Source organism: Pipra filicauda, unplaced genomic scaffold (assembly GCF_003945595.2).
Source record: "Pipra filicauda isolate LSUMZ 115617 unplaced genomic scaffold, ASM394559v2 scaffold321_size1097455_pilon, whole genome shotgun sequence".
Lineage (NCBI taxonomy): Eukaryota > Metazoa > Chordata > Aves > Passeriformes > Pipridae > Pipra > Pipra filicauda.
The window spans coordinates 909,593-979,620 of record NW_024104445.1 but is presented as its reverse complement, the minus strand read 5'-3'; the positions used below and the strand labels follow the sequence as shown (position 1 = coordinate 979,620).

General features: G+C 50.5%; 2 protein-coding genes and 1 long non-coding RNA gene across 3 annotated transcripts; 1 reads left to right on the top strand and 2 right to left on the bottom strand.

The window, feature by feature from the left end:
- The first annotated feature begins 18,442 nt into the window (after positions 1-18,442).
- Positions 18,443-21,619, top strand: LOC113991279. Its single transcript, XR_005564453.1, has 2 exons — positions 18,443-18,687; positions 20,887-21,619. It is a non-coding gene; the product is annotated as an uncharacterized LOC113991279 (long non-coding RNA).
- A 1,549-nt stretch (positions 21,620-23,168) lies between these two features.
- TMEM268 (transmembrane protein 268) lies at positions 23,169-33,960 on the bottom strand. Its single transcript, XM_027727419.2, has 9 exons — positions 33,699-33,960; positions 33,251-33,551; positions 31,237-31,346; positions 30,598-30,705; positions 29,202-29,351; positions 27,778-27,888; positions 26,157-26,237; positions 24,167-24,355; positions 23,169-23,396 (listed from the first exon to the last, which is right to left on the bottom strand). Exons 2-9 carry the CDS (start codon positions 33,348-33,350, stop codon positions 23,217-23,219), a joined length of 1,029 nt encoding a protein of 342 aa, XP_027583220.1. The 5' UTR covers positions 33,351-33,551; positions 33,699-33,960; the 3' UTR covers positions 23,169-23,216.
- A 7,829-nt stretch (positions 33,961-41,789) lies between these two features.
- On the bottom strand, positions 41,790-46,226 carry ATP6V1G1 (ATPase H+ transporting V1 subunit G1). The gene is made up of 3 exons (XM_027727422.2): positions 46,089-46,226; positions 44,158-44,258; positions 41,790-42,486 (listed from the first exon to the last, which is right to left on the bottom strand). The coding sequence occupies exons 1-3, from the start codon at positions 46,168-46,170 to the stop codon at positions 42,313-42,315; spliced, it is 357 nt and encodes a 118-aa protein (XP_027583223.1). The 5' UTR covers positions 46,171-46,226; the 3' UTR covers positions 41,790-42,312.
- Positions 46,227-70,028: the final 23,802 nt, after the last annotated feature.

Here is a 70,028-nt window from a genome sequence, read left to right as displayed (position 1 = left end):
CTAACCTGTTGCTGTAAACCTTAAATAACTGCAAACCAGATCTTACCTGCCTTCCTTCTGCCTTTAAAACGAGGTGAAAACAGCATTCCAGTACTGGAGCTCAGAGCTTCAGCCAAGAGGTTTAGTGGTTTGTCCGGTCCCAAGGCCAAGCTCAGGAATAAGGGTGATCCCACCAAGCCCTGGCGTCTATTTTGGGTGTGGACTTCCTGCTGTAAGTTTAGACCAAACAAGAGGGTTGTACCTAAACAGGGTTGGATTTTCACCCTCTAATGAGCATTTCACTGTGAGGTTATTACTCTGCACTGTGTGACAGGAGTCAGAACTGAGTCAATTTAGTGACAAGCGAATTTCTTATGTTAAATGTGAGCAAGTGTCTCCCTGGGTTTGTTGTCACCACGCCTGGAAGGAGATGAAGCTCAGCTCCCACTGCAGAGATTCCGTGAGAACTGATAATTTTAAACCCTTGTGATGTCTAGCAACAGTAATTATATTTCACACCTCGGATGACTAAAATAGATTCTCTGATATTTTATGGTGTCTGTGACAGGGAGGATATGGAGCTGTGCATTCCCCGGGGACAGGACATGCAGGTAAAGAAAACAGTGGATAAGGTCAGGATGACATGCAGATCCCGAAATTTCTCCAACTTTTGCTCAGTTCTGAGCCAGGAAGTTAAAAAAAAAATAAAATAATCAAGGACATTTAATTTATGCATCCAAACCAACAGTGTTGGGACCTTGGGAGAGTTTCTGCCCCTGACTCCTCTTACTCAGTTACCACAAATGACCTCAGCAGCCACCTGTTAAATCATTTCAGAAAATGCATGGAAACATTAAGCAAGAAGAAAAAAAAAGAAAAAAAAAACCCCGCCCCATCTTTCCATTCAGTCAGGTACAAACATGTTTTTTTGGCTGAGGAAAAGCAAACAACGACGACTTTCAACCGTCACTCGTAGCTTTGCGGTCCCGGTGAAAGTCCCCCGGTCCTTCTTGGGCTCCCTGGGTTACAGGTTCACAGAGAGCAGGTACAGGTTCCCAGAGAACAAGTTCCCAGAGAACAAGTTCCCAGAGAACAGGGCACGAAGCTCGGCCAGGAAATAAACGATGGGGTGGCAGGAAAACTCACCGAGCGAGGCATGGTGGTTGTGCCGAGGCTGCGAAGGCTTCCCAGCACAGCCGAGCCGTTGTGACCTTCACCACAACCACACGAGGAAGGGCTTTTCACACCCTGAATCCTGAAATGACTGACTGCTTACTCAGGCAGCGTCCTCGGGGCCAATTACTCACCCTGTCACCCCTTCTGGTTTCTTTGCTTCTTTGTTCTCTCCGCACGCAGGCACTGGAGGCACCTCTGGGTCAGGCCCTGCTGTGTCTTCGTCACCATCGTGCTGCTCCTGCACAAAGGGCTCATCAGTCACTTGGGGACAGAGGGGGTTAAGCCCAAGATTGGGGTTTGGGTTTAAAAACAACCCAAAAGGACAGTTTTGTGTATCCCGGTCTGGGGGATTTTTGCAAAGGTGCTTTATTTTCCTGGCCGTCCTTAAAAAACATTTTTGCTCTTTCCCCAAAAAAATCAGATAAATACCCACAGGCCTTGCAATAATTGCTGACAAATTCACCTCTTCTGCTCCTCTGTGGAGGGTGAGTCTCCCTGGCATGGAAGAGGAAGGCCGGGATTTGGGGGATGGAGATTGGGGTCGAAGAGTAGAAATGAGCCTTTTACCAGACATCCCACCCAGCCCATCCTTGGCATTGACCCCAAAACCATTCCATGGATCTCCCCTGGGACCCACCAGGACACTGTGGATCCCCTGAGCCTGAAGTGAGCTCCCAGCTGTTGGGCTCAGCTGGGGTTTGATCAGCAGGCCCCACTGTTCCAGGAAGGTGAGCAGTGGTTGGTTTCCAATCAACCAACCTGAATGGCTTCATTAAAGGATTCTTATCCCTTCAAACCCACCAGGCCTGAGCTTCTCTTTGGGTTCTTGTTTTCCCTCCTGCCACTGCTCTGCCTGACTGACCCTCCTGCTGGAAGGGTTTCAAAAAAGCTGAAAAGCATTTTTGAAGGTGGGTGCAAACAGTTGTGTCCCCACAGGTGATTCATGGTAACCTCTTGGCGACGTTATGCACAAACCCATCATTAATTCATGCTGCCCTTGAGCCAGCTCTGCATCCCATAATTTCCTTTTCACTCCACTTTTAAAGGAATTGTCTGAGTTCAGCACTGAGCCCAACAGAGGCATCCTGTCCCCCAAAGCAGCACCTCTGGGGGATCACAGACCCTGAAGAGCTCTGCAGACCCCTCTCCATCAGCCCTCCCCTCTCCCCTGCCTACACAGTGGTGCCTGGAGGAGGCTCTTGCCCCACACCTGGGGGCAAATACCTATTTCCCAATCTGTATTTCAGCTCCATCTCTCGTCCAAGTCACCCCCATCTGTCACAAATATCAATCACATCCCATCAGCTCACACCAAACAGATCAAATCTGCTTGAACCTTGACCTTCCCAACATCTCTTGTAGCCCAAGGAAGGACCTGCACCAACTCTGCCCCCTCAAACCCTGCAGCAGCCACAGAAACCTGGGGCTCTCTTCCCTCTTTCACACCCAGTAAGGCAGTTCTGCAAGCAGAAAGGGCTGAGCAGGATCATCCTGTCAGTTTAGCTCATCACCCACAAGATTTTCCCTCATTTTGCCGAGCTTTGGAACCACCCCAAGAGAGTTGATACATCTTTTTGTTTGGCTGGGAGTGCTGGCTCGGGTTCTCTGATCACTGCTTTGACACAAGCCAGAGGTGTCTGAACATCTGCACATGAGACAACTGAAAGGTTGGTACACAACAATCAGCAATCTCAACTGGGAGACATAAATCACACCTGGGGGCTTTGACACCTGAAGAGTGGCAACTCTATTCATCAGCAGATCAGTTATGCTAATCATGTTCCTAAAGAGCTCTCCTGTTGGTATAATTAGCTATAGGTGTGAATGTGACTTGTCTAACATGATGATGTGCAAGCTTGTTCATCCAGTATGAACCTGGGGAGAATTCTTAACCCAGATTTTAACTCTTAGCTGGTAAAAATATGGGATAATTCCATGATAACCCCCCCCCCCCAAAAGTTTTGTTCATCCAATAAAGGCATTTATTGTTCTGCATCTGTTGTAAGTTGTGAGAAACCTCATGTCCGCCTTTCCTTTTTGGGCTTCTCTCCATCCCCAAATACTTCCATATCATTTGGGAAGCACTTTAACACCCAGAAACTTGTTGGTTTCTGGAGTTTTAGACCACCAAAAAGTGGTCTAAAATACTCCTCACTGTGGGCCTGGCCTGAGCTCCTGCTGTCATCACCTGTGAGCACAAACCACATCTCACTCCTGATCCCCTCACTTTGCCCTCAGCTGAGGAGGAGATGGTGTGTTTTTCTCCCTTTGGTGATTCCCCTGTGATGGCTCCTCATGGGGCAGGGACCTCTCGTTGCTGACAGGGCACTGGGGACTCACCCAGCTCCTCTAAACCCCAAAGAAAGATGCAGAGAGATGGTTTACAAGGGCCTGGAGTGACAGGATAAGGGGGAATGGCTTCACACAGAGAGGGCAGGGATAGATGGGATATTGGGAAGGAATTCTTCCCTGGGAGGGTGGGGAGGCCCTGGCCCAGGTTGCCCAGAGAAGCTGTGGCTGCCCCATCCCTGGAAGTGTCCAAGGTCAGCTTGGACAAGGCTTGAAGCAACCTGGGCTGGTGGAAGGTGTCCCTGCCCATGGCAGGGGGTGGAATGAGATGAGCTTTAAGGTCCCTTCCCAACCCAAACCATTCCATGTCTGTATGACAATTCTATGACCCTCTGCAGACCCAGTTCCTCTGGACAAGCACTATAGACCTGCACAGATGAAGGCTTTTCCCTTCTCCAGCTTCCTGGTGGTGCAGCCTTATTGTCACCTGAGCCCTCCTGACCCGTGTGACCCCCCAGGCATGGCTGTGCCAGCAGTGCTCCAGGCACCAGGATAAGGCCATCACAGACCCCTCATGGGCTACACACACAGGGAGGGCTTTGGCACCCATTTCCTACAGATTTCCTAAGACTCCTACCCGTTTCCTAAGGAGCTGGAACACAGATAAACCCAGCACACACTGGAAGTCCCACGTGCATCATCTGCCACCACATGTGTGACTGGTCTGTTCTAGCAATGACTCTGCACAGCAGCTCCTTCAAACCACGTTCATGAGTCACTGAGAGCACCCCTGAGCATTGCCCCCAGTGAAGCATCATCCCTGTTCCTGGAGGCACATTTCTTTTCCAAAAGTCCCTCAGGCCTGAGAAAAAGAATGTTCAAAAGGCTGGCTTTGCCCTCGGTGCACTGAGATACAGGCACCTCATCTGTGATGCAGCCTCCTGACAGAGAACTGATCATGGAATATCCTGATTTGGAAGGGACCCACCAGGATCATCCAGTCCAATTCCTGGCCCTGCACAGACACCCCAACAATCCCACCCTGGCCCTCAGAGCCTTGTCCAAACCCTCCTGGAGCTCTGGCAGCCTTGGGGCTGTGCCCACTGCCCTGGGGAGCCTGGGCAGTGCCAACCACCCTCTGGGGGAAGAACCTTTTCCTGAGATCCAACCTGACCCTGCCCTGACACAGCTCCAGCTGTTCTCTGGATCCTGTCCCTGCTCAGAGGGAGCAGAGATTGGAGCTGCCCCTCAGGAGGAGCTGCAGACCCCAGTGAGGTCTGACTTCCACCTCCACCAGCTGAACAAGCCAAGTGACCTCAGCCACTCCTCATATGGCCTCTCCAGTCCCTTCATCATCTCTGTGGCCTCCTTTGGATGTTCTCTAACAACTTCAGATCCTTCTAACATTGTGGCCCCCAAAACTGCCCCCAGGACTGGAGGTGAGGCTGCTCCAGCCCAGAGCAGAGCAGGACAACCCCCTCCTTTGAGCAGCTGATGATGCTGGGCCTGGTGCCCCCCAGGACATGGTTGGCCCTCCTGGCTGCCAGGGCACTGCTGACTCCTGTCCAACCTGCCATCAGCCAGGACCCCCAGGGCCCTTTCCATGGCACTGCTCCCACAGCACTTGTTTTGCCTCCATCCCTCTCCCCATCATTAAACTGGGAATTCCCACTAAAGCACAAGAGCTGTAGGAAACTCATCTTGTTTGCTTTTCAACTCCATAAATAAACCTCATTTCCCAGACTGCCAGGTGGAAGGGGCTGTTGGAACAGCCCCTTCTCTGGGAATGTAAAGCTTTTGAAGGAGCTCAGAGGGCTGAGCTCAGATCCGGGAAGCCAGGCTGGTTTTGAGCCTCTTGTTTTATTCAAAGCAGCTAAATTTTCATGCTGGCCCGGTGCTGGACGTGGGATATAAATAGAAATCAATCCAGCAGGCTGCAAAGCCAAGCCTGGGCCCAGCTCTGCCTCCAGCCCTCGCTCTTGGCACCAGGACAAGGGAGGAAGGACCTGAACGTCACTGGGAATGTGACCTCCTGCTCTGCCCCCTGGCTCTGCTCAACATAAGCAACACTGGGATGAGGTCACCTGTTTATAAGGAAAAAATGTCTTATCCAGGACAAAAAGAGGCTTGGAAACTCATCCCCCACGTGGCTTGGCAGCCTCTTTGGGAAGAGCAGCTTCTGCAAGATTCTTTGGTTCCCAGTTATCCCAACAAGAGGGAATGGGAACCTCTGGGTGCTAAAACTTGGTGTCTTTCCCGGCCAGAGATACACAGAGGAAAGGATGGTGGAGGAAATAAAACCCAAAGGCAAGTGCCAAGCATGGGGAAGAAAATATAGAATAGTTGATATATTATATAAAAATATAATTATGTATAAATATAGCCCCAGAATGGTTTGGGTGGGAAGGGACCTTAAAGGTCATCTCATTCCACCACCTGCCATGGGCAGGGACACCTTCCACCAGCCCAGGTTGCTTCAAGCCTTGTCCAGCCTGGCCTTGGACACTTCAGGGATCCAGGGGCAGCCACAACTTCTCTGGGCAACCTGTGCCAGGGCCTCCCCACCCTCACAGGGAACAATTCCTTCCCAATATCCCATCTAACTCTGCCCTCTGGCAGTGGGAAGCCATTCCCTGTGTCCTGTCCCTCCATCCCTTGTCCCAAGTCCCTCTCCAGCTCTTCTGGAGCCCCTTTAGGCCCTGGAAGGAGCTCTCAGGTCTCCCTGGATCCTTCTCTTCTCCAGGTGAACCCCCCCAGCTCTCCCAGCCTTTCCTCATATCATACATTATATAATAGATACATATATATATATATATAAGTTGGGGCCAATGGCTACAAGAGAATCACCAAATTTAACCAGCTTCCCAAAAGCTCTGGCTGTTTCCACAAGTGACCATTTGTTTCCCGTTTCCAAATCAGAGTAAACAAAGATGCTGCCAGCTGGAAAACAAGGAAAATTCTCCACAGGGACACATGCAGCCAAAAACATCCTCCAAAACAGCTGCTTTCTGGAGCCCAGCACAGAAAAACCCCCACACCACACACGTCCCACCAGCAGCTGCCAACACGTCTGTGCCATGGTCCTTCCACCAGCCCTCCATGGTCCTTCCCCAGAGCTCCCCCTGCCCCAAAAATGGGCTTTGGGGTGGGTTTGGGTCCAGCAGCTCAGCTCCTCTTGCTGTGCCAGGTTTCAGAGTTGTGGGGGTTGGAAGGGGCTCTGCTCCCTGGAGGAGGAACAGTGTCCATTGCTGGGTTGGTTTTACTCCTTCTGGACAAATTAGATGAGCTTCCCAAGGACCAGCCTTTCCCTGATCCTTCTTGGAACTGGCACCTCCCAGCCCAGCACAATTAGCTTTGGGCAAGTAGTTAAAAGCAGTTAAAAAGGGGGGTCACTGCCTTAAGTACTTTATGGGAGGATACAGAGCCCTAAAACATGGGGAGGGTTTTGAGAACAGCTCCCAGTCACGGTGAAAACCTGGGATAATGCCTGGAAGGAGCCCAGATCATCCCAACCAAGCTTTTCCTCCATCTCCTTTCAAGCCACTGGACCTAAGAAACCACCAAAGACCTCGCTGCTACGACTTCTACCTCAGGTTTTCATCCCAACACCTTCTCTCCCCACCATCAGATGTGCAGAGGGAAACCACAGCCGGGTTTTCTCTGCCTCCCAAACACGTTGAAGCAGCTTTTCACCCCAGTAATTTATAATCCAGATTTTCAGTGCTAATGCTCCACTGCCAATGGATGTGACACCTCAGAGCTGCTGGCATGGATCAGGGACAGAGCTTTTACCACCAGAAATATGGACGAATGCTAATTTATAAAAGCCCTCTATCTACCAGCCTATCAGAGGAAATGAATTCTAAACCATTCTCCAGGAAAATACAGTGCTGGCAAAAATTCATCAGAGCACCATTTAATCTCCTTGGTATTTTGTCATTTTTTTATCCCATTTCTCAATTTATTTTTTTTGGGGGGGGCTGGTTCTCACAAAAGAAGAACAAGAACAGCAGTGTAAGGTGGACAAGGGGAAATATGAGCTGGTTGGGGTTATTTCTATGAGCCACTTACAGTAATGGGTTTGAACATACAGTGCCAGCAGATGGGACCATAATTCTTAATAGGTGTGTATTTAATAATCCAAAGTCAGGAAGGAGATGATTAATTGCCTTTTTAAGGATTTTTTTATTTAGATTTATGCTGAGGAAGAAATAACGTTTTCCAGGAGTCAATGCATCTTTACTAGGCAGGTAAAAAAAATGAAGTTAATAACTTTTGAGACCTCTCTTTTGAGAGAGGTAACAGCCCAAGCCAGCTCAGCCATTTAACTCCCAGCTGAGCCCTCTTCCCCTCTCCCACACAAATCCTGCCCTATTCCTTGTCTCTGGCAAGGATCCAGGCATGGAGAGGGTTGCAGGGCTGTGCAGGGAGGAGCAGCAGCACCCCAGGACCCCCAAACCCTGTGCTTGGCTTCCCACCATGGAGTCTGTGCCACGGGGCAGTGCCATGTGCCCGTGCTCTGGGATTTATCCCATCACCCAACCACACAAAGTGTGGTCCCTGCCCAGAAAAATGCCTTGGCTGATCAAGAAATGGAAAAACAAAGCTGCTCGTGGAAGAGCAGAGGCAGGAGCAGAGCTGGGACCTGCTGCCCTACCCCGGGCACCCGACTGTTGGGCCTGCTTGGGAAACTTCCCACGGGATCTGCCACGTCCCCCAGGTCTGGCTGGGAGAAGGCTGAGGATTTCCAGGGAGGGTTGGCCCTGTGGGATGCTGCTCCATGTGGAATTGCTGAGCAGGGATGGCAGGATGGCCCCAGTTTCCCTGCAGAGCAGGTCCTGCACCAGCCTGTGCATCACCAGATCGTGCCCAGGGCAGAGGCCCCTGGGCACTTCTGTACCCCAGGAGACATCAACTGCCCCTTGCAGGAGTGACTTCTGAGCATCTTATCCCTGAGTTCCCTCACTCCAACCTGGGAAAGCTGTTTCTGGAGAAACTCTCTTTGATATGGCCATCAGACAACAGAGAGGAGAAGCTGCATGGAACAGTGCCAGGGAGACTGGAAGAGCAGGAGTATTCCTGTGGTGAAAGAGGGGCTGGGACACACCAAGGGCAGCCCAGCCTCCAGCAGGACAGCACAGACACATCTCAGAACACACATTTCAGCATTTTCACTCCTCTTGCACAATTAACACCAGTGGTGAGTTTTAGACTGTTTTTCTGGATACAGAGACAGAATCCGGTGTGGGAATCTCCTCTTGATTTCTCATTAGTTAATCCATTTTGCCTGCCAACTCAGGGACACGGGGACAGATCTCAGCATCAGGCAGAAGCTCCTGGCTCCATCAGCCCAGCCCAGAAGTTGCTGCAGAGGTAGGACAGACAGACACCACCAGCTGCTGCTGCCTCCAAGGGGGCTGTTCCTGCCATGCACAGGGACAGCAGACTGGGCTGGCCCAAGCAGCAGCTCTGACTCAAAGCTGCTGTCCCTGATCCACAGCAGCAGCAGCTTTGTGTTCCCTGCACTCGTGACAGGATGCAAGTCTTGAGATCTCACTTAATCCCAGTTTCCTGCCCTGGCTCAGGTAAACAGAGCATGACTCTTGCCCAGCCCAGCTTTTCCTGTTTTCTCTGGAGCTGTGGTCGAGCTCACACCACAAAACTTCAGCTGGGCCGAACAACTCGAGGCATTTTGACCATCCCTTTGGCCAGACCCACCATCACCTCCACCAGAAGCACCTCCACAGGGCTGAGTGACTGCACAGAGCAGGGGAGCAGGTTCCATCTCCATGGTCACACTCAGCATCACAGAATTACAGAATGCTTTGGGTTGAGAAGGATCTTAAAGCTCATCTCATCCCACCCCCTGCCATGGGCAGGGACACCTTCCACCAGCCCAGGTTGCTCCAAGCCCCATCCAACCTGGCCTTGGACACTTCCAGGGATGGGGAGTCCACATCACTGCTGCTTATCTGGGATCTACCTGAAATCTCTGCAAAACCTCCGAGTTGTGACCTTTGTGGGGAATTTGCATCATTTCCCCCTCCCAGTCGGGCAGAACCTCTGATGGGAAGCAGCTTTCCTGCAGTCAGCCCCCTGGCTTCGGGCTCTGTGATGGGAACTGTGGGGCTCAGGGGGCTCCTGGGCCCTCTGGGGTGCCACATACTGGTCATGCAGCAGGATGGGAGCAGCTTCTGCCCCACTGCTCTGCTCAAAGAGCCACAGGACAGTTTGGGTTGGAAGGCACCTTAAAGATCATCCCATTCCACCCCCTGTGCACCGTCCTGGTGCCACATCTCCCTGCTCAATGGGGTGCTGATTGAGCCAAACTAATTTAGAAAGTGGTTTAATCAACTTAACATGCCTGTGCTGAGGCTGATGAAAGCAGTTTGCCTTGGAGGGCTTGGCCAGGCCTTTGTTTGGGATTTTCAAAGCTTCACAACCCACGACTCGAGTCCCACTGGAAATCTGTTCAGTGGTTCTCAAGCCCCTCTCTGGGATTTCGGTATTGCAGAAGCTTTGGCTGCAAAGACTTCAATTTCACCCTCTAATAAGCACAGAAAACTTGATTTCAGCCCCACTTACAATGCTGTAAATCCAGGCTAACCATATTAAACTCAGGGCAGCTGATACCAGAGACTCAAAACCACCAGGAGGAAAGTCCCCTCAGGTGTGTGCAGCCAACAGCCTGGCCTGCAGCCACCCTGGGCTGATTTGTAAAGCAGCCCAGAGAGATTTCTCTTTAAATGTTCCATTAATATTAACAGCTAAATCCCTGGTCTGCCCTAAAAACCTCAGCCCTGCCTAAGTTTGCAGCAACCCTTCTGATTTAATTTGCTGACAGACCATGGCAGCAGTGTTTGCAAGCTGATGTAGTTCCCTCAAAGTCAATCACATTTATTTCTGTCACTAACAGGGGTTTAAGTCAGTACCCTGGCTAGGGACCAAGCTTTTCCTCCATCCCCTTTCAAGGCACTGGACAAAAATCTGCTCGGAAACCACCAAAAACCTCTGTGGTCTTTGACTTCGCCCTCAATTTTTCACCTCAGCTTCTCCTAGGGGAAAACTCCCCATGGGGATGAATTTTAGTGAGTTATTTTCTTCTCCAAGAAATTATTTTTGAGGCTTTCTAGTGTTCTCCCACCACGAGAAAGAGCTTTAAGCAAAACACACCCTGGAGCTGATGCATCAATCCTGGTGCTCTGCCCAGGTACACGGGGCAATGTTCCTTGTTAATAGGAAGAGAGAGGCCTTTTTTTTCCTGGACTAAAAGCAGCAACTGAGCCAACAGCCAAGCACAAACATGGTCCATCCTGCTCCCAATAAATGCTTTGGCACTGATGTCCCTGTGGCTCCCTGTGCCAGGCACAGCTCATCCCTTTCCACCACTCAAACTTTCCCCAGTCCCTGACCAACCCTGTCCCAAATACCTCCAACAATGGTTTCATTCATGGGAGAAGGAGGAATTCAATACCATTTCATGTCAATAATAACTGCCTAATTGAACAGGAAAGCCCAACCCAGAGGGAATTTCTTGCCTTGGCAAGAACATCCTGGGATTTCCTATTTGCAGCCCAGAGGATCCTCATCTCCTGTCTCACCTGGGCCCCAAGCACCAGAGAGCATTGCCATGGGTGGCAAAAAACCCAGGGAAGAAAAAACCCTGCTCAGAGGAAGAGGGAAACCATTCCTTCCTGCTCTCACTGGTGGCTCTGGATGCAGCTTTATCTTCGTTTAAGTCTGAAAATTTAAGACATTTGTGGTCCAACCACGTGACAAGACAGGGTGCTGTCAGTCAAGGCACTTCCCTTTCCAAACTGCTGCTGTGGGCTCTCCTTCATTACTGGAAGCTTTACAGTGTGTGGTTTACCATTAGACATTAGTCTGGGCTCACAAAAACCCCCAGAAGTCAGAATATTTGTTGATTTGGCCACCCTGTAGCATTTCACTGATGATACGATTCCATTGCAACAAAAAACTGCACTGCACAAGACCCACTGCAAACACGGTGGAAATATCCAAGGAGAAACACTTTTTGCTTCAATATTTAAGGATCCTGATTCTACTTTTGGCTTCAGCTAAAAATAGTTCATCCCTTGAAGTCAGGAGCTCTCATTCTTGGGGAAAGGTGAACCTGAAATCATCAAATCATAGAGTGATTTGGGTTGGAAGGGTCCTTAAAAATCATCTTGTTCTTCCCCCCTGCCATGGGCAGGGACACTTTCCTCTATCCCAGGTTGGTCCAACCTGGCCTTGGACACTTCCAGGGATCCAGGGGCAGCCACAACTCTGGGCAATCTGTGCCAGGGCCTCCCCACCCTCTCAAGGAGGGATTTTTTCCATATATCCAACCTGAATTTCCCCTCTTTCAGTCTGAACCTGGATGCTGCAGGGAGGGAGGAAGAGCACCTGCATCCCACTGTGTCGTGCTCCAGGCAGTGCCAGCCCACCCAGGGATGGACAAACAGCTCCCTCGCTCTCCCACATCCCACTAAATCCACCTGGGGACTGGTTTGTACTGGTGTGGTTGCACTGGTGTGAAAAACACAACAACAACTTTTAGAGAGGAGGCACATTCGGGCTTCTGAATTGTCTCAGATCATGTGAACAGTCAGTTTTAGTTTTTGTTCACAGGGTGAACTGACTGAGAACCTGAAACCAGAAAGTAGAGAGAAGCAGAAGAGTGGGCAGCTCATAAAAGAAAATAAAAGCAAAAGAGCAAACCCTCCCCATTCAGAAAAATAGAGAGTGTTATGAAGAACCAGAGTAGTTGCAAAAGAAGCCTTTCAGAAAATCAGAGTCAGTAATGCAACACCTAGAAATGAGAATATAAGGGTAAATACCATCAGAGAGAGACACAAGGATTTAGTGATAAACTCTAATGCTGATAAACTGAGATGTAGATGGAAAGGGTTAAGAGAGACACCAAAAAAAGGGTTTTCTGAATTAATTGACACTAAGAAAAGGAAACACTGAGAGCCACAGGGAAAGGTGCACTATTAGATACTCTTCTTGTTTCAGTCTTCAGAGGAAAAAAACATGCTTAAGTCTCTCCAGCTGCCCAGCAATGAGGCAGGAATATATAAAAATGAAGTCTGTATACATATATACAGACTTAAATGTGACAAATAATACAACTATATTAAAATCTACATTTACTACACAGCTACTTCTAAAATCTCCAACAAACTAAAAATCCAAAAGGTATCAAATAATTCAAAGGTTCAAAGGTATCAATACCTACATATATATATATTTTAAAAAGCTCCACATTTTTTTAATATCAAATACTCTGCATTTGATATTAAATATACTATATTAAATATATCAAATACTCTGCATTTGATGGGTGAAAGACTCTGAAGTGGTAAGAGCCCCCCCAAAATCTCCTTGCAGACAGACAGAGGCCAGAGGAAGGGGAGAGACAAGCAGGTCACCCAGAAAGGCAGAGGGAAGCAGGGCCAGGGGATGGGCAGGAACAACAAAAGGCTGAACAGTCTGTCCATGAGCCCTCTGAGGAGGCAAGAGACAAGCAAAAAGCATTTCTCAAGAGCAAATTGGGTCGCCCAGCAGCCTTCCTGACGGGTATCTGGCCGTGGGGATAAGGAAGAGGCCAAAATATCCAAATTCCTCAGGGCTCTGAGTTCTCCACGTGTGCCTGCTTTGGCTGGGGCTCTCAGGCCGCCCTGCATGGCATCAAAAACACAAGTCCTTGAAGCTCTGAGTTGCTCAGTCACTCATTTATGTGCCTCCAGAGAAGCTGCAGGGGACCAGGATCTTTATCCTGTGCTTTGGGGGCAGATCATCCCAAACTGCTGCTCCTCCAGAGGGTGCCAGTAATTGCAGAAGTGCCCTGCCAAGAATGACAAGCACAGAGAGAGCGGGCCAGGCCATGGCTCCCGTGCCATGGGAATGATGAGCAACCAGCAGGCAGTGGAAAGTGTCCTGAGGGATCTCTCGCCTTGCCAGTCTCGGCTCAGAGGGTCTGGGGATGTGCCAAGCCGGGCTGGCATCGCTGCCAACACCTGCCTGAGCTCCACGGGGCACAAACCAATCTGCTGGCTCGCCCTGGGGCTCTTACAAGCCCCCCCATCCTCCTGGATCTCTCCCTGGGCTGGGCACTTTCCGTGTCATGGTTATTTATTTCTGAGTTGGGCTGGTGTCTCTGTTTCCTTTCAGCAGGGCTGTCACCTTGCCAAAGGCACAGGCAGAGGATTTTGGGCTGGTTTTGCGTTGCAGCCACCTTCACCTCTCCTCAGACTTGTGAACATCAGGACCAATTACTCAGGAATGTTCTGTTTGCCACGACTGGATCCAGGTGGGAGAGGAAGAGCTGGGCTGGGCTGGTGGCACGGGCCCAGCAGCAGAAATGAGCACCAGTGCCACAGCAAAGAGGTCACCAAGAGCCACAACCACCTGAGGAATGTTTGAATCAACCGAAATTCCCCACCATCCGTGCCAAGAACGAAGCATCTGGAAAAAAAAACGATGCCATTTTTCGGCTCCAAAAAAAAATCCTTTTCCGTGTTTCTGTTATCTATAATCACCATCTCAAGAGCCTCCTGGGCACTGGGACGTGGTGTGAGTGTTGGGGATGGTCCTGTGCAGGGCAGAGTTGGACTCGATCCTTGTGGATCCCTTCCAGCTCAGCAGGTTCTGTGATTCTGAGACCCCTCCATCCCAAGACCTCTGCAGGAAGCCCTGTGTGGACTTGTTGATGCTTTGCTTATTCCTTGACTCCTCCTGATGCCAGTGAGGTTTTCCAGCACAGGGTATCAGTTCATCCATGGTTATTTTCAGCACAGAAGTCAACAGCAGCAGCACCGTGTTTACAGAGCCCTCTGAGCTGCTCCTGAGCTGGTCTGCAGTCCCCTGGATGATAAATGTCACCTGTCCTTTCTTCTGAACTGGACCAGATCCTCACCCCCATCTCCCCAAACCCATCTCCCCCAGGTTATGTCCTCCTGAGCAAACTGGTGTTCAAAGGAAGGTGCCACCATGGAGCTGAGCTGAAGCACTGGGAGAAGGGCTGGGAGGGAAAATCCACAACACACTTGGGCAAATTGTGGGCATTTCCCTGAAGGGGCTCTGGGAGAGCTGGAGAGAGACTTTGGACAAGGGCATGGAGTGACAGGATAAGAGGGAGATTGTTTCTAACTGAAAGAGGGCACAGTTAGATGGGATATTGGGAAGGAATTGTTCCCTGTGAGGGTGGGGAGGCCCTGGCACAGGTTGCCCAGAGAAGCTGTGGCTGCCCCATCCCTGGAAGTGTCCAAGGCCAGGTTGGACGGGGCTTGGAGCAACCTGGGCTGGCGGAAGGTGTCCCTGCCCATGGCAGGGGTGGAATGAGATGATCTTTAAGGTCCCTTCCAACCCAAACCTGTCTGTGAGTCTGACTGAGCTGTGGCCACATCACTCCCTGGAACAGCCCTGGTTTAACTGAGGGCTCTCTGCAGACTCCCCACAGGTCTCAGAGGTGGCCACAGCAGAGATGCTCTGAAATGGCATCAGCCTGCTGGCTGGAGATGGGGTCCCTCCTGAGCTTCAGGTGATGTTCTGTCATGGGCAATATCAGAGCCTGAATGGGTGGCAGGTTGTCTGCAGAGCATGGACTGACTTGATGACTCATTCTTTAGAGCTCTTTGCGCTTCTTGGAAAGGAAAATCAAGGGGCTGGGGAGTCTCATTGTCAGAAAAGCTCAGTTCTCACATCAGCACTGGGAACACTGCCCTGCTTTTCCCAAGATCCCAGAGCTCTGGGTGCTGCTTCACAGAAACCATGGCCTCGAGCAGCCTACTACAAACCACAAAGTGCTGAGCACTTAACGACCATAATTTGCTGCTTACAAGGGCACTGAGCTGTGCTGAAAACCCAGCCCAGATTATGGGTTTCAAATACTAGAAAATCTGTCTCTGAGCCCTTAATCCAGTTTATGGGCTCATCACAAATGGAGCTGAGCCATTCTTGGAAAGAAAACTTGGCAAAAGCAGTCCTCCTGTATCAGTTGAAACCACATACAACACTCAGGCCAACAAATCTAGATTGGGGAGCAAGTAAAACATGTAACAGGCTCTCTCAGTGACTGAGGGAAGTGGTGACAGAGGGGCAGCTGTCAGAGCTGAGTGCACAGGACCAGCACCAAAACCCCCCTGTGAGGCTGCTCTGTGGTCACATTCCTGGGTGGGAGCTGAAGATTCCTCAATCCCAATCAAGCTAAGCCTGTCCATGCCAAGGAACTGCCTGGTTGTGCCCTGGTACCTTCAGAGTGTAGGAACATCCTCTCCCTCTGCAGAAGGCACGGGGAGAGGAGCTCAGCTCACCTCATCAGTGCTATTGAGGTTCACAGAGTTGTTCTTCACCCTATTTACACTTAGTGGGAAAAAAAAAACCAGACCTGAACATGGCTATTCTTTTTTAAAAGTCTCTTCTAACATCTCTCTTTCAACAGCTCATTTACTGCCCATCTGGGACTCCACAGTAAAATCTGTTCAGCTGTGGACCTAAATGACTTCCCTTCACACTAATCCTTGCTGTTCTCTGGCAGCCAGGCTGAATTCTCTTTTGATTGCCCACATCAATAAATCAAACATTATCCATGCTTGAATTTGGTTAAGATTCTGCTTAATGGTGCATGAGATAGAAGAGGACTCAGCTGATGAGTCTTAGCTGTGCTGCTCAGTAAAACGGGTTGAAGTGGAAAAAACCAGCCAAGATGGATTTTTGCCATTAAAAGTACAACTTGTTTGATCCCGTGCACGGGTGGGAGAAGATGCACTGATTAAAATCATGATGAATTTGTGGAGTCTTGAACATGAGCAAGGGAAACAAGAAGTGAGAGAAGGGTCTGGGATGTGTTTGCTGCCAATGGACACGATGAGCACCACAGGAGAGCACCTGGAGGAGGGCAAGGGAGCCTCGCTGGGAGCAAGAGGACAGGGAGGTGTTCTCCTCACCCAGGAGACCTCTGGCAGGGCCAGATGAGCAGAGCCCACGCCCAGGAGGACATCCCTCTTCCCAGGCCTCTCACCACCCATCTTTTCTCTTTATCTTAGCACCATCTAGAGGGATGTGCCTGCACACCCAAGGCAGCAGCTCCACAGCGACATTTGGCAGAGGGGAACACCCAAGGGCCATGTGTGGAGTCGGGGGGAGCCGAATTGCCAGCAGCAAAGCCTCAGAAGAGCAGTTCGCTCCTCCAGCCACCTTCACTCTGTGCTTCAGTACAAGGTACAGTCATTCCCCTCATCCTGGGGAGCTCATCTGAGAATGGGAAGGATTGTTCCTTCCCGTTCCAGAGGGGGTTGGAGGTTGAGAGGTTCAGGAGGGAGGTCTGGAGGGTGTTCCTCAGGGATTGGGGGTTTTCTCTTGATTATTTTTTTTTAACACCTACAGATCTTGCATCACAAGCTCCTGCAGGCTTCAATGGAGGCCACATCTGGAGTGCTGTGTCCAGTTCTGGGCTCCTCAAGAGAGATGTGGAGCTCCTGGAGTGGGTCCAACAGAGGCTACAAAGATGCTGAAGGGATGGAGCATCTCCCTGACCAGGAAAGGCTGAGGGAGCTGGGGCTGTTCAGCCTCAAGAAAAGACACTGAGAAGGGACCTCCTCAATATCTGGCAAGGTCTGCAGGGAGGGGGCAGAGGATGGACCAGGCTCTGCTCGGGGGGGCCAGCAATGGCACAGGAGGAATGGGCAGGAACTGATGCCCAGGAAGTTCCACCTGGACATGAGGAAGAACTTCTTTGCTGTGTAGTGGCTGAACAGAGACCAGAGAGGGGGTGGTCTCCCTCACTGGAGATATCCCAGACCCATCTGGACACAATCCTGTGCCATGTGCTCTGGGATGGCCCTGCTGGAGCAGGGAGGTGGCACCAGATGACCCTCTGTGGTCCCTTCCACCTGAGCCCTTCTGTGATCTGATGGTGTGACAGGGAGTCATCAATGGTTTAGGCAGAGGCTGCTCTTCATGGCCACTCAAGCTTTTGCCTGTCACTGGCACCACAGAGCAGCACCACAGGCCACCAGCTGAGCTGAAGGTTTCTATGCTGTATTTTACAGTTTTCAGCCCATCAGGGCTTACTCAGACCTTCCACCATGGAGGACCAAGACAGAGTGGGTGGTGAGACATCAGCTCATCTCTCTCACACACTGATCTCACAGACTGTGCTGCAGCAGCCTGGGCTGTGCAGCCCTGGCAGAGACTATCCCTGCCCTCCATCAGCCACATCTCTGACCAACCTCACACAATCCCAAGGCAAGGCCATGGAAAACAAAGTCTGACCTGCCTGGATCAGCGAGTGCTCGGTTTGGAGATGGGAAACACATTGCCCTGGTCAAAAGGCAAAGCAGAAGCTTTCAGAGCTCACCTGGCTGAGATTAAGGAGCACAGACAAGTACAAACAGCAGCAAGGTCTGGAAAATGTACAAAACCTGCATTGCTTCAGTAACTGGTTGCACTGAGGACTAAAATCCATCAGTGCTCTGAAGGTGGGATCCCAAAGGATCCTGGAGAAAGCAAAGCCTCTGCCTGCATCTTTTCTGCTGGAGATGTCACCCTTTCCTCCCCCCTCAGTCACTGGGACAGGGTGTAAAAAGGTGCAAAGGTCTGGATGGGGAATGGAAGGATTGTGTGGGGTATCCTTGCCCACAGCACGGCTTCGGAACTAGATGATCTTTAAGGTCCCTTCCAACCCAAACTATCCCGTGATTCTAAGATATCCATGTCCCTGCAGCACCCAGACGACAGCAGAAAAGAAGAAACATCCCACTCTTCTCCCCTGCCTTGCACAAGCACAGTGCCCACCGCAGTGATCCCACCCAGCTCAGCTGATGAGCTCCCACGTCTCAAACCCAGGTCCTCCAGCAGCCACAAGGCACCACCAGCAGCTCCTCCAGCCACGGCCAGGCCACTTTTCCCTTTCCTTTCCTTTCCCTCTCCCCCGCGGCCGGCTCAAACCCCGGAGCCAACACTCAGAGCACTTTCTCCCATCCGGGAGGAGCAGGGATCGCATTCCTGGGCAGGGATCCCGGGGGCAGCGCCGGGCTGAGCCACCGCCCCGCGCGTGACCGGGCGTTCCGGGAGCAGCATCCCCGTGGGAAGGAGGGAGGGAGGGAAGGAGGGAGCCGGGCTTGGTGAGTCAACACTGCAGAGCTGCTGCGAGAGGAGGGGGAGGCAGAGCCAGGCCGGCTGGGAAGGACGGATTTGCCGAGCCCGCGACAAAAATGGTTTGAGTAATTATCGACGGTAAGGAAACCTCTGGTTTGAGGCGAGGGAGCTCAGAGGGGTTCCCGCAGGGTAAACACTCCGCGTGTTTTATGGCTTTGGCTCGTGGGGGGAGAAAGGCTGGAGTAGCTGGAAACACAGCCAGGGCTCCAGACACACTAACAACTCCCTTTTAGCCTGTCAAACCCAGTCCCTCCATTCCCTCTGCTGCTTTTGGCCATAACCTGCCGCGGGTCCCGCAAGCCCCGCCACGATCCCCTTCTATGTGGACCTCCAGCTCAGCGAGAGGTCCCGCTCTGGGCTCGCTGGGGAGGGCGTTTTGGGGTTGTTTCAGGTTCCTGCAGTGAGCAGGGGTCTCCCCTTTCCCCCCAGCCTGCCGCTATGTGGCCAGGAAGATGAGGACCCTGTGGAGCCGGGAGCACCGGGAGCCACCGCCCTGCCCGGCACCGGCAGAGCCCCGCGGCCACCGACAGAGTGAGTCCGGACCCCGGGGGGAGAGGGACATCCACACACCCGGGATAGAGGGGCCAGGGCTCCCCGGGGCTCCCAGGGCACCCCCGCACCTCCCTGTCCCCTCCCTCCGTGTGCTCCGGTGACCAGAGTCTTCCTCAGCGCCCGGCGCTTGAGCTGAGGAGGAACAGGTGGAAGCTACAAAAGTTTCTTTCCTTCCCTGCTTTGTCTTTCCTGGCTGGGTTTTGTTGTTAAACGTCCTGGTTCCATCCCGGCCCCTTGGCAGAGGGCATGAGCAAATAACAGCCTTTGGAAGGGGGACAAACACACTCGGGGGGGAGGGAGGGGAACCAGAGGGGCAAGAGGATGGCACCTGCTCCTCCAGGGCTATGTGTCCCTGGGACAGTCTTTGTCGTTTCATGCACCCTGCTAAATACCAAAATATATCTCCACACCCCGACAGGCAGCAAGAGATCCCTGGCCTTGCTTCCCAGTCTTCCCCAGCCCCTTCCTGGCTCGTTTAAACCACACTCTGTAGATCACTCATGCAAAACCCCCAGAGCAGCTGGTCCCAATTTGGCACAGAGGGTACAGCAAGGGCCATCCTGGCTCCTCACCCATCCCAGTCAAGGCAAAGAAGGTTCACCCAGAGCTGCTCCCACATCACCTTGCTCAGGTGTTAAACCTCACTGTCAAAGTAAACTCAGTTTTGAACAGCAGACAGAGGAATCTCAGCACAGGAGAGATCTGCCCTGCAAATACCAGTTGTACTGGTTTGGCTGACTCACTCCTGGTTGCTCCTGTGCAAACATACCCAGAGCTGCACCCAGGCAGGGGCACATTCCCAGGCAGCTGCCACAGTGGTCATCTCATGCCTGGGATCTCCTGCCTCTGCCAGGAGCTGTCACTGGAGACTCCAGGGAAGATGTAGGGCTGAGCCATTCCCTTCCTGCTGCTCCCATGTGCTGTGGGGAGGGGAAGGAAAGCAAACTGTGTGCCCAGGGATTCCTATAAAGTCTCCAGAATATCATCTGTTCCCTAAAATAGCAGCTAGACCTTTAATGGGGAAGGGAAAGGGAGTGTCTCCCTTCACTAATGCCTTAATTAAGTGCATATGAAGAAAAAACAGGGTATTTGTTGATCACCCTGCAGTGGGGGTCAGGATTTAGCAGAGGCTCCAGCTGGGAAGCTCAGGGCAGGCACTTGGGTGTATCAGTGAGGGAAATCAAACTCCTCCTGTGAGCAAAGAGGTTCAGCTCCTCACTGCAGTTAATTGCTGGGTGTTTAATTGCAGTCAGGGGGGATGCCAGGCTGGCACGAGCAGAGGGTCTGGCCCTGTACGGGTTGGGCACAGCAGCCCCTCAGATCTGTGGCTGCAGGAGCTGTGCCAGTGCAATGGGGGGGCTGCACATCCCTCTATCCCACAGCATTCCCCAGCCAGGAGCTCTGTGGTGCCCCAGGGAGAGCTGGCCCAGCACAGGGTGCCTGGAGCACCTGGCTCAGCAGAGGAATGGGCTGGCTGGGAAATGTGGATGATCCAGAGGCACCGGTGGGGTCACAGCTTGGAATCTGTGGCTCTTTATGCCCTCCTTGCAGCAAGGTGGGCTCTCCATGTCACAAACCCGGCCTGACTCCTCACACCTACTGCTATCTATGGTTTTTGGAGCACCTTCCCTGTTCACATCCCAGCCTTATCCCCTCAAATCCTTTCCCTTTCCCCTTGGCTAATCCCAAATCCCCCTCTTTTCTCCTTTTGTTGTGCATTTGCAGATGTAAAGGCAGAGGTATCAGCACCCCCTGAAGCAACAGCCTCCCTTCCCAGGAACATCAAACCCATCCAGTGCAGGTCCTGACAGTAAAAGCCCTCAAGGTCCTCCCATGAAGGCCACAAGATTTCTTCCCACTGATTTCTCCAGGGAATCCATTTGCTGGGAATCTTGCAGCGCAGGGATTGGAAAATATCAGCGAATCCCTCCTGTATCTGCTCTCAACACAGAAGCACAACGATAGAAAACATCTTAAATGGTCTCCTGTTACCAGAATTTTCTAGCTGGCAGACAAAAAAAGAAGATTTCCAATATGTATCAGGTGCTCCTGGCACTTCTGGGCCATGGAATACCAGGAGAAGAGCTCGAGCCATTGCATCCCAGCAGCAAATTGGAATTTCATCCTGTGAAACCAAACTGTGCTCCTGATGATATCGGTATAAAATCAGACAGTTTCCATGAAGGTCAAATCAGTCCCTGAGCTGGAGTGAGGAGTCTGGGAGCTCAGGGCTGTGGAAATCCCAGGATGTTTTGTACGCCCCCTTCCCCCATGCCCAGTCTGAACAGACAACCAGCTCCCCCAGAGCAGAGGCTGCAGGAGCACAGCAGGAGCCCCCCAACCCCTGCAGTGTCACAGAGCCATGACAGCAGAATCACAAACCCCACACTCGAGGGGGAGACTCTGCCCGACCCCCTCCTGTGACAGCTGAGCCAGAAGTAAAGTTGGATCAAAAGCAGCTGGCTGGGAGAGTGGTGGGTTCTGTCCTGGAACGGGTTTGCTGTCCTTGTGGTGCTGGGACTCGATGCTGAGGGTCCTCTGGCTGCTCGTGTAGGCAGAGGTGGCTCTTGCCTCGCCATTGCTTGTGATAGAAATAAGAAGAGAGGGAGCAGAGTCATCCTGCACCCCTGGGAAGAGCTGAGTGAGAGCTCCCAAAGCTCCAGGGCTCAGCCTCGTGCTGCCCTCGGCGATGGTTTGGCCTTTGCTGGTACAATTTGGTGGCAGGAGGGGATGTACACAAATTACTGACCTTGATTTCAAAACCCTCCTGGCTTTGTGTGGGCCATGTTGGGCTTTGTGAAGGTGGGAGAGGCACAAACCCTGCCCTGGGGGTTGTGGGGCTCTGCAGGGGATGGGGGGGAAGGAGGGAAGGCAGGCTGGAAGGTGGAGAACAGCCACAGCAGGGCTGGAAAATGCACACCTTGGGCTCTTTATTCTGACATTGCCACTCCCTGGGACAGGTGTCACCACCAAACTGGGGGTTAGGTGGTCACAGCAGTGCAAGGAGCCACCTGAATGTCATGGAAGGGCCTGGCTGAGGGACAGGAGGACACCAGCACCACCTGAGCACACAACCCACAGTGCTTCCTTTGCCATTCCCTCATGGATTCCATGGACACACTTCTGCTCTCCACTGGCTCCTCTCACATGTTGTGTGTAAATGGAGAGCGTGGAGAGAGGAGGAAAGGAAAAACAAAGGAAATCAGCCTGCAAATGGAGCAGAAAAGGGAGCCTGAAAAGAGCAGTGCCCCAGGATGCCCTACCCAGTGCCCTCTCCAAGGTCTGATCCCAAGGATCACCCAGGGCTCTGGTGGTCTGCTGGAAGGTGTCCCTGCCCGTGGCAGGGGGTTGGAATGAGCTGAGCTTTAAGGTCCCTTCCAACCCAAACCATTCTGTGTTTCTATGAGATGTGACTCTGGAAGATGGGCCTGTGCAGAGCCAGGAGTTGGACTTGATGATCTTTGTGGGTCCCTTCCAGCTCTGTGATTCCTGATTCCATGACTCCGTGCCCATCACCTCCTTCCCAGGGGAGGCAGCAGAAGCAGCAGGTACTGAGCACTGTCCCCAGCTTGCTCCTGAGTGGAAGGTGTGCTGAGTCATCAGCTGGGACAGTGCCCACATGTCACAGGGCAGAGACTGTCCCTGACAACTGTGAGACACAAACACAGCCCAGAGCAAGGAGCACATTTCCAACACCTCCAGGCAGCATTTCCCTGTCTTCCTTGTGCTGGAAACTCCCACGTGCTTCATTCCAAAGGCACGGGACTGGCACCTGTGGGTGTTCCCCGTGACTCTCTGAGCCCCCCAGGTAAGAGCAGTGAGAAATGTCCCACAGGAGCTCCAGCCTGTCCTGGGTTGTTCTGACCCCTGGGGCAGCTCCTTCCCCCTGAGCCAGGGGCAGGCAGGTCTCCAAGGCTTTTCTGTGAGTGTCTTGCATGTTTTATTGGAGTCCTACTTCCACATGTCCATCTGGGTAAATCCAGGATGAGGGATCACAGCCCCACAGGTGTGGAGGGACAGCTTTTATTTTGGTGTTTTCCAGCCCCCTCTGGGGGTCACCTGCCCCTGAACCAGCCCTGGTGTGAGTCGAGCACGGTGGTCTGGATGAACTGGCACAGACAGGGCACGGTGCTGTGCTCCAGGTGCCCCCCTGCCACGGCCCCAGGGAGCTGCCCCGTGACCAGGAGCCGGACGTAGAACCCGCTGAAGATCACCAGGAGCTGCTGGGCCATGGCCTGGAACGAGCAAAGAGGTGTCAGGGCAGAGCATCTGGGCAGAGAGAGTGGTATTAAACACCATTTGTTCCCTCCTTCAAGGACTGTCCTGCTCTGAGAGCAGCCAATGGCACATATAACTGTCCCAGATCCCCTTCTGGTCAGCACTGTCCCCACAGGGGAGGGACAGAAAATGACCCATGGGTGGCCTGGGGACCTGCCCACTCTGTCACTGTCTCCTCTGGCTTTTTTTTTTTTTTTTTGGCCTCTAGACAGCCAGAGAGCCTCAATCTGCAGGGATGGCACCTGCACAGAATTCACTTAGTAACAGCGAGAGGAAAACTGGAAAATAAATCAAAATCATCCCTTTTGAAGCTCCTTGCTGAGCAGGAATGAGGACACATTTGTTGCTCAGCGTGGCACAAGTCTTTGAAGGCACTTTCTGTGGAGGGAACAGAGGCTGGGCACATCCATAACTCATCCCCAGCCTGGACAGGGGCACCAGGTCCCTGCACAGTCCCTGGGTAGAGTTTGTCTTCCAAACTGGGACCCCTTGGCCACCAGCAAGGAAAAGCCCAAGCCATGAATTCCTCAAGGATTAAGCATTGGCTGACTGAACTGCTCAGCAGCAGCAGGGCTGGAGAAGGTGTGTGTGGAATTCCAGGTGCTTCTGGTGGTGAAAAAGGAGGAGTCTCCCATGGCTGGTGGGTGCTGGGATGAGTTTTGGAGCTGAGCTGCCTGGGGAGCTGATTTGGTGCCTCAGGCTGTCAGGGAGGGATATTTCTCCTTACCTCTGGTGGGCCCTCAGGGACGAGGCAGAGCAGCTCATTGCATGTCACAGGCTTTTTATTCAGGTTCTCCCCAGTGGATAAAAGAGGGGACTCTTCACGTGGAGCCTCCTCATCCTCTGTCCCCAGGTCGGGCTGAACTGCTGCCTCCATGACCACACAGAGCTTGTCCAGCCTGTGCCTCAATCCTGCCTGGAAGAGAAAGATTTCGGGTTCTCCAAAGGCAGTGGCTGAGAACAGCCTTTAAAGGGCTTAAAGAATTTCTTCCTGCATGTTTTTCACTCCTGGGATTGACCATCCCAAGCACTTGGAGGTGGGTGTCCATCCCACAACCAGGAGCTCTTGTGGCAGTGACTGTTCCCAGCACGATGGTCACGGCCTGACAGGGGGAATCTTGTCTTTAAAATCTGAGTTTTTAAAGATCTGACTCTTTAATATCTGAGTTTTTAAATGTAAGTCTATAAAATCCCCTGTGTGTGGATTTGGGGGGGTCACTGTCCATCCCCCCAGGCTGCAGCTGTTGGTTCAGCAGGGGGATGAGCAACCTGGAGGTTTTGGGAGGGTTGTTCCCCCTCACCTCTCATCCCACAGCCACCAAGGGCAGTTCAGGGGATATTTATACACCCACAGAGAGACAAACATTCCCTTGGAGGCCAAGAGGACAACATTTTTATCCAATTAACCCAGTACAGCATTTCCTTCTCCCTCAGGCCATCCCATTTATTCCAGGAGGACAGCTCAAGGTGTCAGCTCTTCCAGGCTGGGACACGTGCTTCCAAAATTGGCCTTTCTTTGGTTCCTGATGACTTTCCTTCATTAAAGTTGTGCAGTTAATTACCCAGACACCCACATAGCAAACAAACAAATCAAAACAAGTTCCTGCTGAACTGGGCACCAGCAGGTGCAGCTGATCCACCCCCCAGTGTGCCCAGTTCCCAGCAGGAGAAGCTCAGGAGGGCACTCAAACACTCAGTTGTCCTTGCTGTGTTGGGCTGAAATGTTGTTAATCTCTTAAATATTGTCAAAATCATCACAGAATGAGGATAAATTTTCTATTTTCATCTCTCTGTCACTCTCTTTCTTCCCCCCTCCTCCTTTTCCTGTTTCATTCTCTCTTTCCCTGCCTCATATTTACTGTTAAATAACAGTAAATTACACATTTACTCTTTAAATTATTGTTACTGTTTTAATTATCAATTGGTACTATTAATTATTAATATATTAATTAATTAATATAACTATTAATATAACTATTAATTTATTATTTAATTAATACCAATTGGCTATTATTTATGAATTTTATTACTTTCCTTACTAATATTTTATAATAAAATATTTTATTTAAAAATTTAATTATTTTCTTAATAAATTATTTATTATAATAATTAATAATAATTAATTGTTTTATTTATTTATTTAATTGATTATTCTTAGTAGCTTATTATTATTGGTTATTATTTAATCATTAATTAAATAATATTACTTAAATAATATTAATTAAATATTTAATCGATGTTAAATATTAACATTAATATTAAATTTAATAATCAATATATAATTAATGGTAAATATTAATTATTAATTTTAATATTCATTTAAGCAATGTTTAACATTAAATTAATATTAAAAATTAATTCATTCATTAATTAATTTAATTAATTATTTTAATTCATTCATTAATTAATTTAATTAATATTAATTAAATTAATATTAAAAATTAATTCAATAATTGATGGTTAAATTAATTTAATCATTAGTTAAATAATATTAAATCAATTGGTACTGTTAAATTATAACATTTGCTGTTAAATAAAATCCACACTCCTGCCTTTGGCAGCTGGTCTCGTTTGTACCTTAATTCAGACAGAGACATTTCTAATAATTTCAATAACCGGATCAAAACACTTCTCCACCCCCATCCCAGCAACGCTGGGGCCCAGGGCTGGACCTGCAGGTGTGCCCAGGCTGTGCCAGGCTGTGCCCACCCCCTTACCTGTGCAGTGCTCTGCAGGTGGGTGAGGTGGGAGGACAGGGCCCGCAGGCAGCGCTCGGGGCTGAAGTGCACAAACCACAGCTGGAAGGGGCAGGTTAAGGAGGGAATGGTTCCATATTCCCAGCTCCGTGGGGATGGGAGGGGGGATCTCACAGGGAGCGGAGCCTGTGGGATGCTCAGGATACAGCCAGGACCCAAAAAACACATCACAGGGCTCGTTTTAAGCCACGAGGGTCTAGTGCCTTTCAGGGCTGGTTTTAAGCCATGTCTGCTCTAAGACAAAACTTCAAATTATTGGGACAAGAAGAGGGGTGGCAGAGAAAGGGACATTATCCCAATGCAGTCCTCCTCCCTCCCCTCCTGCAGCCTGGGGTGGGGGCACAACAGGGATAACCCAGGGTCACTGCCCATCACTCATCTCAGTGGCCTTATATCCAAATAAACTGGTGGGGCACAGTGACTTAGCTCCCCTAAACCCTAACCCCCTTCCTGCTTTCTTGGCTTTGTTTCTCTTTCTATTTCTATATCCTAAATGTATTTTATATTTATATTATTCACATTATATTTATATTATTTATATCCCATTTATGTTTGTGTTTACATCCAACTATTGATAATATTTCCCCTTTATTTGTTGCAAAATTTACCCTACTTGGTGCTGGTCTGCAGGACAGAGACACTGCTGGGAAGAGTCTTCCAAGAGCAACGTGATGGGGATGCAAGTCCTGCCAGCTCTGAGGCAGCCAAAGGTCTGCCCTTGGACATCTCCTCAACCTGCCACCATCAAGGGGATCCAGGAACAGCAGAAAAGCCAGAGGGTTAAAATAGATCTGACATTGAGCAGGCAGAGAAATTGTAAATTATTTGCTGCTCTCAGGCAGTTCTGGGACACAAAAAGGTGAAGGCTCCTTGGATTAGTCCTCACTTACTGAGGTGTAGAACTATCCTGGCGTGAACAAATGTGTAATTCAGGTTTGCAATTATTGTAATTCAGGTTTGTAATTGTCCTCATCCTGCAGGACTTTGGCCCTGCCAGCCCTCCTGCAGAATTCTCTGCTCCCTTCCCTGCCACTGTGCTCCACCCTGGCTTCCCTCAACATTTGTATTTCTCACCTCTTTAAACATCTCTCCCTCACCTTCCTTTTACACCTTAATGGGATCTTAAAACTCTCTTGATTCCCCTAAATCTTTGGCTAGTCCAGAAAAGGTATCTCTGAAGCCAGGGATGGGGAGTCTGGTTTTCTCCATGTTGGATTTTTGGGGGGACACTCTGGTTTTCTCTGTGCTGGTTCTTTTGGGGTGTTTTTTTGGTTTTTTTGCCATAAGCACATTGCTGTCACTCTGCTTACAGTGAGAATCATCACTGTCCCTTAAGTATAACACACTTCCAGGAATAATTGTCTGCCCTAAGGAATCTCATTTCAATCCTTTACACTCATTATTTCCAACTGACTTTGGGCATAACTCAATCACCACTTACAGGAGAAATAAAAATACCCCATTCCTCAGGCCATGCAATAAAAAGAACATCCTAGAAATCCCACCTTCTGAATCATAACATCACTAAATACCTCCACATCATCCCAGGAGGGATATGAACAATTCCCTACACAAAGGATACTTGTAGGATGTTGTGTGGCCCCTCCAGGACATCTGTAATCCCCAGAATTAAACTGTGCTTGATAAAGATTTCATTGACAGCTGCCAGCCTCACATCTGTGTTCACGTTTATCTGTGAGAGAATGAAAGAAAAAAATAACATCTCTTCAAAAGAAAAGTTGGGTCAAGCTACAAACTGCAGCTGGATAATCCCAAATCCTGGGTTTCTGCCAGGAAAACAGTGACATGAGCAGAGTGTGGGCAGGGCAGGGTGTCACCAGCCATCAGGATTGGCCTCTTCACCACCAGCAGAAATCCCACTAAGGTTTATTTCTGTCATAGACAAAATCTCTGAAGCTGAATTCACTTCCAGTGTCATGTTCTCCCTTCCATCCCCCAGCAGCCCCTGAGGGAAGGACTCCTTTCCTGAACCTCTGTGCACCCCTACATTTGCCAGCTTTCCTCTTGGAGGAATCATTTGCTCCAAAATCCGTTTAAAAAGCCCGCTCTGGACTTTGAATGAAGCCTTTGCACTATTATTCTTCAAGCAACTCCATAGAAACTTCCACACTCCTGTGACTCCTCCACCAAGCAGTGGAGGCTGTGGGTGCTTTCTCTCACACCATCACCTCCCTGCTTCCTTCTGCTGCCCAGTCTACCTTGGCTTTATCATTTTATTGCAACTTCTGTGTGTTGGGAGCTGCCTCTTTGTTCTGTTACAAGGCAGCTGCTGTGGGACCTCGACCCCAGAGCAGGAATAAACAATTCCCTTAATTCCAGAGGCAGCAGAGGCTGCCAGGACTGTCCACAGCTGCTGGTGAGCCCTTGTGCCTTCCCACCAGCTGTGGGAGCAGGAACTGTGCTTTGCAAGGGCTTTGTCTCCAGGGTGACCTTGTGGCAGCCTCTCAGTACCTGCAGGGGCTCCAAGAGAGCTGGAGAGGGAATTCCACAAAGGTATGGAGTGACAGGACAAGGGGGAATGGCATCACACAGGGAGGGCAGGGTCAGGTGGGATATTGGGAAGGAAATCCTTGGCTTTGTGGGTGGGGAGGCCCTGGCACAGGTTGCCCAGAGAAGCTGTGGCTGCCCCTGGATCCCTGCAAGTGTCCAAGGCCAGGCTGGAGGGATCTTGGAGCAACCTGGGCTAGTGGAAGGTGTCCCTGGAAGGAGACGGATCTTTAAGGTCCCTTCCCACCCAAACCATTCCGTGACCTCCAGCCACAGCAGGAGCTTTGAGCCAACCTGAGCAGCTCCAACATTTCAGCCATCACAACCCCTCCCTCGGCTGTACAACACCCCTTGCCTCAACCTGATCCCTGAACGCTGTAAAAATATTCCCTCCTCCCGGGATAATTCATATTCTTAGTGTGCATCGAGGGAAGAAACTCCCCTCAGGAGTCCTGCTCCTCTTGCCCCACATTCCCACACACAATTCCCTCCTCTCACCTTCCTCTGGCGCCGATCAATGACCAGTATGACCAGTACAGTGACTGCCACAGCAGCCAGGGTCACCAGCACACTGGACACCCAGGAGCGTCCAAAGGAAGACAGCTGGACCGTGGAGTAAAGGTTTGTCCAGAGAGACATGTAGAAAATCTAGGGAAAAAAATAATTAAATAGAGACTGGGGATAGTCACAAACCCGTGAAAGTGAGAAAAGTCACACAAAGAAGAAAACCAGCAGTCCCTCTCCCTTCCCTCTCGTCATAAATAAAGTCACATGAGATTTTTCAGAGGGTGAGAAAGGACAGAAGTGCTTTCCAATAATAAATAAGAACTGGAAGGACTGAGTGAGCTCTAGTTTATTGTAAAAAATCACCAGTCACCAAAGACAGAAAGAGTGAATTATTAATGATGATTCATACCCAGGAAGGATTTCAACTGAGTTCTTCCATTTAGAGAAGAAATGCACTCACTGAGGCATATTAGTAATAATTCTAATAGTCCTGTATTTAGAAAGGTCCTGTGTCAAGGTGGTGCAGGGACCACTCAATTACAATAAAGCTCAAACAGTGGACACTGAAATGGCATCAAGGACCATGTTAAGGGCTGACAAACTTGATCTTTCCATAAAGATGGGAAAAACTGAATTTCTTTACTTCAGACAGCAAGTATTTGGGCAGGAGATTGCCTGGAACCAAGTATGATGTGTACATAGCATGTCACAGCATCAGCTTGTAATAACATAATTTATTTGCACTAAACAGGGACCAAACCCCTCAAAACACTGAGCCCCCATCCCTACACCATTAGTGAAAGGAGAAAAAGTTAAACACCAGGCCTGCTGTAGGTATCTCAGCTACCTCAGCCACAGACAACCTGCTTTGGTGGGACTGTACCAGCAAGAGGTTGGAGGAGGTGCCTTGCCCTCCATCCACAGAAATTCTGTGAGCTGGGAGATCTGCTTTTTAACTTGATTTTAAAAATCTGGAGATATTCTGGTCCCGCTGCTGTTTTAGACCGACGGACCAGTTAACTCTGGTTGCTGAGGGGACTGCCTAGAGTTGCTCGTCTTCTTCAGGTGAGAGAGGCTCCTCCACAGACCCCACCATCTGCTGCAAGGCCGGTACTTTGTCTGCAGGGGGCTGAGGGTGTGATCAAATCCAGCTCCTTGTTTTAGTTCCTGGGTTTTTTTGTACAGCCATTATACCTGTCTTCTTCTCCTTTCACTAATAGTGTAGGAATTGGGGCTCAGTGTTTGGAGGGGGTTGGTGCCAAAGGAACCCACTAGGATGGTGAAAACCAGTATTTCCTCCCTGCCCAACCCCTCCCTGGGCACAAGGAAACCAGGGGTAGGTGTTGGTGCCCCTCGGGCAGTGCCTGGAGATCCCCCCTGTCCTCACCACGGCGATGGCAATCTGGAATGCCCGCGAGTTGTAGAACATGTACCTCCTCACTTCAGGCTTCAGGACACCATCCTGGATCAAGTCTTTCCACTGATCCAATGGCACCTGCTCAGGGAGCAAACACAGAACTAGAGCCACCCTCCGGTTTGGGCTCCCAGTCCCACCAGAGCCAGCCTGGGCAAACATCGGGGGGCCAGCCTGGCACTGCAACCCGGGTCTGTGTCCCCTCCCACAGAGAGCATCTCCAATCCCACCCACACAGCTCTCACAGACCAAAAACTTGTGTCCTTGCCCCATTTGCAGTGAGGAAAATCTGCCTGGAATATCTGCCTGGAAAGGGCAGGGAAAGGCACAGGAGGAAAAACACCTTTTTATGAGGAAGGACAAGACAAGACAGATTGTCCCAGGGATTCCCTGACCCATCAGAGTGACTTGCAAGCAAAATTCACTCCAACCCCTGCCCAAAGAGTTTCCTCGTGGAGGTTTAATCCAAGATCACCCCAGCTGACTTGCAGCTGAAGCTGAACTGAAACAAGCACCTCTCAAGACAAAAAAACCCCAAAGCCCTCTGTGATGTGGCTGTGAATGCCAACCCAGCTGGTATTAAACTCCCACAGCGTCCCCAGGGCAGCTCACCTGGACCCCCAGGGCCTTCAGCTTCTCTGCACAAAGCTCCATGTCAAAGGAGGAGGTGGAGCAGGTGTTGTCCATGCTGAGCACCAGGAGCACCTGGTCTTTGAGGGGTTCTGCAAGAGCCCAAAGGAGCCATGAGCACCCACTGCAGGGGGGTTTTCTCCCAGCAGCCAAGAAACACACGGCCAAGGGAAGGCTGAGGAACTGAGGCCACCCTGATGTGTTGGAGAAGGATCCAGAATCCCCCTTGGACATTTCTAAGGAGCTCTGGAAGCAGCCTGATGTAAGGAGACAACCCACAAAAAGGGAGGAAACCCCAAACACGTTCCAGGAGTGAGCAGAGATAACAAGAGACAACATGATGCTCTGATCTTCAGGCAGATAATGTCTTGCCTCACCAATCCCTGACTGAAAGGACAATGGCCTCAGGCTGCTGGGGGTTGGTAAGGCTGATCTACCTCTTAGAGATCCCCCCTCGGCCTGCCCACCCCACCCACCCCACAACAGCTGGAGCAATCAAATTAAAGTGCTTTCCAGCAACCACATTGCCTGGGATGTGGCAGGGCCACCCTGGAACCAACCCCCCACGTCCTCCAGTGCCCAGTTCCCCACTCCAGCAGCGCTCCTGGGATCAGCTCGAGGCCCTCAGCTTCCCAGTGTCACCTCAGAAGTGTAAGCTAGAGATCCCAGTCACAGCCAGGAGCCTAAAAAATGTGGGGACAGCCTGTCCTAGATTTGAGGAGCAGCCTTGGAGCAGCACAGGAGAGCTGTGATCTCCAGGCATCCCATCTGGCACCCACCTAGAGCTTACACAAGCTGTGCTACGGCAGGAGGAAGAGTTCAGGTCTGAGGAAGTGGCTTGTTCAGCTCAGATCCTGTTTCACTGAAACGTTCCCCTCAGCTTTCCTTCCCCTTTGCAGCTCCAGGGTCAGCCGGGTGTCCCCCGGGCTGCTCCTGCTGACACTTTGTGCTCTCCCAGACTATTGTGCTGATGGAACACCAGATGTTCACCTTTCCCTTCTCCCTCATTTCCATCCTCCCTCCTCATCATCACCTCACTGCTCAGGAGCAGGGGACGCCACATGAAACGAGGCAATTCCAACAGGGTGTGACTGCACTGAGCCAAAAAGGGGAGAGCAGGAGCGCCTGGAACCTCCAGGATCACAAGGTGCTGTTTGTTTGCTGAGCTTCATCTCCTCCTGGCACACAGCAGTGGAGATGGTGATTATAAAGCAAAAATAAAGCAAATGGCCTCAGTCTCGGGCCCAGCTCCCCTGTTCTCCAGGGCTTTAGTCTTGGACACTTCCAGGGATGGGGCAGCCACAGCTTCTCTGGGCAACCTGTGCCAGGGCCTCCCCACCCTCACAGGGAAGGATTTCTTCCTAAAATCTAATCTAAACATACTCTCTTCACAGTGTGAAGCCACTTCCCCTTGTCCTGTCTCTCCAGGCCCTTGTAAACAGTCTCTCTCCATCCATGGGCTCCCTTCAGGTTCAGGAAGGTCACAATCAGGTCACCCCAAAGCTTCCCTTCTCCAGGCTGAACAATCCCAGCTCTCCCAGCCTTTCCTCCCAGCAGAGCTGCTCCAGCCCTCTGATCATCCTGGTGCCTCCTCTGGACTCTCTCCAGCAGCTCCATGTCCTCTCTGTGCTGTTCCCCAGGGCTGGAGCAGCTCTGCAGGGGGGTCTCACCTGAGGGGGCAGAGGGGTAGAATCCCCCCCTCCCCTGCTGCCCACACTATAAGTCAAGTTTCCCAAATTTGTCTTGGAAGGCCAGGAGAAAAAGACTTCCAGGGTCCTGATTTTCAATAGGTTGATGTCAATTCATTCCTATATATCAGGTATTCCTAATAAGTCAGTGTCTCCATCCCCTTCCCAAAATGCTGAAACATCCACACTGTTCAGTCACTTTGGCAAATGAGATGCTGTTAAAGAGCATCTTTGAAAAAGTTTGTCTGTGGTTATTTTAAGGGCCCCGTGCTCAGATCTGCCTCTCTCCTTATCAGCAAACCACTCACCTGTCACCCACTGCAGGGATTCTTCCTTTAAATCACTCTTACAGTAGAGGAGGGAGGACCCATTTTTCCCAGTCCCGCCAGTTTGGCTTTTCTGGGCCATGCTGGAGGTGCCTTTCCCTGAGGGATTCTCTGTTGTGGTGTGAGAAATTCAGCATTTATCTCTCTCCCTGCTGAGAAGCACCAGCTCAGCTCCCCTGGCAGCCGGCTGGGGAGCAGACTGTGAAACCCTCACTCACACTCCCACTGCTGCCTCCCTCGAGATCCTGCTTTCCACGAGCCAGGAGGCATTTTTTTTTTAGCCCTGAAAAGAGAAAAAGAAAATCCTAAATCTTGCAGAGACAGCAAATAAGGGATAACAGCAGTGACTTTGCTCCTTGGACCCTGCACTTGGCAGGTGTTGGGCAGCCCCGAGCACAGTAAGCACAGACTCGCCTTCTGCTGCAATTACCTTTTGTTTCTTCGTTAATAGCTGGAAAGGTTGTCCTTAAATATTCCTTAAATTATCCTGACATCCTTAAGCATTCGTATTTTGCAAGCAATTGGTCAAGACCAGGCAGGATTTGTCCTTGTGAAGCCAGCGGGCTCTTTGCTCTGCCAGAGCCGGTGGAAAAGCCTCTCCTTGGAAGCGCCGCGCCCCGCTCACCGTGCGGGGGATAAATCCCCTCCTCACGGCGGGAGCAGCGCAGATCGGGCAGAAAAATGCCTCTGCTGAAGGCAGAGCCAAGCAGGAGCTCTCACCCGGAGCAGCAAAGCCTTTGAGGGTCTCTGCTTTCCTCTCCCCTCAGTGCCAGGGGGAGTTCTCACAGCAGGCACTGTGCCCACGGGTTTGCCTGCTGATTCAAGTCTCTAACCCACTGCCAAGACTTGTGGGTGGCTATTAAAGCTTGGAAGACTCCGAAGAGTTTACTTTTCAATTATCTCCCCCCTCACGTGGCTGGGCTACATCCGCACCAGCTCTCCAAAAACATCACCCTCTTTTTAACCTCTGCGTGGAGCAGGAGCCTGTTGCTGTCCCCTGGTGTGAGGGTCCCTCATGGATTTCACCCACCCTCCTTCCAAAGAGGGTTGTTTTCTTTCTGACTGGGGGTTGTTGCTGCAGTTCCCCCCCTTGCACACAGCCGGGATAGTCCCTGGCAAGAAAGGAGGCAAGAGAAACAACAGGAGAGGTTCTGCTGGCAGGAAAAACCCCTCAGAGGGCTGGAAACTCACCCTTAAAGGGGACAAACCACGATAAATGTTGCACAGGAGGTGTGCAGTGTGTGTGTGCACAGGGTGGGCACAGCACCTGCTCTTCAGGTGAGGAGCAATTCCCCGAAATTCTGAGCACAGCCCTCCCACGAAGCCACGTTGTTACAGAGCACATCAACCAGCACCAAAAGGTGGATTGAGACGGTGAATTTTCTCCCTCCTTCCCCCCTTTTGCCATCAATCCTTTCAGGTTAGAATCAAACAAGAGGGGAAAACAAAAATCAAGACAGAAAAGCCCAGAGAAAACAGCAGCAAAGAGTGAAAGAACAGAGGAAACTAAAGGAAAATCTAATTAGAAACTAAAGAAAAACCTACTTAAAATCAAACAACCTGTTGCTGCTGCTGGCACAGTAAGTTAGAGGTGAATCAAGGCTCTGTGGCTTAGATGTCTTAGAGAATTTGGGGTCTCTGGAGGACAGTCCCCAGGAGGTGACAGTGAAGGTGCAGCAGGTCAGGGCAGCTCAGCCATTCCCAGCCCATCAGGGAGCTGCAGGAATAGCCTTCCCCAGCCAGGACAAGCTCCGTGCCCAAAGCAGCTTTGCTTTTGCCTCTTTGTGCAGCACAGATCTCATGTGGCTCTGCTGCCTTTTACTGCAGAACTGCCCATTTTGGAGGTGGGGCCCCCCTGTCCCCCCCAATCTTCCTCTGGTGCCTCCCGTGCCAGCTGGAGGAGCAGCCTCTCATCTCCTGCACTCCCAGGCTCTGTCTCTCAACATCTCTTCCTATTTTTTATGCAATGCCAACGTCTCTATGGTGACTTTGCCTCCTTCAGGCTGTGGACCCTCTTTTTCAGGCACCTCCAAGCCCTCACTAAACAGCAGAGAAACATTCAGCCAGTCCTGCTTCATTTCCTGAGCTGCCAGCAGAGCCTTACCTGGTCCAGCTCGCTCCTGGTCCTGGGAAGGCAGCTCAGTCCCCTCCTCCTCCTCCTGCCTGGCCTTTCTGTGCCATTGTCCCGCTCTGCACTGCCCAGGTGCCACCACCAAGCAGGAAGTCTCTGGTCCTGCAGCCCTGAGCTGTGCTGGGAAAGTTCCCTCTCCTGCCTGTGTCTCCCTGGCTCACGGACTAACCAGGCACAGCTCAGCCTGTGCCCCTGCCTCCCTCTCCTCACCCCGAGCTGCAAGCACCAACTTGCAAAATCTCCCTTGTGCATGTGACTATTCCCCTGGGCTGCTTTCAGAAATGTGGGTTTAACCCTCTGTGGTTCCTCAAAAGTGTTTCCACGCTGAAGGCACAGCCATGGGAGCAGAAACACCCTCCCCCCTCCAGGAATTGTCCTCACCTTTGGCAGGGTGGGGGGCCAGAGCTGGAGCTGGACCCTGAAGCCTGTGCAGTGTCACAGAAGACTCTCCTCCTCCTCCTCCTCCTTGATCAGCCAGGCAGAACTAACAAAGCACAAATCCCACAGTTGCATCAGATTAGCTGCTGTGGGAATATTAAAGCCAAGCACCCCTGACAGGGCTGGAGACACCACAAGAGGCAAATGAAGATCTCAAGGCTGACAACAGGTCACTCACATTTGGCAAAAGGTCACGTCAAAGCCCAGAGGAACAGGGATAACACGCAGGGCAGGAATTGTGGCCCTCCTCATACCAGGAGGCTGGGCTGATAGGGAGCAAGTTTCCTCTCCAGCAGCTCCAGGAGAAAAGCAGAAGGCTCAGGCACGTGGTCAGATGGACCCTCCAGAGCAGCTTCACGTGCGGGAGAAGTTTTTTCTTCCATGCAAAGAGACAATGCTGAGAAAAACCACGAAAAGGAGGCTCCTTGGCATGGGAATTGTGGTTTCAGAGCTCACCAAAAGCTGGAGGATCCATGGAGGGTTGGAACAGAGCGAATCCAGCGTCTTGAGGACTGTTAGTTTTAATGAATGGTTGAAAAAATAAAAAAGCTTATTGCAGTGCCTGTGGACACTTCCTGGAGCAAAGGCCACCCTTCTCTTGGAGGGATGGGTTTCTGCAGCCCTGCCTGCCCCAGGCATTGCTGAGTGATGTGTTCATCTCACCACGTGGCTGCACAGGCCACAGGAGTGACTCCAAAGCTGCTTACATGGGATCTTGGGACACTGGGAACTGGGAACTGGCACAGCAACACCATCCAGGTATTGAGAAAAATCAGATAAACCCTGCTGCTGGCACCAGCTCCAATCCCCACCCACGAAAAGCTCTGGGCTCTTTTGCAAACGCTCCTCATCAAAAGCTTTGGCTTTGTTTCCTCCTCTCCTCACCCACAGGAAGATTCCAGCAGGGAATGATCACCCAAGTGCTTCCAAAGAGCACCGTCAGCTCTCCACGGGAAAATGCCCCAGGGCAAACCCTGTGGGGGCAATAAAGTTGAAAGCAACATCAATAATTACCTGCGAGGTGCCCACAAACCCTGTGGGGTCTTGGCACGTCAGCACAAGCAGAAAAGTCCTGCTCCTCTGGAAGTCTGGGATCACCAGACTCGCTGAGGCTCCAATCCCACACTGCTTTGGGGGGGAAGGGACCTGAAAGCCCATCTTATTCCAACCCCCAGCCACGGGCAGGGACACCTTCCACTAGCCCAGGTTGCTCCAACCTGACTTTACCAAGTTATTTGCTGGCTCTGGGGGAGTTTCCCCCCATTTTCCCAATTCCTGCAGTGCTGTAGCAGGTTATGGATTGCTTGGGGCTGGTGTATTTGATTTCCCCCTCCCCAGGTTGGTGTTACACTCCTCTGCAGGGAGCCTCATGCTGTTGGTCTCAGATCATTTCTCCCACTTCTCAAGATCATTTGGAATTGGGATTCAGTTCCTCTGTACTGTTTGTATCTCTTCCCAGCTTGGTGCCTGGGACATACCTTGTACTCCCTGTTCCACATGCTGCATTAATGAATATATTACAGGGAACCTGATTCCAGGAAAAAAAACACCAAACCTGCTGTTTGAAGTGCTTTTCCAGACTTTTCTGACCCCTCCTGCCCTCAGGGATAAACTCCCCCCCCATCATGTCCTTAACATCATTTCTGAGGTTGCTCTTTGCTACCTACTGCAAGTCCTACTGCTTCAAATACAAGACATACACACTTTAGTCTGGTTTTCCCTGCCCTAAGACCATATCTCCTCCATATTTGCTAGACGTTTTGATAAAGTGAACTCTTTTTGCAGTGTTTGGAAGGCTGATAACACAGCCCTGACTGGGATTCCTGCTTTATTGGCCACGCTCTGCACACAGTCACAGTTTCTCTCTCCCTCAGCCTCATTTGGACTGTGCTCACTGCAGCCAGCACTGGCACATCTCATTTTCTTTTGATGAAACCGCATTTTCAGTGGAGAACTGTGCCATCTTTTCCCTATTTATTTTTTCCTAGTGAGCCCTAATTAGGAAAACAAAGTTATTGAAAGCCTTGTCTCGCCCTTCCTGCACACAAAGTCCTTTCCCAGGCTCTAAGTTGCTGGTTGTGTTGTTTTTTTTTTTTTCTCAAACAGCTCAGCAAAGCTGACAGATTGACAGTCATTAAATGTAAAAATTTATTGCACAATATCCCTAAATTACAAGTTTCAAATGAGAAATGACACTTGCTTAAGGCACAAAGTGTGGTTCTCATCTTTTTTTCCCCTATTTCTGCCTCTTTCCTATGAAGACTTAAAGTATTCTTCTTTTTAGTATGGTAATGCAAAAACCTCTTTCTTGCATCTCAAATTAGAAGAGGGAAAGCTCACTGTGTGCCTTGGATAATGATTCAGCTATTGATCCAGAAGATGCTTTATTAGATTATTTTGAGGCAGACGAATGTAATTTAATACCAATTTATTTTCTATTCCTATGCCAGTCCCAGATACAATCTTTTCTGCATGAAATTAGCGCTTTCTCCTTTCAACCTCAAAGAAAGATTACACTCTGCCCCTTGCTTGGATTAGCTGGGGGAACTTTTTCACCAAAACGTTGATTTTGAGGGTTCTTGACAGTGCTTTCAATACCTTGAAGTCAAAACCTCAGCTGGGATTAGCGGGTTCTAAGCTTGCCTCTCTCGTTATTAATGCAAGAACTAGTGATGTCTGATAAATGGGAGATTCCAGAGGAGGAAAATAGAGGGAAAGAGGAAAATTGAGCAAGTTTAATGCAGGCAGAGAGAAGGAAATGACCTACAGAGGACACCAAAAACTGCCTCCAGGAGTTTTGGATGCAGGACTCGAAGTGGGGCCGCACCCCTGGGAAGGGAGGAAGGGAAAAGATCAGGGAAGATCTCTAGAGGTGAAAACTTCTCTAAAACTAACCAAAAATTAAAAAAAAAAAAAAAAAAAAGGTAAATAGCACACAAAATGCTCCTCTAAACATTATAAAATGATGATTTTTACGCCCCAGGAAGCCCCATGACCCAAAGGCAGGCAGAGCCAGCTCCCCTGCCATGTCACACGGGCTGAATGACTGTCCCAGCAGGGCACTGCCTGGCCCTGTGCCCACAGCCCCCAGAGGGATCAGCCAGGGCCCCCCCTGCCCTCACTGCCCACCCCTCCCCTCATCCCTCCTGTTCATTACGAGCCCTTTCTCTCACGGTTTTGGATTGAACTGCAACAAAGGCACAGGGGATCAACCCCACCCTGGCTCTGAACTGACCAAATATCCAGCACCATTACACAGGGCAGAGGGGCTCAACCTGCCTGGGGGGATTTCCCCTCTGTCCCCCTCCCAGAGGGGTGCTGAGCTCTTCAACTCCTTGCTTGACCGGGCACAGTGAGGAGGAGACAGTGACCTTCACTGGGCAGTGGGAGCCGAGTGGGGAGCGAGCTCTGTCAAAACAGTCTTGCCTTCAAAATTGAACTCTGGCTTCAAGCAGCACAAATACGTGTCCTAATTGTACCTCAGACTGCATGTTAAGCCATCCAGATGACACTCATGTCCTGGTGTTCGTGTCATGTGTCCATCTGGAGCTTGTACAGGTGACACACCTTCTCAATGGCACAGTACAGATAATGCCTGAAAAGAATCTCTGCAAAAATCAACTCCAACCCGTTGTTGATGAGCAGGGATGTGACCAGAGGCAAACTGAACTGTGTGACTCCTGGTCTGATCCCAGGAAGGTGTTTATTTGTGAGCAGTTCTAACTGGGAGGAATCGAGAGCAGCAGCCCCTCACTGACACTGCAGCAACAAGACACGAGGGCTGATCGTTCCTTACCTCCCTCCAGCACCAGGACTCTGATATTCCTGGCACACAGGTGGTATTTCCAGAGATGGGACCTCAAATCAAAGGTATCAGGCAGTGCTGGGTGTGCCCAAAGCAGCTTCTGGCTCTTTCTGTGGTACAGGAGATGCTTGTGGTACAAAGAGACATCAGGGATTATCACAGAACCACAGACTGGTTTGGGCTGGGAGGGACCTCAAATCTCATCTCATTCCACCCCTGCTACAGGCAGGGACACCTTCCACTAGCCCAGGATGCTCCAAGCTCTATCCATCCCTTGAACACCTCCAGGGATGGGGCAGCCACAGCTTCTCTGTGCAGAGGAGCAGCAGGGGAAATTTGGTGACAGATTTGTACCGGCAGCTGGGTTTGGGCCTCACTCCTACTCATCAGACTCACAGCAGAACATCTAGAAAATCAGATTTCAGAGGCAAGAAGCCACATTTCCCACTCCATATCTCTGTCAGAAGAATGTTCCCTGCAGAGTATTTTCCTGGCACAGCCTGGCTTAGGCACTCAGACACCTTTCCCAGAGCAAGATAAAAGAATGTCAACTTGAAATAAAATCTCTATGCTGCAAACAAAGCCAGCCTTCCTGGAGAGCAGTAATTGGAAACCCTTCCTTCAGTACAAAGTTATTCTCAACAGTTAAGTTTCAGGGAAATATTACAGAAAATTGTTATTCTTGCAGCACTTCTGCATGTTCTGAAGGGAGTGACTTCACAGCACATTTGCCAAGAAGAAACGATCAGGGAGGGTTATTTTCCCCTTTTTCTCCTGCCTCTCACTGCTCTAGAGAGGAAGGATAAAGTCCTCATTAACAAAGGGAAACTTAAGAACCAAAAGGAAAAGTGGGGCACACACTGCAGCCTTCCTGGCCAGAGCAGGAGTCTGTCACTGGTAACAAAGGGGATGAAATCACTAATTACAGCCCCAGGCCAGGAGGGCTTTCATGAGCAGTGTCCTGCTGCAGCCTGAGCACCTGCTCTCCACAGGCAGAAAGGCAGAAATGTTTCATCTCCAAAGGACACACCAGAATTAACATGGTTGTAACCTTTTATGAGGCCATAGCACCTCTCCAGTCATCCCACCACACTGATTCAAACTGCTTTGATCCCATTCTCCTCGTACCCACCTGTTTGGTTTTTTTTTTCCCCAGCCTGGCACGTTTGACTTTGCAGGAAGCTTTTGTTTCAGTTTTACAACTTGTTTAATGGCTTGAATTCCTGAAGAGAACCTTTCAGGAGTACAGTGCAGCACTATAAAATATTCCAGGAGACACTACAGCACTCTGCTCCTTCAGTGTGACTGCAGAATTCACATCCATCCTGCTTTTTTTCCCCCTCCCAGTCACAACCCAACTCCAGAGGTCCAAGAGGCTTTGCAGTGCTGAGGGGCTGTGGAAATACAGGATGTGGAAATACAGGCTGTGGAAATACAGGATGTCCTGTCTGAGGAACAGAACACCATCAATGAGGTTCCTTGTGTAAATCCTGACTGCACAAATTGTGCATCTGATCAGGGACACACTGACTGAGGGCCCTTTTCTGCAAAAAGCCTGAAATCAAACTCAACAGAAAAAGCAAAGCTGCAGTTAACATTCTGCTGGTGGGACAGGGAGAGGAAGAAACCAATAAAACATGAAACCCCTTGATATATTTGTGTGTATTTTTGATTAAAGAGCTAGAAAGTGATGCAGGACAACCCCAAAACACTTCTTTCCCACTGCTCCCAGGTACAGGATGCTGCAGGATTCAGGATGACCTTGGTACAAACACTCAGTGACCAGTACTGGACCAAAGGAAGGATAATTACTGCTCAGCACCTGGCTATCAAACTATTCCAGTCAACTGGCAACACTTTATTTCCCCCTAATGCTCACAAGAACATTTGTTCCTGAAGGTTTTCAGAATGATCTGGCAGGTAAAGCATCAGACTGGAGCCAAGAGGAGGAGCTCTGTAATGGGTTTGAACTTACCTGCTGTGACCTTCAGAGAGTTGCTGCCTCTCTTACTCTTTATTCAGCAATACTTGATGGCCACTCTGAGGAGTCCAGACTCCCATGGTGCTCACTGAGACCTGCCAGCATTCCCAGGACAAGTCAGCATTCCCAGGACACGTTAGCAGGAACGACCAGACTGACAGGAGGCTTTGGAGTGAAGTGTTTTTACTTGCAGGTGTCACAGTGCCAGACTTGTACCTCAAGCAACAGCAGAATATACAGAGGATATTCAACACAAGCACCTCAAAATGATCAGCCAGCACTGTACAGCCAGAGAGCTCTTTCCCCAGGGTTTCAACCCTGTGCAAAGGTTTAACAACACGCTGAAAAATGCAGTTTGGTCAATGAAAATACAGTTACACACGTTTAACAATTACTGACACGGGCTCCCCATTTCAATCTGGCCAGAATCTCCCTCTCCTTTCTCCTTCAGGCAGCACTGATGTGCCAACTGGATTATATTTGTTCAATAACTTAGCCCAGATGTGAGATGTGGCCATTTCATGTTTGAATAAGCTCTGAACCCGGGTCAAAACAGAAACTAAGAGAACTCCAACAGCTCACTGCAATAATTTAACACATGGATAAGGACAGGTAAGGGATGGCCAAGGGCTGTACATTCCACCTGAAGCTCAGACACGACTCCCAGCACAGTTTTCCTTCTTCCCCCACTACCCATTGATGCGATAGTTCACGTGGATCTCGGGTTTGATGTCACACACCAGGGACAGCAGCTGGGACAGAACCACCTCACGGTTCTTCTGGAAGTTCTGCTGGATCACACTCATCTTCTCCTGGGTCTCCTTCTCAACTTCAGTGGTGCAGCTGCCATGAGATCCAAGTGCCTGCAGGCAGCAAAGGAAAGAGGAAGCTCCTGTGTGAGCAGTGTGACCGAGAAATCACCACACCAAACTCTGTATTTGGTTTTTCTGGACTGTCTCAGAGCATCTCAGCCATTAATCTTTGGTGAGGGAAAATTAATGTGCATGTTTATGTTAAAACACCAAAAGAACTGTTGCATTTTTTGCTCAGATTTCGCCCTAAACTTGTCCAAGTTTGTATTTCAGCCTCAGCCCCTGCCTTTTATTCTCTTTTATAGAATCACTGAATGGTTTGGGTTGGAAGAGACCCTAAAGATCATCTTGTTGCAACTCAGGGGAGCATTTATTCACTAGCAGTTAAGAGCATGAGCATTTAAAGAGTGCCCAAAATAAAGGCCCTGCTGGACAGATAATTGGAACCTGGAACTCCTGGGCACTAGAGAGGGCAAGAAAAGTAACACCATTAAGTTACTTTAAGCACAATTCACATCATCCCATTCCTTCTACCCTTGGAAAATCTTTATAAAAATGTGTGAGCAGTGACAGCACCCAGGGAATGGCTGGAGCTGTGCCAGGGCAGGCTCAGGTTGGATCTCAGGCAAAGGTTCTTCCCCCAGAGGGTGGTTGGCACTGACCAGGCTCCCCAGGGCAGTGGGCACAGCACCAAGGCTGCCAGAGCTCCAGGAGGGTCTGGACAATGCTCTGAGGGACAGGGTAGGATCGTTGGGGTGTCTGTGCAGGGTCAGGAGTTGATAATCCCTGTGGCTCCAAATCAGGATATTCTGTGGTCCTAACAGGAGTTGGGCCACATGATATACACAGCAGGGAGTCTCTCCCAGCTTACAGTGTCCTTCTCGCCCCATCAGCAAGGACAGAGAGAGAAAATTCCCATTAAGAAAGGAGAAAATGGCCCAGAAGAAGAGACTGACACCCTGGGACTCAAATTCTTCCCTGTGGAAAAGGATGAGTAAAACCAAACCAGCTGAGAGGCAGTGAAGTCTGTGGGAATTGCCCGGGATCACATGCCCAGTGAGCCAAGCTAACAAGCAATGGTTTAAATTATTCCTGACCCACTGAGGTGATTATGCAGCAGCAGAGGAGGTGGAAATGTGCTATCCAGAGGATGGACAGAGGGGAGGATGCCAGGGCATTTTTCTGAAGATTCTGGAACTGTCAGGGGCACCCAGGCACTGCAGCCTCAGCTGGTGGAGGGCCTCAGTTCTGTGCCTTTTGGGAATATTTCTTGCTCAGAAGGGAAGGATAGAGCCATGGGATACAGAAGGAAACACTGCTAAGCAGAACACAAGCCTTACAGCTGCTTCAGCAAGAGCAGCAGCTATGAGGCAAGTGGCTCCTACCACACCAGCACCATAAAAACCAGCCTGTCACGGGAGGAATGGGCCACTGCTACACACAGGAGGTTTGGGGGGCTGCCACCCATCAGGGCACCAGCCAATCCATGAGTGCATTAATTTAATTCCCTGCCTGTCAATAGTTCTGCTGCTGAGATGCAGAACACCCTGTTCTGAGTCACTCCCCCTGTTCTTTCCGTGCCACGTGGCCATGCATCACAGGAAAGCACTCAGGGAAGTGCTGCTCCTGCACCACACTCCACCCCCAGGGCTGTTTCAGGGCAGGGAACCCCAAAGACGAGGCTGAGGGGCTGCAGGGAAGTGAATGAGGTAGAAAACCAACCGCTGCCTCCTTGGCCTTGAACTCCTTCTCCCGCTGCAGGCGGTACTGCTCGATCTCTGCCTGGGCCTCCTCCTTGGCCTGCTTCAGCCTCCGGTTCTTCCCTGCTCCCAGAGAATAAAACAAGGGAAAGACAGAAGAGAAAGCACTCAGAGCTTGTTGCCCACGGCTCTGCAGCTCCCCAGTGCACAACTATCACCACAGAGTTTGCTACTGCAGCAGCCCCCTGTGTAGGAGGCACCAGCCAAGCCCCCCTCAGTGATCTCGGGGGTACAAGGGTCACCCCACCAAACCACGGCCAGGAGCTTCCCCCTCTGAGCAATGGAGACCTTCTCTGGGGCACTGGATGCACTGGGCAATGTTCAGCTCTGCCCTTGCTCATACAATGAATCCCAGAATGGTTTGGGTTGGAAGGGACCTTAAAGCTCATCTCATTCTACCCCCTGCCATGGGCAGGGACACCTTCCACCAGAACAGGTTGATCCAAGCCCCGTCCAACCTGGCCTGGGACACTTCCAGGGATCCAGGGGCAGCCACAGCTTCTCTGGGCAACCTGTGCCAGGGCCTCACCACCCCCACAGGGAAGAATTCCTTCCCAGTATCCCATCTAACCCTGCCCTCTGGCAGTTTAGAACCAGTGCCCCTTGCCCTGTCACTCTCTGCCCATATAAAAAAGCCTCTCTCCCTCCTTTGTACCAGCCCCCTCTAGGCACTGGAAGGGGCTCTAAAGTCACACCAGAGCCTTCTTTTCTCCAGCTGAACACCCCCAGCTCTCCCAGCCTATCTTCAGAGCAGAGCTGCTCCATCCCTCTGATCATCCTGGTGCCTCCTCTGGACTCTCTCCAGCAGCTCCATGTCCTTGCTGGGCTGTTCCCCAGGGCTGGAGCAGCTCTGCAGGGGGGTCTCACCCGAGGGGGCAGAGGGGCAGAATCCCCCCTGCCCTGCTGCCCACACTGGGGGATCAGCCCTGGACAGAGTTGGTTTCTGGCTGCCAGTGCATATCCAGCTTTTCATCCATGAGAACCCCCCAATCCTCCTCCACAGGGACACTCCCAACGAGTTCTTCTCCCAGTCTGTACCCATGCCTGGCACTGCCCCAACCCACCTGAGCCTGCAGCCTCTCTGGGAGACCCCGAAAGATCCCAGCAGAAAGAACATTTAGTCTTAGCTTTGCCCCAGACCAACTGTGAAACCCAGAGCAAAACTGGGCAGTGCCTCAACTTCCCCTCTTGGACTTCCCAGCTCGTTTTCCCCTCCAAGATTTATCATCACTGGAGTGAACTACACAAGTCTGCTTCTTGCAACACTGTCAGGGGGTTGAACAAGAAGTAAGATAGATGAATATAGATATAGACAGATATAGATAAATATGGATATAGACAGATACAGATAGACAGCTGTAGATAGATATATAGACATAGATATAGATAGATATAGACATATAGATATAGCTATAGACGGATATAGATAGATACAGGTATGTTTGAAGCCGGAAATATTTGCAAAGCTGGGGCTCTTTGTAACCAGAATTTATCTTATTTAACAATAAAATCTAACTTGGATCGCCAAGGAATACCTCTCAGCTCTCTGAGACGCCTAACCACGGATGGGAAACACGGTTTCCACCAAGAAAACAGAAGTTAAAGGTGGGAAGGACAGAGATAAGCGCAGGCACCCCCGAGTGACGCCGCCGCCGTGCCCAGGCCGGGGCCTGACGGTGACGGGGCCAGGAGTCACAGGGCTGCTCCGAGACCTGGCACGGGGGTCCCACAGCGGTCACCGAGCCCACACCGAGCCGACACCGCGCACCCGCGGCCGGGCCGCGAGGCCTGAGGCGGCCGCGCCGGCACAGGCCTGGCCTGGCTACCCCGGGTTCCCCCGCCGCCTCAGCGCCCGCGGCGAGGCCTGGAGGAGCCGCGCCGTGCCGTACTCACGTTTGCGGGCCTCGGCCACCTTCTCGGCGGCGCGTTTCTCGGCCTGCAGCAGCTGCTGGATGCCCTGCGACTGGCTCGCCATGGCGGCTCCCGCACCCACCGAGCGCCGGGGCCGCGGGCGGTGCCACGGGGACACGCCCACACGGGCCCGGGCACGCCCACACCGGCAGGGACACGCCCACGGACGCACCATGTTAGATAAGGACACGTCCTGACCACGCCCCCATCGCGTGGGACACGCCCCCTCTGTAACGTTTCCACTGCGGAGGCCACGCCCCCATCAGGCCACGCCCCCCGCCCCAAGCTCCGCCTCCAGAAAGATTTTTAATTTAATTGTATGACAGAATCACGGAATCAAACGTGTTGGAAAAGACCTCTGAGATCATCGAGTCCAACCTGTGACCCAACCCCACCTTGTCACCCAGACCATGGCACTGATGCCACATCCAGGCTCTGCTCAAACCCCTCCAGGGACGGGGACTCCACCCCCTCCCTGGGCAGCCCATTCCAAGGGCTGATCCCTCTCTCTGCAAACAACTTCTGCCCAATGGCCAACCTAAACCTGCCCTGGGGCAGCTCAAGGCTCTGCCCTCTTGTCCTGCTGCTGGTTCCTGGCAGCAGAGCCCGACCCCCCCCCGGCTCCCCCCTCCTGGCAGGGAGTTGCAGAGAGTGAGAAGGTCTCCCCTGAGCCTCCTCCTGTCCAGGCTGAGCCCCCCCAGCTCCCTCAGCCTCTCCTCACAGCACTTGTGCTCCACACCCTTCCCCAGCCTCGTTGCCCTTCTCTGGACCTGCTCCAGCCCCTCCATGTCCTTCCTGAGCTGAGGGGCCAGAGCTGGGCACAGCACTCCAGGGCGTTGCCCCAGGGTGTGGTCTAACAGACTTGTTCCTAAGAAGCTCTTTACCATCGGAGTTGTTGAATCTAAGTCAACTGTTTTCTGCTTTTGGGAACGTGATGTAGGACTTTGGTTCATTTAATCTACTACCTGATCAATGAGGTCCCACTGCCCTTTATCGACAGTCCCGAGGTGTTTCTTTGCCCCCCCACCACAAAACCTGCAGGCAGCCCATCTTAAACCCCTTCAGGAAGGCGGTGTTGGGGGTTTATTTTTATTTATTTCATGAGTTTTAATTTTAAAATTATTTATTTTCATGGTTGGAAGTGCGGCAGTCCCAGCATGTGCATCATGCTCCCCACGGGATGCCTTGGCCCCCTCTGGGCTGTGCCATCCCCTCCTGTGTTTGTGCCACCCCAAGCACAGACCCACTGACACACAGGAGGGTTTATAACCACCAAGAACCCCCTTCTTCAGGGGCTCCCACTGCCCCCAAACATCCCCTCACCTCACCCTGTGCCGCCCAACCCTCACCCATCACACCCTGGGGACAATTTTAAAGCCCTGAGCGCAGCTTCCCCAGCATCTTTCAAGGCATAAATTACAAGTATTGTTGAATAATAGTGCTCTGATGAAGCAGGAGAGCCAGGACAGTGACTCATCGCTGCCGAGGGGCTGCCGGGCCACCTCCTCCATCCCCCGTGATGGAAGGGACGGGAGAAGATGAATCAAAAGCATATTTATAGTGCTCAGTAGGAATTCTGAGTGTTTTCAAGGTGACCTTCAGCTGGGCCCAGCGATGAACTAAATGGGTTTAGCAGGCCTGTCCATCCAGGGGTGTATTTGCTTCAGGAAAAGAAAGAGAAAAGGAAGTATCAGGAGAGGAGCTGCAAGTTTGGGGGTTGAAGCAAGCCTGGGATACTGGGATGGGGCAAAAGGATCAAGAAGAGCTGCTGGGAGCAAAGGACTGGTCTGTGCTGGCAGAAGGGAAATCCAGCAAATCTGGTGCCACATCATCTGTCACAGACAGGGCAGGTTTGGCCAAGAGGACACAGCTCAGTTGTGCTGGTTATCAGCGAGCACAGAAGGGATGGGAAATCAGAGAAACACCAGAGAAGGGCTTAGGCTGGAAGGGACTTTCTCTAGTTCCAACCCTCCCTGACATTCTGTCTCTCTTCCAAAATACACCACAGCCAAAAAACCTGCTGGGGCTCAACTGGGACAGACCCAGGCTGCTTTTAAACATTAACAGCCCAGAGATGAGATCCTTCTTATCTGACCCAAACCTGAGCAGCCCCTGCCCCCCTCTCACCTCAGACCTTTGCCAAAGGCCACAAAATCATTAAAATCATTAAAGTCTCCCCCTGACTCCCCCAGCCCTCAATCCCAGTCCCATCCAGAAACCCCCCATCCTCATTAGCTGCTGCAATTTTTGTTTCAGGGATGTCCCCTGCTGCTAATTAAAGCACTTGAGCTGAACCCAGAGATGATCCCAGAGCTGGAGGCTCTGAAGGGATACCAGGGATCAAACAGGCTTTGCACAAAGGGGTCCAGCCCTGCCCTGAAGTCACAGCCAGCACTGGGGGGGTTATTTTTCTCCTGGGTGATGGTGATTTTTAGCCTCACAGCTTCTCTCTGCAAGGTGATGATGATGATAACAGTGCCCTTTTCTACCCTAGAACCACCCTGGCTACGATCACACCGAGTTTTCAGATAAAAATCCCTCCAAATTTCAGCTTTGCATTGCTTTAAGAAGCACGTGATGAGTTTCCCACCATTTCATTTTGAGAGTTAACAAATGAGGCAATAACAGTTTCTGTTTAAAAAACAATCCTTTGCTTGGTTGTGCTGCTTTCTAGTTTATTATTGCCAAAAAAACTACTTGAAACCTCATGGTGTGTGTCACGTGAAACACGTGTGAATCCCAAAGCTGTTTGATTAACTTCTCCAGTCCCTTAAAACTTTTAAAAATTGCTTTTCCCTTCTGGCATTAAAAAGAAAAAAATCCAATCCTCAAACCTGCCCAGGTGTGGATAAGAGCTGCTGGTACAGCTTTAATTCTGCCAGCAATGGATTTATAATTAATTAGCCTCACAAATACTTCTGAACTTGGTTTTTATTCCCTCAGATTCATTGGACAGGAGCTTGTAATTTGCTATTAAAGAAAGCAGCAATTACTGACACTGATAATGGCATCCCCTTATTTGTCCAGCACTGATTTCTTAATATGATAAACTTTACTAATCCTAAATTTCACGTACCTCACATTCAGCAGAGACTGGAGGAAGAATATCTTTAGAAGATTAAGGCTAGTCCTGCTCTCTAACAGGGGGAAATAAATTGTTAAAATAAAGAAATAAAAGCATTTTCTTTGCCTTCTTCCACAGGTCAGAGTAATGAAAATTAAATTAAACGCATTTCTTAATTTTCTTTCTTTTTCCAAAAGCTTTTTCTTATTATTTTCTTGCAAGTGTTGAGGACTTATTTTTCATTTTGGAGCTGCATCTTTCCGCCTTCTCCTTTTTTTCCTGCACTGGGTCATAACTCCAAGTGTGGGTCACACAGGTTCCTGAAATAGCAGAAGATGTTTCTAGAAGCAGGAAAAAATACAGCTTGTCTTTATTATTTATTTTATTTTTTTTTTTTTAGTTTGCAAGCCCAGCAAACATGTGCCATGTCTTATGATCCCTCAGTCATTAAGGATTCCCAGACACATTTCAGAAGACTGAGATTTTTAAACACCGGCTCTGGCTGCTTTCCAGATCAGGTAATTACATTTTCCCTCTCTAAATTCCCTCACACTTTCAACTGGATATGTTATTATTCTCCATTCCCCAAGTTAAACTGTTATTCTGTTCAATTGTTACTCTTTTGAGGAGGTTTTGTGTCAATGCCTGGGAACCAAAGTGGTCTCTATTTTGTGAGGTTTAATTCATTAACACAAATCACTTCAAGGCATTGAGATGATGCAGCTGCCAGATGTTGATAAACAATCACTAATTGATCACTAAAAGACAACCAGTGAATAATTACCAATTAGCAATAGTTCAAAGGGATATTTTAAATTTATAAGCAGAGTATTAGAAATCCAAGTACAGCATAGCAGTAGATTTACATAGAAATCAATTAAACCCTGAAGTGAACAAGCCTGTGGAACTTGTCTGTACCTGACCTACACCAAGAACTTGGCTCAAATACCCCAAAATAACAAAGAACGTTTCATTTATCATTTGGAGTTCCTTTGTGATCAAGGACAATTTAAAGCCTGGAGTAACCCGATTGCAGTGATGGAATTACACCCCAATGGACTTACATTTATATGGTAAGAATTGATTTTTTTTTAAAAGCAGTTCAAGAAGCCATATTTCTGTGTCAGCTCTCGTTACACCTTCCTTTGGGATAAGCAAACTGCTCTGGGGAGCTGGTGCCAGCGTTCACCAGGGAGCCTGGAGACTCCCTTCTGGGGCATCACCCACTGTTGGGACCCAAATAGTGAGAGATGCCCCTGTGGCAGGATAATTTACCCTGGCAAGGCCTAAAATCCAGTCAGAGAAACGCAAACAGTGCAAGTTATTTGGGGTGAGTTACAGCTGACACTGGTTGGGTGGTGAATTATCCTGAAATCAGCCTGGCTCACCCAGCTCCACACACACATCCTGCTTTTTGAAGCAGGATTTGACAGATAAGCTGCTGGCTGGCCTGGAAATCTGTGACAGGCAGTCAAACACTTTATAAAAGCCCAGTCCAACTTTCATATGGCAGATTCTTCCACAGACTCTCTTGGAGTGTGTGTGGAGCTGGGAAACCTCTTCCTGGTCACTCCCAGGGGTCAAGAGAAAGAGAGAAACCTGCTGTGGTCGTGTGGTGAGTTACCTCAAACTCTGCCTAGTGGTTGTTTCTCTTTGCTACCTTTGATACAATTGCTTTAATAAAATTGCTTTGATATAGTGCCCTACACTATTTGATGCTGTATCATACCCTACTAGCAGCTTTTTAGCTTTTACACTCTGTAATAAATAATTCTGATCAAGACCTTTCATCTGCTCGCTTGCCCGCTCATTTATCATAATAAATAATTAATTTTATATAAATACATCTGATTTGCCATCATTAAAACCTGTGGGACAAAGGGATTTGTTCACCCTGGGCTGAGATAACCCCCCAGACAAACTGTACCACCTTTTTCCTATCTCAAGGTCTTGTTGTGGTGGTTTAACTCACAGTCCAAGTTCCAGGGATCCACAGAGGATTTTTCAGGGGGGCTTTGGTGGGTGTTGGTGGTCACAGATGCCACGTGTCCCACAATTTGGGGTGAGCTTTGTTTGACCAGTGATCTGTGGACAGTTTGCCACAGGGGGAATTTTGGTCTGGATGCATTTTCCAGGGTGTGTGAGCCTGCCTTTTGCATCATTCTGTGCTTATCTCATGACAAAGTCCCTCTGTGGCCTGAGCAGCGTTTGAGACAGGCAACTGTGATCTTTAAATCCTTCCACCCACCAGTCTGAGCTCCACATAAATCAGGATCTTTTCATGGGAGCCAGAGAAGCTGGCAGCTCTCTTTATGTATTCTTCGGTTGTGATGAAATGTCAGCAGACCTTATTAATTCCTTGTGTACCAAAAGAAACCTCCCAGTCATCTTTCCTTGACATGTCCTGGCGTCCATTCTTAATCAGAGGTCAAATGTCCCTTGCAAAGGACAAAGGACGTGTCTGGAAAGATTCCTTAGTTTGACACGTGACTGAGGGGGCAGTTGCCCCTCTGAGGGACCTGGTGTGTCCAACATCCCCGGAGCCATCGGGATTCCTGCCCCAGGGAACACACTGGAGGAGCTGTTATGGACTCAGCCACACCCCTACAGCGTACAGGTCATCTGGATTTTTAGATATGGCAGCAAAACAAAGCAGGTCCTGGTACACAAAATAAGAAATACCAGCCCAGAAGCTTGGAGTGCTGAAGGCAACTGCCACTTCTTCACAAGCTCCTGCAAGAACAGGAGTATTACTCTCGCTCCACTGGGAAGAAACACACAGAAAATCTTGTTTTCTCCACATTAAAAGGATCTTTCAGCTTTTCAGCTCCGCTTTCTCTGCCCCAACCATTGAGTAATGTCACTGTGTGCCACTGCTGGGCTCGTGATGGATGATACAGCCCCTGTGTACACAGACTGTTTGATGCTTGGAGATGTTTGAGTAAATGACACAACCACAGCTTCAGACTCATTATCAGCACTGCCTGGAAATATCAGAAACGTCTGAGGCCGCAGTTTAATTTGGATGCTTATCATAAACTCGAGAGAAATGGAAATGTGTGACAAGAACAAAACACTGCAGCAGCGACACCGAGCAGCTGATGCATTTCCAGGCCACAGAGGAAGAGCTGGGGGTGCTTGGGGGATCCTTCCTCTCGCCTGTTCAAACAAAAACGATGCTGAGAAGCATCCAAGGGACACCGTGGGGGGCTGGAGCAAACATCCCACTTGCCTCTGGGGCCTGAGGAGATGCATAACAAGAGCTGCTGATGTGCAGGTTCCTCGTGGGACTGCTCCCATCACTCAGCTGCGGGGCTCCTGCCTGCTAAATGGAGCAGATTTGTCTCCACAAAGTCAGTGGAGCGATGGACCCTTCGCTGCAGAAGTTCAGCCAAACGCTCTGAATTACCCCAGGAAGGTGAACTTCCCTCACTCCCAGCTCAGCAGAGTTCAGAGCCTGAAGTCAGACAACAAATAGCTCCTCAAATCAGGTTTTTTTTCAGAGGTACACAAGCACCTCTGCACGCAGAGAGCTGCCTGGTGGAACTAATTTGTTTACAACGTTCACGGAAAAAAAATCTTAATAACCAATTTCTATATTTAGTCTGAGTGCCTTTGAAAAATCCAAGCTCCACAGCCCTGTGCTTCCTGTCCCCTTCCACTCGTGTGGGGCTACAGGAGAAAGCCAAAAATAAACTCACAGCCAGCACAACCCTCCCGTGGCCCTGATGTTTGTCAAACATGACCCAAAGGCTGCTGCTCTGTTTGGCCACGCTGCAGACCCAGTTTTTGACTGTTAATTACAAAGTTCATTGCAGAGCCAAGCAAAATACCCAGTTTACCTGAATTACCCCCCGTTCTCCCCCTGCTCTTCCCTCCCCGGATCAAAACCCTGCTCCATCCCACTTGATTTCCATTGTGATTTGCCAGACAGCCCTTCGCTGCAGGGAAAAAGAAAAATCAATCTGGTTTTCCACTACTTCATCCATCAGCTTCGTGCATCGAGCCTTCTGCTGGCAGGATGAGCTCTGCAGCACTTGGCCACCACCAAACCAGCCCAGGGCCATGTGGGCAGCGAGTTCCAGAGCTGCAATGATCTGCCTGACTGTGCCATGGGCAGGGGCACAGGAGCACAGCTCGGGCTCCATGGGATGAAGTCACACTCCAGCAGGTTTCAGGATATTAATAACGTGATTAACCTGAAACAACCACAGTAACAAATTGATTATCAAGAGCAATAAATCATCTTACACACACACACACACACACAGGTAGCCTGAGGGTTTGGGGGTTTTTTTGCATTGCAAAGCCATGAGTCCATCCACAGGACTGGAACAACCACCAGCACGGAGCAACAGCCTGGAAAAGGCCAAGCAAAACTTGATTAGACTATTTGGGGGGTGCAGAAGGCAAAGGAGGAGAAGGCTGCTGGCTTTTACATCTCTAAGATGTGGATACAAGCCATGTGGCTTCTTTTTCTGCTTCTCTCCACCTACTGCCCAGTCCTTTCCAGAAGCCTTTGGGAATGACTTTGCAGGGCTGGAGCTGGGACAAGACGTGGCTGCTCTGGGTGTGAAGGACACAGGCAGGAATGTCCCCAGCACTGAGCAATCCAGAGAGACAAGTTACACCAAGGAGCTGAGGGATGGGCTGCTCCCCCCTGTATCCCAAAGCCCTGAGCTCCCTGGACTGGCTCATGCAGTTTTCCATACACAGCCCTTGGAATTCAAGGATTCTAAAGGCTCAGCCCTGCTGGATCCAGCTGCATTCCCACTATGGTAGCAGGGATCCAAGAGGGCTCGTGGTGCTGCAATGTTTGAAGGACAGGAAAGCACCAGATCCATGGAGTGGATTTGGGTGTCTGGAATCTGAGCTCTCACTTCCTTTGAGGCACAAGTGAATAACTCCTGCACAGGGACTACAGGTCATCTGCTCACATCAGTGAGGGAAACAAACTCCTGCTCACAGCCAGGGAGGGAGAGTTACAGCCCTGCCCTGGGGATGGCACTGCCTGTCCTGGGAGGTTCATTAACCACGGGCTGGGGCACTGCCCTGCACGTGTCCACATCCACAGAGCTGCAGAGGGAAACAGCACGTGCCTCCCAGCCTCTGGAGCAGGCTATTTATAACATCAAGGAACATTCCAGGGGATAATTTTAAAATCAGGCACAGAAGCAGCAGCAGAGAAACAGCCATTTGGCTTGGGATCAGCACCCAGAGGCCTCTGCTACACCCAGTCCACATCCACATGCAGGGAGGCACCAGCAGGACTTAAAAACACAGCAGTGCCAGGGCTCATTCCACTTCCAGGTCTCTCTTGGGTGCTCCCAAGTGTATGTCAGCTGTAGGAAGGAGCTCAGAATGCCCCTGTCCACATCCCTTCCATCATCTCTGCTCCACATTGGGAATTACCAGCTGACAGAGCCCTCCCCAGTGCACAGGGAGTTACACAGCTGCTCCTTGTACCCAGGCTGAGAGTGGAGCAGGAGCCTTCCCAGAGACAGATGGGACAAGAAGTGCCAAATGCTGCTGTTAATAAGTCAAAGCAAGTCTGGCCATCCAATTCACATCCCTGGGCCACAGCTCACTGCTTTATATATATATATAATGGCCAGTCTTCGCGAGTGAAGATTTTGGGAAAGGTCATTAACCCTTCCAGCCTGCGCAGTGGATTTTTTTAGGTGAGACACAGCGTGCGCTGAACTGAGCCCACCCTTTAGTCCTGAGGTTCATCTGCCGGGGCCGAGCAAAGCTTGGACAGTGGCAGTGAGGTCCCCAGGATGTAGGTTTGTTTAGAGTGACCTTCTCTTAGGTGGATTGCCTTCCACGGCTGACGAGCTCCACCTGCCCAGGGGGCCGGGAATCGAACCCGGGTCGCAGAGGTGAGAGTCAGACACTCTAACCACTAGACACTGCTTTAATTTCACAATAATTTACAGCCAGTGACAAAAGTTAGATCCAAGCCAAGGAGATCACTAAGACACCCAGGGGTTGAGCCAGGGTAAGTTGGTACCACGAGATCTGACCTGGATTAATATTGGCACCAAAGGAAAAACACCCACTGGGCTTTGAGACCTATTGGGAACTGCAACAAGGCTCCCCTGCACCCCTTCCTTCTTCCCAGAAGGAGCCTTTTATAGACATTTCTGGGCCAGGAGGAATCCAGAAAGGGACTGGCAGCTTGGGTGTCTCAAAATCTGTCACACACTGCAGTGGTGGTGGAGTCAGGGCTTGGAAAGACTGGGATGCAGGTGGGAGAACTTGCATCTCTTCCAGCCCTGGCAGCAGAGCTCCCCGAGGGGTGAGACTCACATCCTGCTTCCCTTCTGATTCCTGCACTGCAGGAATCACTGAGCTGGTCCACACAGCTGCCACCCTCCAGCCCTCAGTCCCCACATTTTGGGGAGCAGCAGACTTTAGGTAACAGTGGACAAGCTGCTGCTTTCTCAGGGAATTGAGCCTGGGCAGCAAATCAGCTCCACACTGCCAGCCTTTCACTGCAGAGCCTGCCCCAGAGCAAGGTCAGAGCAAGCCCTGAGAGCTGCAGGAGCCTTGAATTCCCTCCCAGTGACACACAGAGCAGAGCCCAGCAATATCCTGTGCTACACAGCCTATCTCCTTATGTCCAAAAATCACACTGATGTCCTGCCCCACCTCTTGGTGCAGCCTGAAGCATCCTTTTGGAGCAGTATCAAGCCCATCTGGCACCAGCAGCACAGCTCCTGCCCTGCTGCTTGTTAGCTTGGTTGTTCTGCTCAACATAAAACACAATAAACTCAATTTGCAATAAAAAGGAAAAAAAGCCAAACCAAAACCAACCAACCAAACATGGAGTTTCTCTTTGCCATCTCCTTCTGTTCCTGGTGGAGTCTAAACTCCAGCTCCATTGCAGCCAGACCAGAAATAGGGATGGGATCAATTCTGCTGTCCCTACCACAGACACCTGGTCCATCACTCCAGGAAACCTGGTCTTGCCACTGTCACTGGTACAGGAAAACACATTTGTGATGGGTCAAACCACCTCTCCTATTCTGGTCCAAGTTTCTTAGTAGACGAGGCCTAAATCACTGATTTTGCTCAAGAGGAATTCAGTTTGTCTTTCTCCAATGCTCCACCAGCTAAGATTCAAAACAGCAGGTATGCTCCCATCTGCTACATCCACACCTAGAATTCCTGGAATTTTCTTTGCCAATGGGCAGCTCAAGCTCCCTGCTGATCCTATCAGGAGGACACAATGTGCTGCCATGGAAGGGGTTTAGCTCCCAGCTGTGTTTTGTTTCCTGTGCTATTTCCATCACTTCAATAAATATTTGTGTTATCAAACCCAAACATTTCACATAGAGAGACAACCTATACACACACATACATCCCTTTCCTCCTCTCCCTCTAATTTAGAGAGCACATGTAATTTGGGGCTGGCACTGGATGGATTGCATGGAGCTAAGTGAGACACCTCATGCAGCCAGATCCATATTTCACTACAAAAAAGCCCAGGCTTCCCTATTGAAACCCCTTTCCCATGAATGATGGTTGGTATTTAAACAAGCACACGGCATTTTCTAAAGCATTTTATCCACTTTAATTAAAAACTAATATTTATGGAGCAAGGCAGGTGTGCTGCAAACCAGGAGAAGGTAACAGTCCCCACTTGGGGTTGCTGGTGGCTTTCTGCAGTGAGCAGAACATAATCAGTGTTAAACTGGAATAAATACTATTGATTGTGGTCTCTAATAGAGGATATGATTTTAAAGAGCTCACAGCACCAGACTGTTCAAGCTTATTGTATTTATTGATTGAGACTGTGTGAAAACACAAGGTTATTCATCACACACCGGATGCTCAAAAGGAGCATCCAACGCTGCCTAAATGACACGAAACAAGTGACAATATTGCTGTGGAAGGGCTTTGTCACCGTCCCATGACTAAAACTGGGGTGCTGGGGATCCCACGTGCTGTTCCAGGCACCAGCCACCACACAGAGCTGGCTTCTGACCTCTCCTGGAGAAACAAGAGGGCAGCAAAAGCAGAGCCCCACATCCCCCACAAAACACCTTGGGGGGAGACAGAGCCCATCACCCAGCAGAGCAACAGTCTCAGCCAACGGGTTGTTGGGCAATAATTTCTTCTTCAAAGCCAAACCTGGCTGCTGGCAAACACCAGAGTAGGGACTTCATGTACCAGAGCTCCAGGTTCAGCACCAGGATAAGAAGGGAGTTCATGGAGCAATACCCCATTTTTATGCACTTTTTAGTTTCCCTCTTCTCATCTGCCAACTGCTGCTGTTACTGCCCAGCCTCCAGAGCCTTCCACAGTAGCAACAGAGTTTATCAACAATCACTTCTCACCTTTTTTTTGCCATATCCCACTTCATCCATGGCCCTACAGGCTGGGCACAGCATCACAGCTCCTCAGGGCGTGAGTTTGCTGTCACAGCTCTGGTGGCAACTGCCAGGGAACAGCAAAAGGGAGCTGCTGTGCCAGGGAGGGGGAACAGGCAGCAAAGGGTGCAGTGCCACAGTACTGCAGGAGAAGGAGAGGAGCTCCGGGTTGATTAGGAATCCTTTTCTTTCCAGACAGATCCCCAGGAAAACCAACCAAGAACTCAAAACACAGACCCCTCCAAACAGCACACCTTGAGCAAAGGGCTGAGCTTAAATCCATCCCCAAAGCCCACAGGTGAGAGCTGGGGGGTGGAAACCCGGGGTGGGGCTGCCCAGGGCAATCAGAGCCAGGTGGAGCACAGGGAGGACCCTTTTGCCAGAGTAATTTAGGAGTTATAAGCGAAATCAGGAACTCCAGCCCTGTGTTCTTGCCATCAGGAGCATCAGTGATTGCTGACATGTCTTCCTTCACCAGATCCTCTCTGCCCTCCTTGTCTCTGTTTCCTCCAACTTCACAAAAACCTTCCCACCACAATCTCATTACAGATGCTTTTACCAAAGAACACCTACATGATTTAATGCCTTTCTGGTGCCCAATCAAGCATTCTACTTAAAGAAGTACTGAATTAGCCTTGCATGTTCCTTGTCAGATCATTAGCCACGTTGACTTTTATGCTGTTTTCCACTTAAATCTGGGCTTTAAGTGTTTTCTCTCTCAAACTTGTTCTGAAGCACCGTGTGCTATTCATCAAATAAAAGGTTGCTGTTCTGGTGCCACAAAACCACAGTGCTGGGGATTTTTGCACTGCCCTGAGGTGACAGAGCCCTGTCTGCTCTGGATTGCTGTTTACACCAACAGCAAACACTCAGCCCATTGTGATTTGGGTTTTTCTCTCTGTGCCTTCAGGAGAAAGAGGTGATCAGGGTCTGGTGCTTGGGGAAAACACGAGATCTTGGTGCAGCAGGTTGGAATTAAGTGCAACACTACAGACAATCCTTGTTTTGGAGGACGTGCCCCTGATCCATATGACCCAAATCAGGGCAATTCTTTGGTTCTTGGAAAGCCAAAGGAATTTCAGAGGTGTTCACAATGATGGTTTTGACAAAAATAATCCTTTACAAGTTGCTGCAGCTCAGAAGGACATAGTGACCCGTGTGAGGACAAGAGACAACTCAGAATGTGAAAGATTTCTTTCTGCCTTTCTGGTTTTGCCATTTCTTGTTAAAGCCCCTGCAAAGTCCCCTGTCTAAAGGGTAATTCAGAATTTCCAAGGTTAACAATGCCTGCTGGTCCATCTGCATTTTTACACATATCCCAAATGCATCTCATTTACCACTTAAATGCTCTGGTTTGTACCCGGGGGAAAAAGAGCTGCCTGAGATTAAATATTAGGCAGTAGGTCCTAACACAGAGTGCTAAAATTCCATGGAACAGGGCTCATCCTGCAGGGAGAGCAGCTCCTGGAGCTGCAGGATGCTGCAGAACAGCCTGAGTGGAGCTACCAAAGCTGCAGCCTCAGCTACAGCACCGACCCCTCAGAGACACATTAATTAAAACAGTAACTACTCGTGCCAAAACTCAGCAAATGTCCTGCCGCTGGGAAGTTTGCTTGAAACCAGTGCAGGGAAGGCTAAAATCCCTTTCCCTGGGGAAGGAAGGGCATGTCCTGAGCCAGCAAGGCTGTGGACACTGCAAGGAGCAAGGTGGGAAGCTGAGGTGGCACTGGGGATTTTGCCCTTTGGAAGAGAGACTTGGAAGTTGCAGGTGGGGCCCACCAGCCTTGAGGTGCCTCTGCAGCTCTGGGAGCCACGTCTGGACTCGGGGAGCAGAGGAATGAAGAGCCATTTCCACATCCAGCAATGGAGCAGGGGCCACCCAGCTGCCTTTACATGGAATATTCTGTTCAAAGGGTCACCATTCCTCAAGCACTGGCATTTTCTCCCACAGAAATCCTGTGAGGGAAGGCAAGAAGGAGCTTGGGAGGTGGAAGACTTCAGACTCTGGGGTTTATTGGTGTAGGAGCACCTGGGAGAGGTGGGCTGGGGAGTGTGAGAGGAGGGGGCAGTGCCAGGTATTCCTGGCAGAGCTCAGGTAGGAGAGCAGAGGCATCACCTGCCTTGGGTTGTGTGGGCAGGAAGAGTTAAAATTTTCTAGGGAGCTCTGCTCTGACAGCAATAACTTTCCAAAACAGGGGGAAAACTCTGGGATCTGGGGCAGGCACACTGAGGGGAGGTTGGAAAGAGCAGGAGCCAAGTGCTTCGGGCTGGGGGAAGCCTGAGGGGATGTGAACACAGATGCCAAGAGCTGCTGGAGCCCTGGAGCAGCAGGGTTTGCCTTCCCAGCCCCCCTGGAGCAGCAGGGTTTGCCTTCCCAGCCCCCCTGGAGCAGCAGGGTTTACCTTCCCAGCCCCCCTGCTCGTGTCCAAAGGGAAGGGGGGTGTCAAGTGCTGTCTGTCTCTCCTGCCTGGCAGTTGGCAGCTCTCCTCCTCCTTTATCATCCTTCCCAGTCTCACTGCCAAGTTTTTATGCAAAGTAGAAAAGCCTCATTAAGTGATGCTGAAAGAACTTCTGTGTTGGTGTTAAAAAGTGACAACCACCTAAGTGAGCAAAATGTTCTGGCTGGGTTAGTGCTTTGTGCAGGTACAAAACGACTCAGGAAGGTGCAGAGCAGGGAGAAATCCAGCCTGGGAGGGAAGGTGGACAGGCTGAGCCTGCAAAGTGTGTCAGTCTCAAAGTTGGGAAAGAAGCCCAGACCTCCTCATTGTAAGTCTGATATCCAGCTGCACATGCCAAATGCCTTCTGACTTCTCTGACAGAGCTCCAGGCAGCAAAGCCAGCAGGACAGTTCCAGCTGCTCAGGTACAGCAGCGTTTCCTGCAGTCCAGGGGTGTGCAGAGCTTGGTTCCATGAGGCCTTTGCCACTGGGGCAGTTCTCTGGGGTCTGGTGCTGCTCTTCCAAGAAGTGTTTGGACAACACTCTCAGGTACACAGTGGGATTGTTGGGGTGTCCTGTGCAGGGCCAGGAGTTGGACTCTGATGGTCCTCGTGGGTCCCTTCCAGTTCTGGATATTCTGTGATTCCAAGATTCTGAATCTCTGTGGCAGCCAAAGGTGCTGTTGTGATTTACACCAGGTGAGTTTGTCCCTACAATTCCTCGTGGCTGGAAGCCCCTCTGTCCAGCACCTCCAAGGGCATCTGACCCATAAAGCATCAGCTCAGAGCAAATCCTTGGGGAAGAGCACTAGGAGTTGTGTTCAGGCATAAGGATGGGAAGTGGAGCAGCACCAGCCATGAGCTGGGTACCCTGATGGCCTGAGGAGACCAGGGCACCTCTGGAAGGGATCTAAAGGCTTTGCCTTTGATTTCTTCTTTGAAAAGTGCTGTGCTGCTGGTATGGTGGGAGCAGAAAGCAGGGACAGCTTGTGGGCACCTCCAGGGAATCCTCTCTGCCTGGGAGCACGAGCACCTCGAACTGCTGGCAGCCTCCGTGGGGAGGAGGGACCTGCAAATTCTGATTCTTCAGCTCTAGATATTAGAAAAAGAAGCACTGAGATGGAGAATCACAAATTAAAGCCACATAAGGCTCTGGGCCTTGCCAGGGGTGCTTTTTTAGGGCTGGCAGGAGTGGGGTTGGTATCACTGTTGTGCACAGAGAGCTCTGGGTTCTGCTGCTGGAAGTCAGGAACTTTCAGCTGCTGGGGGAGATTCTCCTGGGCTGGTGCCTGAATGAATCCCAAACACCTCAGAGCACCTTCTGCCCCAAAAATGGGGTGGGACAGGGACTATATCTTCATTTTTTTTTTGTAATTCCCTTATTATAAAGGTCTCCAAAAGTTACAGAGGTGGCACCTGTGCAGGTGGGTCTCACAATGGGAGCAAGGATTTGATCTCTTCTGCCACGTAAAACTTGTTTGCATCTGTCTGCTGCTGGGCTGTGGTGAAAAGCAGAGTAGAGGATGTACAGCTGCAGAATTTGTCAGATAAACCAGTGCTTAAAATATCCCTCCTCCCTGAATCCCATTCCATCTCCTCTCCCTGTTCCTTGTCTCGCTCAGGATACCATTAACTCAATCCTCAATCACTGTAGTCCTCACCCTGCTCACAGCATTAAACCAAAGAGAGCAACAGCTGCTTGAGATGCAGCAAAATTCAACTTTCTTTCCATTAGCTGGAGGCCTTGGGCCCACACCAGGGAGAAGGTAAAAAGCAATTCATATAGGAGAGCTGGAAAATTAAATCTGTTGTAGCAGAGAGGAAGATTTAGGCCACATGAGAATCCATTTACTCCAGTAGCCCCTGCTGTCATTCCTGATTTCCAGCAAGGACGTGATGCCAGGGCTGGGAGGAGGCAGCCTTCATTCAGCTGCCCAGGTGAGCAGCTATTCAGAACTCACTGTGAATTTGGTTGTCTTAATATAGCTTAGGCTGAATGAAGATATTTTTATTCCAGGCTAAACGAGGTGTTTTTAATGTCAGCTACTAAATTACCTCGTGTAATCTGCTCGCTGCCTCCTGCTGAAGTGATGAGTGTCTGTGCCTGGGAGAGGCAGAGTCATTTCCCTGCCAATGTATCCAGAGCAGCCTGACAGTGCCTTGCTCTGAGACTCCTTGCAAAGGTGCTGCAGAGCTGCCAGGAGCAGCAATCCCTTCCCCAGCCCAGGGGAGGCTCCAAGAGGAGCAATATTCCTGGAGGAATAGCCCAGGTAAGGGCTGAGACCTGTTGCTGGCCCTGCCACTGATCCGTGAAGGGATAATTTCCTCACTCACTGCTTAGCTTTTATTTAGCTCTTACCTTTAGCTTTTATTTAATGGCAATATTCATTAATAGTATTTAGGGGCAGAAGCTGGATGGGGTGGGCAGCTGCAGCTCAGGTTCATCAGATGCTTTGGGTTGGAAGGGACCTTAAAGACCATCTCATTCCACTCCACAGAATATTCTGAGTTGGAAGGGACTCACCAGGATCATCAAGTCCAACTCCTAAACCAGGTTGCTCCAAGTCCTGTCCAGGCAGCCAGCCCACATCCAGGTTCAGGCTGGTGATTCAGGAATAGCCACTAACTGCCTGTGGACTGGTCCCAGCTTTCACCTCCCATGTGTTTGGCTGCTGATGGCAGAAGGACAGAGGATGCTGCATTAGGAGCGAGCCTGAGGCTCAGCCTCCTCTTCTCCTCTTCCCATCTGGCAGCATTTCCCTCTTCTCTCAAGGCAAGTCACTGAATCATCCCACGTGTGTGTGGAGCAGGGATTCCTGCAAGCCTCTCATCCTGTCCATGTCCTAGCAGGAGGCAGCTGGGAATAGGGCCTTGAGCCTGCAGTTGGGTTTGGTTTATCTGTGCCACACCTTTGGCAGAGCTGGAGTGTCCCCACGTGCCTGAGAGGCTGTTGTGGGGTGCTGTGCTCAGGGAGGGTGTTTTGGATCTGCTGGATTATCCACGTCATGGCCCTGCAGCAGCTTTGCTGCCTGTTAACACCAGGTTAAATCCCTGAGGGAAGGGACAGAGCCTTTCTTGCTCTCTTTGCTTCCACAAAGCGAGGTTGTTCTTCAGGTGAGACAAAGCCTGGCTGGAAACAGCCTGGGCACACTTTAGCCTCCAGAAGTGACTGTTGGAAAGTGGCTTGGGCTGGGAAAACCCAGGGGATTCCAGCACCTCTAGGTTCAGAGTGGGGGTGTGCAAAGGGTGTTTAACATTCACAGCAGTGCTGGCTGCAGGGTGAGCTCCTCCTGCATCACTGGGAGCTCTGGGAGGGGCACAAAGGCAGCTCCCAGGAAAAGAATAACATCATTCCCTACAATAATCCCGGTGGCTTAACTTTCTGCATCTAAAATGATGAGATCAGGTGCCATCTAGTGTAAACTCTTTCTCTCAATGCAGATGTGAGTCCGTCCAGGTTTCTATAATTTCTTCCTCTCCCTGCTTTGATATGCAAGACCTGAAATCCTCAGCTGCTGTAACAGAGGCAGTTCAGCCCTTTCCTGGGAGATTCTGCAGTAGAATCCTCACCAAGAGCCTGCTGGTGCTGCCTGCAGTGCTAAAGGGAGGGCAGGAGAAGTGCAGAGGTCCCAAACCTACCCCAACACCTATTCCAGCAGGAGTGGGATGGGATGGATGGGCTGTGGGGTTGGTTCTGTGGCTGGGGGGGTGTGAGGGTGCTCTGGGCTGTCCTCAAGCTCCTGGTCAGGTCTCCTCCTTCTGTGGCTCCTGCAAAACGGTTGTGGAAATGGTTTGATACAGGGCAGAGTGAAGGGACCTGATCCAGGCTGTGCTGAGCTCAGAGGGAGCCATAAAGCAGTGCCCTGCCCAGGGTTTTAAGGAATGAAGGCTGATTTCACCTCCCTCCTGCTCAGAGTGCTGAGTGTCCCTGGGGAGGGAATTACAGCCCTTCCAACCCATCCATCCCCAGCAGGTCACTGGGCAGAGAGGGCAGGAAAGGCTTGTGAGAGCAGAAGGCTGAAACCCCCCTCTGGGAGCAAGGAGGGTTGGTATAAAAACAACTGGAACTAATTAGTGAAGGATGTGTCCCTAAATATTTATTCTTTCCACTCCTGTGAGTCAACTAACAAGAAACATGGGCTTCTTGTGCTGCAAAGGTGTTTTGTGCTTATTTAACTGGAGTGTGACTGCTCATACAGAGAGGCACAGCCCCAAACTCACACGTCCTGGTGCAATTCTCCCTCCTCGGGCAAAGGCAACTAGAAAAAAAATCAGTTTAACTTCAGTCTGAGGTGTTCAGTCATGTTGAAAATGAGGGAAGGATGAGCCGATGCCTCGAGTGCTTGTCCCAGGGAATCCCACTGTCCTGAGGGCGCTGGGGATCAGTTCATCCCTGACATATGTGAGAGCTTTGCTTGGAGCAAAATCTGCTGGATCTGCCGGGGCAAGGCAATCCCTCCTCGGGGGAGGGGAGTAAACGTTTCCAAATGTAATCGGAGCCATTGGGGAAATGTGACAAGATTTAAACGATGACATAACACGCTTGTCTTGTCTCTGCTGCCTGTGCTAATGAGCAGGAATTGGGAGCATTAGCGATCTATCCACGGGCATTAGCGCCTGTGAGTCACGGGAGCACAGCCCTAATTAGTCTCAGCCTCTCCTGGCAGTGATGCCACTTGCCTGGCCACTTATTCAGCCTTTGGCACAGCACCATCCACCACCAGGCAGTGCCCACACCTGGTTGTAGAGGGGGTGGTTCTTGTCTTTGCCTCCCCAGGAGAAATCTGAGCGCTCTTTCCTGTGTTCGTGCAGTGACATCCCTGAGAGTCGTTTTTGATCTGTTTTCCATTGGCCCTTTTTCACTTCAGAAGAACTTTCAGCATTCAGAGCAGCACTTTATTTTCGCTAAAACTAATATTTGTCCTCCCAAATGCTGAATTTCTACAAGAAAATAGGCTGGAGGGAGGAGACCGAGTAAAAGCCTGCAGAGAAAGGATCCGGGATTCCAGCTCTCCCTGATTATTTTTGCTATTCCTCCACGTTCCCAGTTCCTCACTGTGGGATTTTCAGTGGAAGCTCATGGAGCACCATCAGGAGGCCTGGCCTGGCCCGGTGTGGTGGGTGCTGGGAGGGAATGGAGGCTGTAGCTGCTCCCCCAGCCGTGCTCCTCAGGAGGGACATTGCTCCTCTGGCATCTCCCAGCATCTCCCTGATGGTAGGAAATTAATTTTGAAAAATCAAATGGCTGGTTTTGATGGATTAGATGTCTTTGCCCTGCTACGTTTAATCGATGGCAGTGGGTATTTATTGCATTATATACCACAAATCAATAATGATTAGTTCCTCATTAACCTTTTCTTTCCTTTTGATTGTCTCCTTGCAGTGTTGTAATAATGGAGCCCAGAGCATCCCTCTCCAGCCTGGCAGGGATGGGTTGGGAGGCTGGAGAAGATGAGCTGATGGTTTGGATGAAGAATGTGACCCTGCAGCCCTGTTAATTCTCTAAGTGGAGGAAGCACAGTGTAAATCACCCCCATCAGGAGAGAGATGAAGCTTTGGGGAAGGTTTGCTCACCTCCAGCCTCCCACTCTGGCAAAGATCTCAACCCCATAACTCTGTGGCAGTGGTTGAATGGGGAGCAAAACCCTCAGCAGTGCAAAACTGGGATGGGGAATATGCCTGAGAGCTGCCTGGTGCCTTGGCAGAATTCAGGATTGTCTCAGCAGGAGGGAGATGCTCCCTGGTGATTCCTTCGTGTTGCAATTCCCCCCTGGGATATGGACAGTCTCTATTATGATAAATGCACAGGGAAGGAGACAGTCTCAGTGTTTGTTCCCACTAAATGTGTGCAATCAGCCCTTGAAGCTGAGTGAGTTCTGCTGCTTGCAGAGTTGTGCTCCTGATGCAAACCTGCAGGGATGGTGTGAACCACTGCAGTTATTTCCACCGCTGCAGAAAACGTGGTTGGGATCCTGGCCCATAAATCCTGCCAGACTGACAGGCTTCCACAACCAGGGGACTTAGAGAAATTTATTTGAATTAGATAAATGCGTTCAAATTAGATAAATACCTTCAAATTAGATTAGCTCTGTGTGAGTTTGTCAATTCTCAGTGTGAGAGAAGCCCCTGATTTTCCCACCTGCTGGGAGGCTGAACTCGTGCAAACGAGCTCTGCAGTGCTCAGGTCTGTTTTGGAATTGTTGGATATGTTAAGAGAGCTCTTCAGGAGGGGACTGTACTTCCCCCAAATTCAGTTGGTGCTCTCCAGACAGCCCTTGACATAAGAAGGATGTGGAGCTGCTGGAGTGAATCCAGAGGAGATCACAAAGATGCTCCAAGGGCTGGAGCCCCTCTGCTCTGGAGCCAGGCTGGGAGAGCTGGGGGGGTCACCTGGAGAAGAGAAGGATCCAGGGAAACCTGAGAGCCCCTGCCAGGGCTTAAAGGGGCTCCAGGAGAGCTGGAGAGGGACTGGGGACAAGGGATAGAGGGACAGGACAAGGGAATGGCTTCCCAGTGCCAGAGGGCAGGGTTAGATGGGATACTAGAGAGAAATCCTTCCCTGAGAGGGTGGGGAGGCCCTGGCACAGGTTGCCTAAAGAAGCTGTGGCTGCCCCTGGATCCCTGGAAGTGTCCAAGGCCAGGTTGGACGGGGCTTGGAGCAACCTGGGCTGGTGGAAGGTGTCCCTGCCCATGGCAGGGGGTGGGATGAGATGATCTTTAGGTCCCTTCCAACCCAAACCATGCTGTGGTTCTATAAATAAACATCCCAGCTCGTGTGGGATGTGCTGCACTGGCCTGGGGGCTTCACCTGGAGCTCCCAGAGAAGTCAAGGTGTGCAAACCCCCAGCCTGAGGAATTCCCTGCTTGCAGGGTGGAGACTAATTAAAGCACTGAGCTGGGGAGGTGATGAACCCAGCAGGAGGAGAACTCAGAGCTGGAGGCATAAATCTGTACTGTGTGCAAGTTTGCCCCCAGATTGTGCAGGAAGACAACACTGAGGGTAAAGAGTCTGTGCTTTCCCTTCCATCCTGCAACTTCCCACGCCAGTCTGGCCACTCCTCTGCCACCCAGCTCATCTGGAGCTGAATTCTGGGCCTGCTTGATGATTTCTGCAGTTAATTTAAATAACCCAGTGCTGTGGAGCGAGTTGTTTAAACCCCTAGGGCTGGATCCTCCTGCATGTGTTGTGCACACCAGTGCTCCTGGGACTTCACAGAACCATAAAATTATAGGAAGGCCTGGGTTGGACAGGATCTTAAACATCTTAAAATCTTAAAGATTACCTAATTCCAACCCCCCTGCAGTGGGCAGGGACACCTTTCCCTAGGCCAGCTTCACTAGACTTCCCCTCTCCCACCTAAGGACAGGCTCTGTGTCCTTTTACACCGAGTTTACCAGCCCAGGTGCCCAAATCCACTCCAGGCACTGCCACAGGCTGAGCCTCTGCCAGTCTCAGCTCTGCCTGTCCGTGACACCCAGGCCTAGATCGTGACTTGGTGATGATTTGTGCTGGGCATTAAAAGAGAGAGAGAGAAAAAAAAAAAGGCTGATGACGCAAGTGGCTTTTTCTTTCAGGCATTTCAAGCAGGGCTGGAGAGAGTGGAAGTGCAAGAAATCGCCGGCGAGGGGAGGAGGAATTGCAGCTCTTAAATCATCTGGCTCTGTGATGCAGGGCTGAGCTCAGGGATGTTGGCACGGAGGAGAGATCACTGCAGGCAAATTGGGGTGAAACTTCTGTTAGTTGGAAAGGTGGTTGTTTTTTTTTTCAGCAGAAAATGTAGCAAATACGGTTTAGTTTGAATTTGGGTGGCTCCGACTTTGGGGTTTAACAAGTGGCAAAGGATTCCAATGGCATTTAATCAAAATATTGCTGGTGATATAGGTGAAGCTGTTACTCTGGTTTGATTTAGTTTTTAATCCAGGCAGTATCTAAATGACTGCTAAACTACAATCCCGTGGTGTCCACCCTATGCAAACAGTATGTCTTCATGGCTTGGAGCTAAAATTCTCATGTTTGAGAATGAAAACCAACAAAAGCCCACAGAATTGAACTGTTTCAGGCTGGCTTTGCTCAGGTCCAGTCTCAGTGTGGCACTGAGCAGTAGGAGCATAAATATTTGTAGATATTCAGATACAGAAGGAGCTTAGAAGTGTCACAATTCCCTGCTTGGACTGTGCTCTTTAGGATCTACCCCAACTGCTGTCTGGGACATGTCAAACAGAACCTGGGCTGATTAAGCAGAGCAACATCCAGAAATTGGAAGCCTTCCTCTTGTGAGGAAAAATCTCCCTTGAAATGATGGTTTCTCACTGCTCCTACAGCTTTTCTTTAAATCCAACTTCTGCCTGAAGTGAAGGTGAAGACATGGAGCATGTTCCTGCTCTTTGTGCAGCTCTGTTCACCATGGGGAACTTGGGTCTAGATTGTGCTGGATTCAGCTTTCCTGCAGGAGGAATGGTGCTGGAACCCAGGATTTCTGCCAGAAACCCCTTTTCCAGGATGCTTTTCCCTCTGCACTGCCTATTTCTGGGAGCACTCAGCTGCAGCACTCAGCTGATTCTTGCCCATGCTGAGGAAAGCACATGTCCAGGCTGCACAAACCAGCCAGGGACAGAGGATTGGGAGCCAATCTGCTAAACAGGGATTTAGCCAAGAGGCAGCCCTGAGTGCCAGCCATCTCCTAATACTCTCTTAAGCAGCACAGGCAGCTGCTGCTTCCTCCCTGGCTCTCCTCACAGATCACCTCAGCCCTCAGACTGCAGCAAGGCCTTTCCAACCACAATTACCTTTCCTTGGCTTCTTGCTACAGTGCCTTTTAATTAAGAGCACAGCTCCTCTGGAAACATGGAGCTCACTTTTCAGAGGGTGCTCTGGAAAGTGATTACAATGGATTAAAGTGGAAAGGTTAGGCAATTTATTCAGGTGGCACTTAGCAAATGCATGGCATTATTTTGTGCCGCAAGGATGATTTTAAAGGACCAAAATGAATAACACCTTTGGGGCTCTTGCTGCCCTTAAGGCACCCTGCCTGCCAGGCAGGGGTTGGGGCTGAAGTGCTGTTTGGGTGTTGGGCCTGCACAGTGCCCAGCTGCTCTGAAGCTCTCTGGGGTGTGTGAGGGGGCTGAGGTTCCATTGCCAGTGTCTGTGTGGCCCCTCCAGTTAGCAAAGGTCCAGCCCAGCCAGGAGTTTCCTCGGGAATAAATGTGGACTCTCAGCACTCACTATTCTTGGCTCCAAAGGGCTGCTTGCCTGGGTGTTTGCAGGGTGATGCCATTGTACCTGGCATTGCCATTCCACCCCGAGCACTTGCTGCCAACTCCCCAGCTGGCAGAGCTCCCTTTCCAAATCATCACAGAGTCACAGGTTGGAAAAGATCGAGTCCAGCCTTTGATTGATCACCAGCTTGTCAACCAGACCAGAGCACTGAGTGCATGTCCAGTTGTTTCCTGAACACCTCCAGGGATGCTGAATCCATCACAGAATGGTTTGGGTTGGAAGGGACCTGAAAGATCATCTCATTCCAACCCCCTGCCATGGGCAGGGACACCTCCCACTAGCCCAGGTTGCTCCAACCTGGCCCTTGGACACTTGCAGGGATGGGGCAGCCACAGCTTCTCTGGGCAACCTGTGCCAGGGCCTCCCCACCCTCACAGGGAAGAGTTTCTTCCTAAGAAATCCTGAAGGAACACTTTGATGTACAATAGTGAGACTCTGGCCCTTTTTGCTGCTATTGCAGTCTGATGGGAGGCATTAGTTCAGCAGCTTCACCCGGGCTGAGAAAGACTGGAGAGGTTTTGCTCAGGTGTGGGAACACTTGTGTGTCCCAGAGCTGGATGAACCCCCTCTTTCCCCTTGTTTCCCAAGGCCACGTGCTGCTCTCTCTCAACTGCATGGCTTTGTGTGTACAGCACTGGAAAGGATAAAGCCCCCAGAAATTCGTCAGCTGATGTTCCATGAGATCTCAATCCCTTTCTTCTCCAAAGGAAGAAGCAGTGGGAGTCTCTGGCTGGACAGTGTATGGTGAAGATCCAACTTGCCAATGT

Coding starts and splice junctions, on each gene's coding strand:
- ATP6V1G1 (XM_027727422.2), bottom strand. CDS start 46,170: ATGGCGAGCCAGTCGCAGGGCATCCAGCAGCTGCTGCAGGCCGAGAAA. Junction 44,259..46,088: donor GGTGGCCGAGGCCCGCAAAC/GTGAGTACGGCA, acceptor CTCTGGGAGCAG/GGAAGAACCGGAGGCTGAAG. Junction 42,487..44,157: donor TCAAGGCCAAGGAGGCAGCG/GTTGGTTTTCTA, acceptor TGCTGCCTGCAG/GCACTTGGATCTCATGGCAG.
- TMEM268 (XM_027727419.2), bottom strand. CDS start 33,350: ATGGCCCAGAAAAGCCAAACTGGCGGGACTGGGAAAAATGGGTCCTCC. Junction 26,238..27,777: donor GGCCACACAACATCCTACAA/GTATCCTTTGTG, acceptor TGCCCCTTCCAG/CTGTGGTTTGTGCACTTCAG. Junction 24,356..26,156: donor ACCTGCAGAGCACTGCACAG/GTAAGGGGGTGG, acceptor TTTCTCTTCCAG/GCAGGATTGAGGCACAGGCT.